The sequence below is a fragment of the Salvelinus fontinalis genome, chromosome 10 (genome assembly GCF_029448725.1).
Source record: "Salvelinus fontinalis isolate EN_2023a chromosome 10, ASM2944872v1, whole genome shotgun sequence".
Classification (NCBI taxonomy): Eukaryota; Metazoa; Chordata; class Actinopteri; order Salmoniformes; family Salmonidae; genus Salvelinus; species Salvelinus fontinalis.
The window spans coordinates 42693003-42763002 of NC_074674.1; the positions used below are offsets into that span (position 1 = coordinate 42693003).

The window sequence follows — 70000 nt, forward strand, 5'->3', positions numbered from 1 at the left end:
GAAAGAGAGGAGGGGAAGAGAGAGGAGGGGAGAGCGAGGAGGGGAAGAAAGAGAGGCGAGAGAGAGGAGGGGAGCGAGAGGAGGAGAGAGGAGGAGAGAGGGAGGAGGGGAGAGAGAGGAGGGGAAGAGAGAGGAGGGGAGAGAGAGGAGGAGAGAGGAGGGAAGAGAGAGAGTAGGAGAGAGAGAGGATGGGAAGAGAGAGGAGGGGAAGAGAGAGGAGGGGAAGAGAGAGGAGGGGAGAGCGTGAGGGGAGAGCGAGGATAGAGATTGATTGTCCAGCTTTCTCCCATCATTGTTGTACACACACACACACACACACACACACACACACACACACACACACACACACACACACACACACACACACACACACACACACACACACACACACACACACACACACACACACACACAGTAGAGATCCTGACCTGTTATTGCTTGAAGAAGTCCTCTCTGTCACATCCCTTCAATCTCTGTTTGATTGTTCAGCCAGACACTCCAGAGATCTCTCTCCCCTCGGTATGAGAGAAAGACAGCCGAGTGTGTATTCCTCTTCGTCACGAGCAGGTCTTCTCCAAATCACCTACTCTCTCTAAAATCGAATTGTGTGTGTTTGTGATATTCTCCTCAGGAAAGACAGGATAGTAATCCAACAGATGGAACCAGTGAAGGATTAGTAGAAAGAAGGGAAGAATAGAAGGAAGAAGAGAGAAGAGAAGAGAGGAGAGAGAGTTCTTCGCTCTGTTGTATTCATCCACTACTGGGAACTGAGTGTTGCCTCACTGACCACTGCTCTCCTCCCCCTCTCTCTCTCTCTCTCTCTCTCTCTCTCTCTCTCTCTCTCTCTCTCTCTCTCTCTCTCTCTCTCTCTCTCTCACCTTCTCTGCTTCTCTCTCTCACCCTCTCTCCTTCTCTCTGTGGTCTCCATGTTTCTCTCTCACAACCTCTCTGCTTCTCTCTCTCTCTCCTCTCTGCTTCTCTCCTTCTCTTTGTGGCCTCTGCTTCTCTCTCTCTAACCCTCTCTCCTTCTCTCTGTGGTCTCTATGTTTCTCTCTCACACCCTCTCTCCTTCTCACCTTCTCTGCTTCTCTCTCTCAAACCCTCTCTCCTTCTCTCTGTGGTCTCTCTGTTTCTCTCTCACACCCTCTCTCCTTCTCTCCTCTCTGTGTCTCTCTCTCACACCCTCTCTCCTCTCTGTTTCTCTCTCTTACAACCTCTCTCCTTCTCTCTGTTTCTCTCTCTCACACCCTCTCTCCTTCTCTCTGTTTCTCTCTCTCACACCCTCTCTCCTTCTCTCTGTTTCTCTCTCTTACAACCTCTCTCCTCTCTGTGTCTCTCTCTCACACCCTCTCTCCTTCTCTCTGTGTCTCTCTCTCACACCCTCTCTCCTTCTCTCTGTTTCTCTCTCTCACACCCTCTCTCCTTCTCTCTGTTTCTCTCTCTCACACCCTCTCTCCTTCTCTCTGTTTCTCTCTCTCTCACCATCTCTCCTTCTCTCTGTGTCTCTCTCTCACACCCTCTCTCCTTCTCTCTGTTTCTCTCTCTCACACCCTCTCTCCTTCTCTCTGTTTCTCTCTCTCACACCCTCTCTCCTTCTCTCTGTTTCTCTCTCTCACACCCTCTCTCCTTCTCTCTGTTTCTCTCTCTTACAACCTCTCTCCTTCTCTGTTTCTCTCTCTCTCACCATCTCTCCTTCTCTCTGTGGTCTCTCTGTTTCTCTCTCACACCCTCTCTCCTTCTCTATATATCTCTATATTACTCTCCTTCCCCCTGTGTGTGCTAAGATGTGTGTGTGTGCAGGTGATGGCCAGTATGCAGTAGGTAATGTCAGTAGAGATTAGACAGCCCAGAGCTGTATGTAATCGTCTACTGCTGGAAGATAAAGGAGACAGCTTCGTTTCTCCTGGAGAGAGCTAGCAATTCAACTCAATTCAATTAAAGGGGCTTTACTGGGAAACATATGTTAACATTGCCAAAGCAAGTGAAATAGATAATAAACAAAAGTGAAATAAACAATAAAAATTAACAGTAAACATTACAAATACAGAAGTTTCAAAAGAATAAAGACATTACAAATGTCATATTTTAATTCCAGGTTGTAAGGCAACAAAATAGGAAAAATACCAAGGGGGGTGAATACTTTCGCAAGCCACTGTACAGTGTTGTAACTACGTACAAATGGTTAAAGTACAAAATGGAAAATAAATAAACATAAATATGGGTTGTATTTACACTGGTGTTTGTTCTTCACTGGTTGCCCTTTTCTTGTGGCAACAGGTAACACATCTTGCTGCTGTGACATCACACTGTGGTCTTTCACCCAGAGTCTTTCAGTCAACATTAGACCGGTGGTCCTGTCCAAACAGAACACACAACTAACCAACTGGCCGAGACGGTTGGTGGATCATTTTAAAAACGTACTAAAGTTTTAGTTGGTCTTTGCCTCAAATTCTCCCCCTGAATATCCCTATTTGTCACGCTCAGGCCTCTTGTGTTCCCTCTGATTGGCTAAGGGGACCTTCACTCAGTAAATGGGAAAGAACATCTGTACCTCTTCAGAAAATACTTTATTACAGCCTTCTTGTTCAGTGTGTTTTCTATGGCGGCGCCGGTATATATGGAAAATGGAATATTGTCAAACCAACACAGAACCAACCAGTGGCCAAAAATATATTACCTCTGGAATGAATGGAAAAATACCAGCTGTATCCTGGATATATGATATCCCAGCAACTCCCAACCCGGAAACAAAGTCATTTTTTATACATATATATTATTGTCTGTAACTACTACATGTACCCATCTCACTGATATCAAATGATTAAAGATATACACATTGCGTTTGCACCCACAATGCATCATGTGCGTAACGGTCATGTGAGGTATATTTTGACGACAGACAACGTTGTTCATAAATAGGTGAATTGGGAGCTTTTACAAACGGGCTTCTTCTCTCTTTCTAACCCATACTGGAAACATGTTTACATGAACAAAACACAAACAACAACAACAAAAACCAATGTGTAAACAAATGGGGGGGGGGGGGGGGGGGGGGTTACTTTGAGGGAAATACGTGTCTCTTATATGGTCATACATTTGACAGGAGGTTAGGAAGTGCGGATAAGTTTCCACCTCATTTTGTGGGCAGAGGCCACATAGCCTGTCTTAGAGAGCCGGGTCTGTTTCTACATATAGAGGCCACATAGCCTGTCTTAGAGAGCCGGGTCTGTTTCTACATATAGAGGCCACATAGCCTGTCTTAGAGAGCCGGGTCTGTTTCTACATATAGAGGCCACATAGCCTGTCTTAGAGAGCCGGGTCTGTTTCTACATATAGAGGCCACATAGCCTGTCTTAGAGAGCCGGGTCTGTTTCTACATATAGAGGCCACATAGAGGCCACATAGAGGTCACATAGAGGCCACATAGAGGCCACATAGCCTGTCTTAGAGAGCCGGGTCTGTTTCTACATATAGAGGCCACATAGCCTGTCTTAGAGAGCCGGGTCTGTTTCTACATATAGAGGCCACATAGCCTGTCTTAGAGAGCCGGGTCTGTTTCTACATATAGAGGCCACATTGCCTGTCTTAGAGAGCCGGGTCTGTTTCTACACATAGAGGCCACATAGCCTGTCTTAGAGAGCCGGGTCTGTTTCTACATATAGAGGCCACATAGCCTGTCTTAGAGAGCCGGGTCTGTTTCTACATATAGAGGCCACATAGCCTGTCTTAGAGAGCCGGGTCTGTTTCTACACATAGAGGCCACATAGCCTGTCTTAGAGAGCCGGGTCTGTTTCTACACATAGAGGCCACATAGAGGCCACATAGAGGTCACATAGAGGCCACATAGAGGCCACATAGAGGCCACATAGAGGCCACATAGAGGCCACATAGAGGCCACATAGAGGTCACATAGAGGCCACATAGAGGTCATATAGAGGCCACATAGAGGCCACATAGCCTGTCTTTGAGAGCCAGGTCTGTTTCTACATATAGAGGCCACATAGCCTGTCTTAGAGAGCCGGGTCTGTTTCTACATATAGAGGCCACATAGCCTGTCTTAGAGAGCCGGGTCTGTTTCTACATATAGAGGCCACATAGCCTGTCTTAGAGAGCCGGGTCTGTTTCTACACATAGAGGCCACATAGCCTGTCTTAGAGAGCCGGGTCTGTTTCTACATATAGAGGCCACATAGCCTGTCTTAGAGAGCCGGGTCTGTTTCTACATATAGAGGCCACATAGCCTGTCTTAGAGAGCCGGGTCTGTTTCTACACATAGAGGCCACATAGCCTGTCTTAGAGAGCCGGGTCTGTTTCTACACATAGAGGCCACATAGAGGCCACATAGAGGCCACATAGAGGCCACATAGAGGCCACATAGAGGCCACATAGAGGCCACATAGAGGCCACATAGAGGCCACATAGAGGTCACATAGAGGCCACATAGAGGTCATATAGAGGCCACATAGAGGCCACATAGCCTGTCTTTGAGAGCCAGGTCTGTTTCTACATATAGAGGCCACATAGAGGCCACATAGAGGTCACATAGAGGCCACATAGAGGTCATATAGAGGTCACATAGAGGACACATAGAGGCCACATAGCCTGTCTTTGAGAGCCAGGTCTGTTTCTACATATAGAGGCCACATAGAGGCCACAGAGAGGTCACATAGAGGCCACATAGAGGTCATATAGAGGCCACATAGAGGCCACATAGCCTGTCTTTGAGAGCCAGGTCTGTTTCTACATATAGAGGCCACATAGAGGCCACATAGAGGTCACATAGAGGCCACATAGAGGTCATATAGAGGCCACATAGAGGCCACATAGAGGTCACATAGAGGCCACATAGAGGCCACATAGAGGCCACATAGAGGTCACATAGAGGCCACATAGAGGCCACATAGAGGTCACATAGAGGCCACATAGAGGTCATATAGAGGCCACATAGAGGCCACATAGCCTGTCTTTGAGAGCCAGGTCTGTTTCTACATATAGAGGCCACATAGAGGCCACATAGAGGTCACATAGAGGCCACATAGAGGTCATATAGAGGCCACATAGAGGCCACATAGCCTGTCTTTGAGAGCCAGGTCTGTTTCTACATATAGAGGCCACATAGAGGCCACATAGAGGTCACATAGAGGCCACATAGAGGTCATATAGAGGCCACATAGAGGCCACATAGCCTGTCTTTGAGAGCCAGGTCTGTTTCTACATATAGAGGCCACATAGAGGCCACATAGAGGCCACATAGAGGTCACATAGAGGTCACATAGAGGCCACATAGAGGCCACATAGAGGTCACATAGAGGCCACATAGAGGCCACATAGAGGCCACATAGAGGCCACATAGAGGACACATAGAGGCCACATAGAGGTCACATAGAGGTCACATAGCCTGTCTTTGAGAGCCAGGTCTGTTTCTACATAGTCAAGCCTTTTCTTTGTTTTGGGTCAGTCACAGTGGTCAGGTATTCTGCCACGGTGTACTCTCTGTTTAGGGCCAAATAGCATTCTAGTTTGCTCTGTTTTTTTGTTAATTCTTTCCAATGTGTCAAGTAATTATCTTTTTGTTTTCTCATGATTTGGTTGGGTCTAATTGTGCTGTTGCCCTGGGGCTCTGTGGGGTGTGTTTGTGTTTGTGAACAGAGCCCTAGGACCAGCTTGCTTAGGGGACTCTTCTCCAGGTTCATCTCTCTGTAGGTGATGGCTTTGTTATGGAAGGTTTGGGAATCGCTTCCTTTTAGGTGGTTGTAGAATTTAACGTCTCTTTTCTGGATTTTGATAATTAGTGGGTATCGGCCTAATTCTGCTCTGCATGCATTATTTGGTGTTCTACGTTGTACACGGAGGATATTTTTGCAGAATTCTGCATGCAGAGTCTCAATTTGGTGTTTGTCCCATTTTGTGAAATCTTGGTTGGTGAGCGGACCCCAGACCTCACAACCATAAAGGGCAATGGACAACCATGAAGGGTTCTATGACTGATTCAAGTATTTTTAGCCAGATCCTAATTGGTATGTTGAAATTTATGTTCCTTTTGATGGCATAGAATGCCCTTCTTGCCTTGTCTCTCAGATCGTTCACAGCTTTGTGGAAGTTACCTGTGGTGCTGATGTTTAGGCCGAGGTATGTATAGTTTTTTGTGTGCTCTAGGGCAACGGTGTCTAGATGGAATTTGTGGTCCTGGTGACTGGACCTTTTTTGGAACACCATTATTTTGGTCTTACTGAGATTTACTGTCAGGGCCCAGGTCTGACAGAATCTGTGCAGAAGATCTAGGTGCTGCTGTAGGCCCTCCTTGGTTGGTGACAGAAGCACCAGATCATCAGCAAACAGTAGACATTTGACTTCGGATTCTAGTAGGGTGAGACCGGGTGCTGCAGACTGTTCTAGTGCCCGCGCCAATTCGTTGATATATATGTTGAAGAGGGTTGGGCTTAAGCTGCATCCCTGTCTCACCCCACGACCCTGTGTGAAGAAATGTGTGTGTTTTTTGCCAATTTTAACCGCACACTTGTTGTTTGTGTACATGGATTTTATGATGTCGTATGTTTTACCCCCAACACTACTTTCCATCAATTTGTATAGCAGACCCTCATGCCAAATTGAGTCGAAGGCTTTTTTGAAATCAACAAAGCATGAGAAGACTTTGCCTTTGTTTTGGTTTGTTTGGTTGTCAATTAGGGTGTGTAGGGTGAATACATGGTCTGTTGTACGGTAATTTGGTAAAAAGCCAATTTGACATTTGCTCAGTACATTGTTTTCATTGAGGAAATGTACGAGTCTGCTGTTAATGATAATGCAGAGTATTTTCCCAAGGTTACTGTTGACGCATTTTCCACGGTAGTTATTGGGGTCAAATTTGTCTCCACTTTTGTGGATTGGGGTGATCAGTCCTTGGTTCCAAATATTGGGGAAGATGCCAGAGCTAAGGACGATGTTAAAGAGTTTTAATATAGCCAATTGGAATTTGTTGTCTGTATATTTGATCATTTCATTAAGGATACCATCAACACCACAGGCCTTTTTGGGTTGGAGGGTTTTTATTTTGTCCTGTAACTCATTCAAGGTAATTGGAGAATCCAGTGGGTTCTGGTAGTCTTTAATAGTTGATTCTAGGATTTGTATTTGATCATGTATGTGTTTTTGCTCTTTATTCTTTGTTATAGAGCCAAAAAGATTGGAGAAGTGGTTTACCCATACATCTCCATTTTGGATAGATAATTCTTCGTGTTGTTGTTTGTTTAGTGTTTTCCAATTTTCCCAGAATTGGTTAGAGTCTCTAACTCCCTCCCTCCCGCTAACTCTCTCTCTCTCTCTCTCTCTCTGCCTCTCTCTGCCTCTCTCTCTCTCTCTCCCTCCCTCCCTCTCTCTCTCTCTCTCTCTCTCTCTCTCTCTCTCTCTCTCTCTCTCTCTCTCTCTCTCTGTCTGTCTGTCTGTCTGTCTGTCTGTCTGTCTGTCTGTCTGTCTGTCTGTCTGTCTGTCTGTCTGTCTGTCTGTCTCTATCGCTCTCTGTCCGACTCATCCCCTTCCTCGCCCCTTATTCTTTCACACCCCCGTAATGCTCATCATCACTCTAAAAACACACTGTCATTTCTGTCTCTCCCTTTCTCCTCCTCTGTGTTTCACTATTGCTCTCTCTGTGTGTGTGTGTGTGTGTGTGTGTGTGTGTGTGTGTGCGTGCGTGCGTGCGTGCGTGCGTGTGTGCGTGTGGGTGTGGGTGTGCGTGCGTGCGTGCGTGCGGGTGTGCGTGCGTGCGTGCGTGCGTGCGTGTGGGTGTGTGTAAGTGTGCGTGTGGGTGTGCGTGCGTGCGTGCGTGTGGGTGTGCGTGCGTGCGTGTGTGCGTGCGTGCGTGCGTGCGTGTGTGTGCAGGAGATGACCAGTAGGTAATATCAGCAGAGATTACAGTCCAAAGCAGTAGGGGAAGGTAATGGTCAGAGTCTGGATGCCCAATTGTGAGACTCCTCTTTTCTCCTCTCCTCTCCTCTCCTCTCCTCTCCTCTCCTCTCCTCTCCTCTCCTCTCCTCTCCTCTCCTCTCCTCTCAGCGGTACTGTATCTCAGGCCTGAGGCTCTACGGTGCTGCTGAGAGGTACTGTATCTCAGGCCTGAGGCTCTACGGTGACGCTGAGAGGTACTGTATCTCAGGCCTGAGGCTCTACGGTGACGCTGAGAGGAACTGTATCTCAGGCCTGAGGCTCTACGGTGACGCTGAGAGGTACTGTACCTCGGGCCTGAGGCTCTACGGTGACGCTGAGAGGTACTGTACCTCAGGCCTGAGGCTCTACGGTGACGCTGAGAGGTACTGTATCTCAGGCCTGAGGCTCTACGGTGACGCTGAGAGGTACTGTACCTCGGGCCTGAGGCTCTACGGTGACGCTGAGAGGTACTGTATCTCAGGCCTGAGGTTCTACGGTGACGCTGAGTGGTACTGTACCTCAGGCCTGAGTCTCCTTATAGCTCTCTTCGTCTCTGACTGGCTGGTCCCCTGGCTGGTCAGCTGGCTGGTCCCTGGCTGGTCAGCTGGCTGGTCCCCTGGCTGGTCAGCTGGCTGGTCCCTGGCTGGTCAGCTGGCTGGTCTCCTGGCTGGATCCCTGGCTGGTCCCCTGGCTGGTCAACTGGCTGGTCAACTGGCTGGTCTCCTGGCTGGTCCCCTGGCTGGTCAACTGGCTGGTCTCCTGGCTGGTCCCCTGGCTGGTCTCCTGGCTGGTACCCTGGCTGGTCCCCTGGCTGGTCTCCTGGCTGGTCTCCTGGCTGGTCCCCTGGCTGGTCCCCTGGCTGGACTCCTGGATGGTCTCCTGGCTGGTCCCCTGGCTGGTCCCCTGGCTGGTCTCCTGGCTGGTCCCCTGGCTGGTCTCCTGGCTGGTCCCCTGGCTGGTCCCCTGGCTGGTCCCCTGGCTGGTCTCCTGGCTGGTCTCCTGGCTGGTCTCCTTGCTGGTCCCCTGGCTGGTACACTGGCTGGTCCCCTGGCTGGTCTCCTGGCTGGTCTCCTGGCTGGTCAACTGGCTGGTCCCCTGGCTGGTACCCTGGCTGGTCTCCTGGCTGGTCCCCTCACTGGTCCCCTGGCTGGTCCCCTGGCTGGTCTCCTGGCTGGTCTCCTGGCTGGTCTCCTAGCTGGTCCCCTGGCTGGTCTCCTGGCTGGTCTCCTGGCTGGTCCCCTGGCTGGTCTCCTGGCTGGTCTCCTGGCTGGTCTCCTGGCTGGTCTCCTGGCTGGTCCCCTGGCTGGTCTACTGGCTGGTCTACTGGCTGGTCTACTGGCTGGTCTCCTGGCTGGTTCCTGGCTGGTCCCCTCACTGGTCCCCTGGCTGGTCCCCTGGCTGGTTTCCTTATATCTGTCCTCCTCCCTGACATAAAATAATCTAATAGCCCATTGCTGCCCTGCCGCTTTCTTGGCCCTGCTCTCCCCTGGCTGGTCCCCTGGCTGGTCCACTCACTGGTCCCCTGGCTGGTCCCCTGGCTGGTCCCCTGGCTGGTCCACTCACTGGTCCCCTGGCTGGTCCCCTGGCTGGTCCACTCACTGGTCCCCTGGCTGGTCTCCTGGCTGGTCTCCTGGCTGGTCCACTCACTTGTCCCCTGGCTAGTCCCCTGGTTGGTCCACTCACTGGTCCCCTGGCTAGTCCCCTCACTGGTCCCCTGGCTGGTCCACTCACTGGTCCCCTGGCTGGTCCCCTGGCTGGTCTCCTGGCTGGTTCCTGGCTGGTCCCCTCACTGGTCCCCTCACTGGTCCCCTCACTGGTCCCCTGGCTGGTCCCCTGGCTGGTCTCCTGGCTGGTCCCCTGGCTGGTCCCGTCACTGGTCCCTTCACTGGTCCCCTGGCTGTTCCCCTGGCTGGTCTCCGGGCTGGTTCCTGGCTGGTCCCCTCACTGGTCCCCTCACTGGTCCCCTCACTGGTCTCCTGGCTGGTCTCCGGGCTGGTCCCCTCACTGGTCCCCTCACTGGTCCCCTCACTGGTCTCCTGGCTGGTTTCCTGGCTGGACCCTCACTGGTCCCCTGGCTGGTCCCCTGGCTGGTTCCTGGCTGGTCCCCTCACTGGTCCCCTCACTGGTCTCCTGGCTGGTCCCCTGGCTGGTCCCCTGGCTGGTCCCCTGGCTGGTCCCCTCACTGGTCCACTCACTGGTCTCCTGGCTGTTCCCCTGGCTGGTCCCCTGGCTGGTCCCCTGGTTGGTCCCCTCACTGGTCCCCTGGCTGGTCCCCTGGCTGGTCCCCTGGCTGGTCCACTCACTGGTCCCCTGGCTGGTCCCCTCACTGGTCCCCTGGCTGGTCCACTCACTGGTCCCCTCACTGGTCCCCTGGCTGGTCCCCTGGCTGGTCTCCTGGCTGGTTCCTGGCTGGTCCCCTCACTGGTCCCCTGGCTGGTCTCCTGGCTGGTCCCCTGGCTGGTCCCGTCACTGGTCCCCTCACTGGTCCCCTGGCTGTTCCCCTGGCTGGTCTCCGGGCTGGTTCCTGGCTGGTCCCCTCACTGGTCCCCTCACTGGTCCCCTCACTGGTCTCCTGGCTGGTTCCTGGCTGGTCCCCTCACTGGTCCCCTGGCTGGTCCCCTGGCTGGTTCCTGGCTGGTCCCCTCACTGGTCCCCTCACTGGTCTCCTGGCTGGTCCCCTGGCTGGTCCCCTGGCTGGTCCCCTGGCTGGTCCCCTCACTGGTCCACTCACTGGTCTCCTGGCTGTTCCCCTGGCTGGTCCCCTGGCTGGTCCCCTGGTTGGTCCCCTCACTGGTCCCCTGGCTGGTCCCCTGGCTGGTCCACTCACTGGTCCCCTGGCTGGTCCCCTCACTGGTCCCCTGGCTGGTCCACTCACTGGTCCCCTCACTGGTCCCCTGGCTGGTCCCCTGGCTGGTCTCCTGGCTGGTTCCTGGCTGGTCCCCTCACTGGTCCCCTCACTGGTCCCCTGGCTGGTCCCCTGGCTGGTCTCCTGGCTGGTCCCCTGGCTGGTCCCGTCACTGGTCCCCTCACTGGTCCCCTGGCTGTTCCCCTGGCTGGTCTCCGGGCTGGTTCCTGGCTGGTCCCCTCACTGGTCCCCTCACTGGTCCCCTCACTGGTCTCCTGGCTGGTTCCTGGCTGGTCCCCTCACTGGTCCCCTGGCTGGTCCCCTGGCTGGTCCCCTGGCTGGTCCCCTCACTGGTCCCCTCACTGGTCCCCTCACTGGTCTCCTGGCTGGTCCCCTGGCTGGTCCCCTGGCTGGTCCCCTCACTGGTCCACTCACTGGTCTCCTGGCTGTTCCCCTGGCTGGTCCCCTGGCTGGTCCCCTGGTTGGTCCCCTCACTGGTCCCCTGGCTGGTCCCCTGGCTGGTCCCCTGGCTGGTCTCCTGGCTGCTCCCCTCACTGGTCCCCTCACTGGTCCCCTGGCTGGTCCCCTCACTGGTCCCCTGGCTGGTCTCCTGGCTGGTTCCTGGCTGGTCCCCTCACTGGTCCCCTGGCTGGTCTCCTGGCTGGTCCCCTGGCTGGTCCCCTGGCTGGTCTCCTGGCTGGTTCCTGGCTGGTCCCCTGGCTGGTACCCTGGCGGGTCTCCTGGCTGGTCCCCTGGCTGGTCCCCTGGCTGGTCCCCTGGCTGGTCTCCTGGCTGGTCCCCTGGCTGGTCCCCTGGCTGGTCCACTGGCTGGTCAACTGGCTGGTCCCCTCACTGGTCCCCTGGCTGGTCCCCTGGCTGGTCAACTGGCTGGTCACCTGGCTGGTCAACTGGCTGGTCCCCTGGCTGGTCCCCTGGCTGGTCCACTGGCTGGTCCCCTGGCTGGTCCCCTGGCTGGTCCCCTGGCTGGTCAACTGGCTGGTCAACTGGCTGGTCCCCTGGCTCGTCAACTGGCTGGTCCACTCACTGGTCCCCTCACTGGTCCCCTGGCTGGTCCCCTGGCTGGTCCCCTGGCTGGTCCACTCATTGGTCCCCTGGCTGGTCCCCTGGCTGGTCCACTCACTGGTCCCCTGGCTGGTCTCCTGGCTGGTCTTCTGGCTGGTCCACTCACTTGTCCCCTGGCTGGTCCCCTGGCTGGTCCACTCACTGGTCCCCTGGCTGGTCCCCTCACTGGTCCCCTGGCTGGTCCACTCACTGGTCCCCTCACTGGTCCCCTGGCTGGTCCCCTGGCTGGTCTCCTGGCTGGTTCCTGGCTGGTCCCCTCACTGGTCCCCTCACTGGTCCCCTGGCTGGTCCCCTGGCTGGTCTCCTGGCTGGTCCCCTGGCTGGTCCCGTCACTGGTCCCCTCACTGGTCCCCTGGCTGTTCCCCTGGCTGGTCTTTGCTAGATGACTACTACGACTAACGTTACCCAGCTAATGTTATGTAGCTAGCTAGCAAACGTTAAGCCACTTAGCTAGATAGCTATGTTAACGTTAGTAACGTTCAACAGCAAGCTGGAGCTAACGTGAACCTAGCTAGTTAGCTATACCGAACAAAAATATAAACGCAACACGCAACAATTTCAAAGATTTTACTGAGTTACAGTTCATATGAGGAAATCAGTCAATTGAAATAAAGTAATGAGGTCCTAATCTATGGATTTCACATGACTGGGAATACAGATATGCATCTGTTGGTCACAAATACATTTAAAAAAAAAATTGGGGGCATGGATCAGAAAACCAGTCAGTTTCTGGTGTGACCACCATTTGCCTCATGCAGCACGACACAACTCCTTCGCATAGAGTTGATCAGGCTGTTGATTGTGGCCTGTGGACTGTTGTCCCACTCCTCTTCAATGACTGTGTGAAGTTGCAGGATATTGGCGTGAACTGGAACACGCTGTCGTACACATCGATCCAGAGCATCCCAAACATACAAGAACTGGGGCATTTCCAGCTTCCGGGAATTGCATACAGATCCTTGTGACATGGCGCCATGCATTATCATGAGATGATAATTTGTTGCTCCCTACATCCCTACCTCTTACATCTTGTAGACAATGTTCGCTCAAAAGAAAAACTGTCACTGAGCAAATTCCAGGTCTGCTGAGAGCAAACTTGAACATTGTGAGAATTCTGAGCAACTTCCGTTGTGCTTTTACAATGAGGCTTTACCCACTTTAAGTCACAGTTGTAACAGTGTACAAGTAGGCTACTGTGGCTATTTCATTATAATGTAGGCCTACCAGAGTGGCCTACCATCAAAAAAAATGCATAAATTGCATCCCAAAACATTTTAACATGGTAATAGTTGTTCTATCATTCAGCCTACAGTAGCAGCCAATGTGTGGTGTTCAATGGAGACCTTACATTCCATGAGACTTTTGAAAAAAACATACAGGGCTTGACATTAAGGTGTTAATCCACTTGTCCTTCAGACGAGGAGGTCACTGATAATGCTGATGTGTTGTTTGATGCAAGAAACCACTTTACAAAATAAAATCCATCATTATTCCCATACCATTATTACAGAGAATCAGACACATTATGCTACCCTCTGCCTATTGGCTACTTAGCTTATTCAAGCCTCTCTCAAAATACAACACTGCCCCTTTAAGACAAATAAAGCTCTTTACCTGACTGGCGTTTCAAAGATGTCTAGAAATGTACACGTTTTGTGCTCTTGTAGGAAGCAATCAATCCCCCCATTGCTGACCAGAAATGATCTATAACTGGGCTGATAACTCACTAACTAGCAAAGGATATGAACAAAATGTGCGCACATGGCTACATGCTGCTCTCGCTCTGATTTCAAAACAAGCGCATCTCCACATGACGCTGTAAACGGGTCCATTTCAAAGTAAACGGCACAGATCCATATATGGCAATGTTCGATTTGCATATAGGCCTACTGCAGCTCTGATTGGTTATGGCGCACTCGTCTGTGAGGTGTAGAAGTATGGGCCGGAGTAGTGCGTGTCAATGCAATAGAATCCTACTCTGATGTGTTCTGCTTACAACAAAATATCTTGCATAGTTTACTTAGTTTTGCATACTAATTCTTGCATAGTTAGTTTTGTTTCGGTATGTTGCATTGAAAGTGAGTAATATTTGCGTTGATTCGATCACAATTCCCATAGTAAAGCGAAACGTCGATAGTGTTAACTAACGAGGAAAAGTCTAGAAAGTTAAGTGAAGTTCAATCGCGCTGATATTTCTTCAGTCCCGGGGGAGCTGCTCGTCCCCGCACAGTTTAGCGCGAACATTGCCTCTCAATAATCAACACCGGTTCTTTGTTGTTAATTAATGTGTTACGATGTCAAAGACACACAATCTACTGGTACTATAAACCAGTATATTCAGAGACACATCATTTCACCAATACCTTTACGGATCATAAGGGTGGGTAATAGCAAACATCATAAACATACAGTATGCAGTAGGATTTGATTGATTGGTTTGTTCAGTGTCTTGCACTCAAGTCATGTTCAGCCCACATCATACTAAGCAGTGGCGATTTTAGCATGACAATCTTGGTGGTTTAAAAAAAATGTATAAGTGGGAAGCATACCAGCAAAGTCACTACACAACAATAAACAATACATTAATTGGACTATAAGGGTGACAAACGGTGCCCACAAACTGTTAGAGCCTACATAAAGCTGTCCCAACAGCAGTCCCAACACCTTACCACTGCTACACCTGGCTATCAGCGGAGTCTTGTCTGGCAGTGAAACAGTTCATTTAGCCTCATTTACTGCCTTAAAAAAAACATAGCTGATATGACTGACTTGTTTAAACAAATGTGGTTTATACTGACAATTGAGATGTACAAACTATGGAATAAGGGAACGACAAGCGGATAAGAGGCAATCAGTCATTTCGATTAAGACATGAATGAGCGAGCTAGGATGGACGTAGTCAATAGAACTATTTGTTTAGCACTTGTGTAATGTACTGCAACAGAATTCAGAACATGGGCCGTTCTTACAGTGTTCTCCCTGTACACCAAGTCAGAACTGTAGGATAAATAAAGAGGGCATATAAGCAAACAATGAAAGCTCTTACAATATTCAATGATTACGTTTCTGTATAATTTTTATTTACAGCATGTGAGAGAACATTCATAAACCAATTGTATCGAACACTAAAAACTAGGATCTATTGTAAGAAAATAAAATAAAATTTAATGCAGGCCTCCAATTCACAAACATACATTTACAAAAAAATAGATACATTATCAATATTAATAACAATAATACAATGTTTCCTTATAAATGTGGTTCATTTTGGTTGGCTGGAATTGAACAATGTACCAAATGTCAGCCAGACGTTCTTATTTACAGAATCGCGTGTTGGGTCAATGTTGATACTCAAATGTTTTAAGTTTTTCTAGTGCTAGCATGCACTGGCTCGCACGGATATACCACAAGAGCTGGTAAACAGCTAATGACCAACTGTTCATTTTGACAACTTCCATGTTGATTGTTTACAATTTGTACATTTTGTTAAACACTTCCAACAATACACAGTTCAAACTTTTTTTAAATGTATGCTTTGGCCATTTAGCAGGCGTTCTTAAACATGTTAACATTGTTAACAGAGTTTTGTCTCAGTACAGTGTTGAATGTGAGGTGATATTCTGCGAGTCAGGGTGATGACATCTCTGTGAACAGATGTCGGATCTTAAAACTTACTTTGGATAGGTGGGTCCCCTGCGGGACAGTTGAGCTAATGTAGGCTAATGCAATTAGCATGAGGTTGTAAGTAACAAGAACATTTCCCAGGACACAGACATATCTGATATTGGCAGAACGCTTAAATTCTTATTAATCTAACTGCACTGTCCAATTTATAGTAGCTATTACAGTGAAAGAATACCATGCTATTGTTTGAGGAGAGTACACAGTTTTGAACATGAAAAGTTATTAATAAACAAATTAGGCACATTTGGGCAGTCTTGATACAAAATTAGGAACAGAAATGCAATGGTTCATTGGATCAGTCTAAAACTTTGCATGCACACACTGCTGCCATCTAGTGGCCAAAATCTAAATTGCACCTGGGCTGGAATAATACATTATGGCCTTTCTCTTGCATTTCAAAGATGATGGTACAATTTTTTTTGTTTTTTCCTTATCTTTTACCAGATCTAATGTGTTATATTCTTCTGCATTCCTTTCACATTTCCACAAACCTTAGTGTTTCCTTTCAAATGGTTCCAAGATAATGCATATCTTTGCTTCAGGTCCTGAGCTACCCTCAGTTAGATTTGGGTATGTAATTTAAAGCGAAAATTTTCAAAAAGGGACCGATCCTTAACCTCTTTTAATTTGAGCCAGTCTCCAACAGCAGGAAAATAATCCTGCAGCAACAAGAAATGTGAAATATCATGTGTACATATTATATTAATGGACATTTAATGTACATTTTGTAGTGGTTAATACATAAGGTAAAATCAAGTCTGAAATTTGGAAATTACAAACTTTAGAAGCCTTTTTAAACATAAAATACACTTCAAGTTTTAAAGGAATGTTCTGCAGCAGAGTTGATCAAATTAAGATCTTACATCTGTAGCTGTTTGCCTAGAGACTCATGCCGGGGGATGGGTATACTCAACAAGTTGTCTCATTCTCCAACAATGTTCTAGCTCAAACCTAGTTCTGAGCATAAGAATGGGTCTAATTCACACAGAAGTGTTTTCATTGTTAAACATGCAAAAGTTCCTTTATTCAGCACCATGTCGATGATTGCACGTGCCTTGTCTCCCCTCTCAGCTATCACCTTTACTGAGTCTTTTTCACAATCATTGATCGCTTTCTTCTGCAGGAGTCCGTCCAGGAGACTTTTAATATTAGGCTCTGATACTTTTTCCACAAACTTCCACCGCACAAAACGCAGCTGCTCCACGGCACGGACCTCCAGCCCACCAATCAACACAGTATCTGGGGGGGGGGGGGGGGGGAAGTAAGAGATACATTTGCCAAACATGTACTTGTGATGGAAGATACCTTCTACATTTACGTGTAGATGATCCACACTATAGATACGTGTATGACAGTAAAGGGACTGGATGGGTTTAAATAATAACTTACCGGTTAGTGGCACTTGGCGTGTCCATACCTCCTCATCCCCTCTCTTCAGTAGCCTAAGCTCCACATCCTCTGTATCTGCCTCCAGGAACACCTGGAAGGTGGGGTGGTAGTTGGGGCCGTAGTCACGGCGAAACCTTTCCGCCTGAAGCACATGGAAAGTCAACGTTATTTCTCCACCAACTGACATTCAGTACATGGATCAGCACAGCTCACATTTCAAAATCACACAGCATTTGGTACGACAATGTCACATTCACATGATCCAGGACATGTCTGCTAAAAACATGTGAAAAAATATGATTTATTGTACCAATGGTTGTATCTTGTTTTTCTCAGCAGAATCACAGCAGAGTTTGTATATTTCCCCACAGGTGAGCAGGCAGTTGGAGGGGATCTGAATGTATTTGCAGTCCCGCTGTAGCTTCTCCACCTGCAAGAGAGCTGATTATCAATAATAGTGCTTCGATTATCAGAGGAGAGACAAATTACATATTTTACTGCCTAAAGTGACTTTCAGATTCATTTTAGCAAAAAAAAGTGTCCTTATACTGAATGTAAGGGTTTTTGCACCTCAGTGACAGGCACGTTCACTGGAAGTAAATGTACGTTCAGAGTTGGCTTGCGGAGTTGTGGTTTGTGGAACAGCAGCACTTGGCCTTCCACTGAGGAAGAAAAGTAGGAGGATACCAGGCCCCATAAGGAGAGTTCTGTGATGTCCATCACAGCATGTGAGTCAGTCACCCTGACTGGCTGCAAAACTTCCACACTGTCACCAGTAACATGGGCCACAGATAAGGAATCAAAGCCTTTCCCTGCAATAGAGAAAACAGGTCATTTGTTGTGTTGATTTTGTAACAGGGTGAAGATTGTCCTGTCACTAGGTAGTCATTTTGAGTATTGCTATTGTGCTCTGGGATTGATCTTTCCAATTACTTCAAGGATAACGAGGTGATTAAGCACACCTGTGCCCCTCCCTTTAAAACTTATTTGGGATAGGTGGGACATTAGCTTCCCACCTGGCCAACATCCGGTGAAATTGCAGAGCACGAAATTCAAATTAAATTACAATAAATATTAAACTTTCATGAAATCACAAGTGCAATACATCAAAATATAGCTTAACTTGTTAATCCAGCCGCCGTGTCAGATTTCAAAAATACTTTACGGCGAAAGCAAACCATGCGATTGTCTGAGGACAGCGTCCAGCACACAAATGCATAACAAATCATTTTCAACCAGGGAGTTGCGACACGAAAGTCAGAAATAGCGATATAATATATGCCTTACCTTTGAAGATCTTCTTCTGTTGGCACTCCAAAAGGTCCCAGTTACATCACAAATGGTCCTTTTGTTCGATAATGTCCTTTTTTATATCTCAAAATTGTCCATGTGTACGCGCAATAAAATACTTCAGACCTTCACAGTGACACGAACAATTTACAGCCGTACTTCTTCATTCCTCAAAAGAAAAACATCAACCAATTTCTAAAGACTGTTGACATCTAGTGGAAGCCATAGGAACTGCAACCAGGGCCCATATAAATCAAGATTCCCAATGAAACCTGTAGAAAACACAATGAGCTCTAAAAACAATTAAAAGCTCTAAAAACAAACTGCCAAATCAGTTCTGTTATACTCACAGACATTATTCTAACCGTTTTAGAAACTTCAGAGTGCTTTCTATCCAAATCTACTAATTATATGCATGTCCTAGCTTCTGGGCCTGAGAAACAGGCAGTTTACTTTGGGCACTCTTTTCATCCGGACATGAAAATACCGCCCCCTACCCCAAAGAATTTAAACTGATAGAAATACTAATTATTTTGTTTCATGATTTTCAATTTGAGTGTCATTATTTTAATATAGCTTACACTTTCTCGTTCTGAACTTCTAAACTGAGTGGGACAGGCAAAAACCTGAGAAAAAGTCCAACCAGGAAGTGGGAAATCTGAGGTTTGTAGTTTTTCAACTCTTTGCTTATCCAAGATAGAGTGGAAATGGGGTCATATTGCACTTCCTAAGGCTTCCACCAGATGTCAACAGTCTTTAGAACCTTGCTTGCTTCTACTGTGAAGTGGGGGCGAATGAGAGGGGGTTGAGTCAGAGGTCTGCCAGAGAGACACGAGCTGACCATGCGCGTTCACGTGATAGTTAGCTTGCGTTCCATTGCATTTCTGAAGAGAAAGGAATTCTCCGGTTGGAACATTATTGAAGATTTATGTTAAAAACATCCTAAAGATTGATTCTATACATCGTTTGACATGTTTCTACGGACTGTAACGGAACTTTTTGACTTTTCGTCTGCTCCTAGTGATCGCGCCTCATAAATTTGGAATACTGGGCTAAACGCGCTAACAAAAAGGAGCTATTTGGACATAAATTATGAACTTTATCGAACAAATCCAACATTTTTTTGAAATCTGACACAGCGGTTGCATTAAGGAGAAGTGGATCTAAAATTCCATGCAGTACAGTTGTATCTTTTATCAATGTTTATTATTGTCACAGTTGCGTGTATAAGTGGCAGGGAAGTCAGGCGCAGGAGAGTCAAATAGAGTGTAGAATGGAGTTTTTTAATTATAGTCCCAATAACCTGCTCCATAACACTCATAGGAAAACATAAAACAAATATGGGTACGATGACCCGTCGCACACCTATACACATAAACACAACACTTGACAAAGAACAATCTCGGACAAACACATGAAGGGAAACAGAGGGTTAAATACACAACAGGTAATGAATGGGATTGACAACAGGTGTGTGGGAAGACAAGACAAAACCAATGGAAAATGAAAAATGGATCGATGATGGCTAGAAGGCCGGTGAAGTCGACCGCCGAACACCGCCCGGACAAGGAGAGGCAACGACTTCGGTAGAAGTCGTGACATTACCCCCCCCCCTGACGCGCGGCTCCAGCAGCGCGTCGACACCGACCTCGGGGACGACCCGGAGGGCGAGGTGCAGGGCGATCCGGATGGAGGCGGTGGAATTCTTTTAACATAGAAGGATCTAAAACGTCCTCCACCGGAACCCAGCATCTCTCCTCCGGCCCGTACCCCTCCCAGTCCACGAGGTACTGAAGGCCCCTCGCCCGACGTCTCGAATCCAAAATGGATCGAACAGAGTACGCCGGGACCCCCTCGATGTCTAGAGGAGGCGGAGGAACTTCACGCACTTCAGCCTCCTGGAGCGGGCCAGCCACCACCGGCCTGAGGAGAGACACATGGAACGAGGGGTTAATACGGTAATTAGTGGGCAGTTGTAACCTATAACATACCTCGTTCACTCTCCTCAGGACTTTAAACGGCCCCACAAACCGCGGACCCAGCGGAGGGGCAGGTTTCGGGTCGAGAGCCAGACCCTGTCCCCTGGTGCGAACACCGGGGCCTCACTGCGGCGACGGTCTGCGCCAATTTTCTGGCGCCTTATGGCACGCTGAAGGTGGACGTGGGCTGCCTCCCAGGTTTCCTCAGCGTGCCGAAACCAATTGTCCACCGCAGGAGCCTCGGTCTGACTCTGATGCCAAGGAGCCAGAACCGGCTGATACCCTAATACACATTGAAAAGGAGTAAGGTTAGTGGAGGAGTGACGTAGCGAGTTCTGGGCCATCTCTGCCCAGGGCACGAACTTCGCCCACTCCCCCGGCCGGTCCTGGCAATAGGACCGCAGAAACCTGCCCACATCCTGGTTAACTCTCTCCACCTGCCCATTACTCTCGGGGTGAAAACCTGAGGTAAGACTAACCGAGATCCCCAGACGTTCCATGAACGCCTTCCAGACCCTTGATGTGAAATGGGGACCCCGATCAGACACTATATCCTCAGGCACCCCATAGTGCCGGAAAACGTGTGTAAACAGGGCCTCTGCAGTTTGTAAGGCCGTAGGGAGACCGGGCAAAGGGAGGAGACGACAGGACTTCGAAAACCGATCCACAACGACCAAGATCGTGGTGTAACCCTGTGAAGGTGGAAGATCAGTCAAAAAATCCACCGACAGGTGCGACCACGGCCGTTGAGGAACAGGTAAAGGTTGAAGCTTACCTCTAGGCAGGTGTCTAGGAGCCTTGCACTGGGCGCACACCGAGCAGGAGGAAACATAAATCCTCACGTCCTTAGCTAAAGTGGGCCACCAGTACCTCCCATCAAGACAGCGCATCGTCCGACCTATCCCAGGATGACCAGAGGAGGGTGACGTGTGAGCCCAATAGATCAATCGGTCGCGGACAGCAGACGGAACGTACAGACGACCAGCTGGACACTCAGGAGGAGAGGGCTCTGCACGTGACGCCCGCTCAATGTCCGCGTCCAGCTCCCACACTACTGGCGCCACCAAACACGAAGCTGGGAGTATGGGAGTGGGATCCATGGACCGCTCCTCTGTGTCATACAGCCGAGACAATGCGTCTGCCTTGACGTTCTGGGAGCCTGGTCTGTAAGTAAGAGTAAACACAAAACGAGTGAAAAACATGGCCTACCTTGCCTGGCGAGGATTCATTCTCTTCGCCTGCCGGATGTACTCCAGATTGCGGTGGTCAGTCCAGATGAGAAAAGGGTGTTTAGCCCCCTCAAGCCAGTGCCTCCACACCTTCAAGGCTTCTACGACAGCTAACAGCTCTCGGTCCCCCACATCATAGTTTCGCTCCGCCGGGCTGAGCTTCTTCGAAAAGAAAGCACAGGGGCGAAGCTTCAGTGGCACACCCGAACGCTGAGAGAGCACTGCTCCTATCCCAGCTTCGGATGCGTCCACCTCTACCATGAATGGCAAAGAGGGATCCGGATGAGCCAACACAGGCGCCGAGGTAAACAGAGTCTTCAGGTGTCCAAAAGCCCTGTTCGCCTCAGCCGACCACTGCAAGCGCACCGGGCCCCCCTTTAGCAGTGAGGTAATGGGAGCCGCAACCTGACCAAAACCCCGGATAAATCTCCGGTAGTAATTGGCAAACCCCAAAAAGCGCTGCACCTCCTTTACCGTGGTTGGAGTCGGCCAATTACGCACGGCTGTAATGCGGTCGCTCTCCATTTCCACTCCTGAAGTGGAAATCCGATGCCCTAGGAAGGAGATGGATTGTTGGAAGAACAAGCATTTCTCAGCCTTGACATATAGATCATGCTCCAACAGGCGACCAAGCACCCTGCGCACCAGGGACACATGCTCGGCGCGTGTAGCGGAGTATATCAGAATATCAGAATATCATCTATATACACCACTACACCCTGCCCGTGCAGGTCCCTGAAGATCTCATCTACAAATGATTGGAAGACTGATGGAGCATTCATCAACCCATATGGCATGACCAGGTACTCATAATGACCTGAGGTGGTGCTAAATGCCGTCTTCCACTCATCACCCCTCCGAATACGCACCAGATTATACGCACTCCTGAGATCCAATTTTGTGAAGAAGCGTGCCCCGCGCATTGACTCCATAACTGTATTTATCAGAGGTAGCGGGTAACTATATTTCACCGTGATTTTATTGAGACCTCGATAATCAATGCACGGGTGTAAACCACCATCCTTCTTCTTCACAAAAAAGAAACTCGAAGAGGCGGGTGAAATGGATGGCTGAATGAACCCCTGACGCAGGGATTCAGAGATATATGTATCCATAGCCACCGTCTCCGCTTGCGACAGGGGATACACGTGACTCCTGGGATATGCAGCTTCTACCAGGAGATCTATCGCACAATCCCCCTGTCGATGGGGTGGTAATTGAGTCGCCTTCTTTTTACAGAAGGCGAGAGTCAAATCGGCATATTCTGGAGGAATGTGCACGGTGGAGACCTGGTCTGGACTTTCCACCGTAGTAGCACCAACGGAAACCCCTAAACACCTACCTGAGCACTCTCGCGACCACCCCGTGAGAGCCCTCTGTGGCCAAGAAACAGTGGGGTTATGACACGCTAACCAGGGTAGACCTAGCACCACAGAATACGCAGGGGAATCAATAAGAAAAAGACTAATCTTCTCCTTGTGACCCTCCTGCGTTATCATATTCAACGGTGCGGTGACCTCCCTGATAAAACCTGACCCTAATGGTCGACTATCTAAGGCATGAATAGGGACAGGCATATCCACAGACACAATAGGGAGCCCTAAACTATGAGCTAAATTTTTATTAATGAAATTTCCAGCCGCGCCTGAATCTACTAGCGCCTTATACTGGGACTGCAGGGAAAAATCCGGAAAAGTGACAGAGACAAACATAAGTGCAACAGAGGGCTCTGGATGAGAATGGTGCCTACTCACCTGGGGTGATGCCAGAGTGCCCTGCCTGCCTTCTCTATTCCCAGAGGAACCAACCCGGCACCGACCAGCAGTGTGATCTCTGCGACCATAGATGGTGCTCGAGCGGGAACCCCCTCCGGTCTCCCGGCGCACCGTCCCTCCCAATTCCATTGGTTCGGGAGAGAGGGTGCGGGAGGATGGAACAACCAGACCCCGATCTAGATGTCCACGAGTAGCCAGCATGTTGTCCAGCCTGATGGACATGTCCACCAGCTGGTCGAAGTTAAGGGTGGTGTCTCTACAGGCCAGCTCCCGACGGACGTCCTCGCGTAGGCTACAACGGTAATGGTCGATCAGGGCCCTGTCGCTCCATCCAGCGCCGGCAGCCAAGGTCCTAAACTCCAAAGCAAACTCCTGGGCACTCCTCGTCTCCTGCCTCAGATGATAGAGGAGCTCACCCGCCGTTTTTCCTTCGGGAGGATGGTCGAATACTCTCCTGAAATAAAGGGTGAACTCCTCAAAATGGTCCAACGCCGCATTCTCCTCTCTACACACAGCGCTGGCCCACTCCCGGGCTTTCCCGGTAAGGCATGAGACGAGGGCGGAACTCTTCTCCCGGTCGGATGGTACTGGGGAGACCGTGGCCAGATATAAGTTCAGTTTAAGGAGGAAACCCTGGCAGCCGGCAGTATCTCCGTTGTAACCCGTGGGTAGGGGTAAACGGATTTTGTTAGGTTCATGTGGGGAAAACGCGTTAAAGGTAAATCCCAGTTGTGGCAGTGGAGGCGCTGGAGAAACTCCCTGTCTCTCCCAGCGATCCATATTCTGGACAATGCGATCCATACCGGCGCTCAAACAGTCAATCTCCTTCGCTTGTTCCATAACGCGCTTTTCCACCTCCATGGGCGTCGTGTCCTCTCCTGCTGACTTCATATATTATCTGGTCAGAGATTCTGTCACAGTTGCGTGTATAAGTGGCAGGGAAGTCAGGCGCAGGAGAGTCAAATAGAGTGTAGAATGGAGTTTTTTAATTATAGTCCCAATAACCTGCTCCATAACACTCATAGGAAAACATAAAACAAATATGGGTACGATGACCCGTCGCACACCTATACACATAAACACAACACTTGACAAAGAACAATCTCGGACAAACACATGAAGGGAAACAGAGGGTTAAATACACAACAGGTAATGAATGGGATTGACAACAGGTGTGTGGGAAGACAAGACAAAACCAATGGAAAATGAAAAATGGATCGATGATGGCTAGAAGGCCGGTGAAGTCGACCGCCGAACACCGCCTGGACAAGGAGAGGCAACGACTTCGGTAGAAGTCGTGACAATTATGAGTATTTCTGTAAATTGATGTGGCTCTCTGCAAAATCACCGGATGTTTTGGAACTACTGAAAATAACGCGCCAATGTAAACTCAGATTTTTGGATATAAATATGAACTTTACCGAACAAAACACACATCTATTGTGTAACATGAAGTCCTATGAGTGTCATCTGATGAAGATCATCAAAAGTTAGTAATTAATTAGTGATCTATATTTATCTATATTTCTGCTTTTTGTGACTCCTCTCTTTGGCTGGAAAAATGGCTGTGTTTCTGTGAATAGGCTCTCACCTAACATAATCATTTGGTTTGCTTTCGTCATAAAGCCTTTTTGAAATCGGACACTGTGGCTGGATTTACAACAAGTGTATCTTTAAAATGGTGTAAAATACATGTATGTTTGAGACATTTTAATTATGGGATTTCTGTTGTTTTGAATTTGGCGCCCTGCAGTTTCATTGGCTGTTGATGAGGTGGGACGCTACCGTCCCACATACCCTAGAGAGGTTAATCGAGGTGTAGATTACATCTCACATTCCAGTGTTTGAACTTGTAAACAAGGCTGCATTGGATTTCCTTTAATTCGACTCCGTGCAGGCGATGGCAATGTCCGCTTTAGGTACTGTATAATGCCGGGAGCCATTTGTGTATTTGACAGCTGTAAAGCAACTCCACCTCTGACACCGTTAAAACATCCGCTAAAGCGGATCTGTTTGAATTGGGCCCTAAATAGTTTGCTGTGACATTTCTACGCTGTTTGATGGACTTCTGTAGTAGACAAGCAGTTTGTTTCAATTAGAGCTTTTTCATATTTACCTCTGTAACTGTAACACCTTAATTAATTAGTAATTAACAACATTTGTGTAATTCTGTCTAGCGTGACCTGTTTCCTTACCATGTACCCAGTTGAAGTCTTTAATGACTCTGTTCTATCCCAAGAATATGTGGGTGTTACAATTGTCTATTTGGCCAGATGTTGACATTAGAACTTTGATGAAGACGTCGTGTAAAACTCACCAGAGGGAATCTCACAGTGTGGGAGGTGTAACTGACGAACAGATCCCTGAGGACACTCAATGCTGAACAGAGGTCCGGCAGGTGTCCGGCCTGTGGAGTGCAGGAGACTGTCGTCCCATTGGACAGTCCTGTAAAGCACCTCCCCCTCCCCCTCCATCAGAAACACCAGCCCTGTCAACCTGCACTGGAACAGGCCTGCATGGGGGCACTGGAGCCTGGGGGTCACAGGACAGAAGTGGCACTCATTTGAATAAATATTTTAGTTGGTTTCTCACCCAGGAAGCAGTGTATGGGCCAGGAGAAACTATAATCCATTGTTCGGTTTTCTTTATATTTTAAATAAATGATGTCGCTTTGACTACGGCGATATAATATATATGAACGCTGCTGCCACCGCGTTATTACGTGTGACCGATTTGACATCACTGTGATCTGTATCAGAAAGTGGGCTGGCTGTCACTGGCAAAGCAGAGAATGCAACATTGTATTCTATTCATTTACAGCTCTCTTGCAGAATTTCCCATATTACCTCACATCGCTTCTAACAAACAGAGGAAGGAAATAGACGACATGGCCAAAGGCACAGTATGTGGGCATCCCTTCAAATTAGTGGATTCGTTGCTGACAGGTGTATAAAATCGAACACACAGCCATGCAATCTCCATAGACAAACATTGGCAGTAGAATGGCCCGTAATGAAGAGCTCAGTGACTTTCAACGGGGCACCGTCATAGGATGCTACCTTTCCAACAAGTCAGTTCGTCAAATTTCTGCCCTGTTAGAGCTGCCCCGGTCAACTGTAAGTGCTGTTATTGTGAAGTGGAAACGTCTAGGAGCAACAACGGCTCAGTCGCTAATTGGCAGGCCACACAAGCTCACAGAATGGAACCGCGAGTGCTGAAGTGTATAAAAAGTCAGCTGTCCTTGGTTGTTTTCACTACCGTGTTCCAAACTGAGTTCCCTAAAATTACCTACTGCCTTTTGGGCATTTTAGGGAATTGGTAAATGACAGACAAAATGTACAGTGAGCTCTAAAAGTTGTGTCTCTGTACTCCAGCATTTTGAATTTGAAATGATACAATGACTATGAAGTTGAAGTGCTGACAGTCAGCTTTAATTTCAGGGTATTTTCATCCATATCAGGTGAATCGTTTAGAAATTACAGCACGTTTTTTTTTACATACTGTAGTCCCCCCTTTTAGGGGACCAAAAGTACTGTATTGGGACAAATTCACTTATGTGTAATAAAGCAGTACAAATACTGCTTTAATATCATATCCTAACTTCCCCTGTTGTTCTAATTGTGAGAGGTTAGGATGTCTTGGGGTATGATATTTATGTAACTTTCTCGCTCATCATTATTCACGATAAATTATCCATCATTAGCAACATTAATGTAGAAGTGTTTAGAAACATATTCTATTCTTATTTACAATACAAGTGACTCCAAAATGACACAAAACATTATTTACCATTCCTTTCCTTTCTGTTGGGAACAAAATAATCTAACCAAATGCATCCAACCAGTTTGTGGAGTCTGTAGCTTGATGTTAGTCATTCTGAATACGGGACCACATACTTACCTGTTTACTACACAATATAATATACAATATACTGAACAAAAATATAAAGGCAACATGTAAAGTGTTGATTCCATGTTTCATGAGCTGAAATAAAAGATCTCAGAAATGTTCCATACGCACAAAAAGCTTATTTCTCAAATATTTGGTGCACACATTTTTTTTCCCATACCTGTTAGTGAGCATTTCTCCATTGCCAAGATAATCCATCCACCTGACAGGTGTGGCATATCAAAAAGCTGATTAAACAGCAGGATCATTACACAGGTGCACCTTGTGCTGGGGACAATAAAAGGCCACTCTAAAACGAGCAGTTTTGTCACACAACAAAAATGCCACGGATATCTCAAGTTTTGAGGGAGCGTGCAATTGGCATGCTGACTGCAGTAATCTCCACTAGAGCTGTTTGCAGAGAATGTAATGTTAATTTCTCTACCATAAGCCGCCTCCAACGTCGTTTTAGAGAATTTGGCAGTATGTTCAACCTGTCTCACAACCGCAGACAACATGTATGGTGTCATTTCGGCAAGCAGTTTGCTGATGTCAACGTTGTGAACAGAGTGCCCAATGGGGGTGGTGGGGTTATGGTATGGGTAGGCATAAGCTACGGACACAATTGCATTTTATCAATGTTAATTTGAATGCACAGAGATACCGTGACGAGATCATGAGGCCTGTTTGTCGTGCCATCCGCCGCCATCACCTCATGTTTCAGCATGATAATGCACAGCCCCATGTCGCAAGGATCTGTACACCATTCCTGGAAGCTGAAAATGTCCCAGTTCTTCCATGGCCAGCACACTCACCAGACATGTCATCCATTGAGCATGTTTGGGATGCTCTGGTGTAACCAACAGATGCATATCTGTATTCCTAGTCATGTAGAATCCATAGACTAGGATCAAATACATACATTTCCTAATATGAACTTTAACTTCGTAAAATATTTGAAATTGTTGCATTTTGCATTTAGATTTGTTGTTCAGTGTACTTTAATACACATATAAGTTAATTTGTCTCAATGCTAATACAAAAAGTGCTGTAATTTCTGACAGTCTTGCACTTTAACCTCATAGTCACTGTGTCATTTCAAATCCAACGTGCTGAAGTACAGAGACAAAACTACAACAACAGGCTTGCACTTTAACCTCATAGTCACTGTGTCATTTCAAATCCAACGTGCTGAAGTACAGAGACAAAACTACAACAACAGATTTTACTGTCCCAATACTTTTGGACCTCACTGTTTTTTTTCTAGCATTGTTTAGTATTGTTGTATTTCTGATGATACTGCCTTTATTGTTGTATTTATATAATTTATTCTATATATTATATCATCATGCATTGTTTTGTATGAAGCAGGGCTCCCCTTGCAAAAAGACAAATGTTTAAAGAAAGAAATAAAACAGTCCTATAAACTTCCTCTAACCTGGCAACCACTAGCAAACAATCAATGGAAGTAATAGGGGCGTGTTTTCTTTCTTCTTAATTAACATCAAACAAAATATGGAGTTGATTTGAGTTGATATGGCCGTGACATTTTGAACATTTGCACACGTCATCACTCCAACTGAGCGGCTGTTTAGACACAACTGAACCATGAATTACACTTTCTCCTGGTTTTTAGACTTCTGTCAGCGTGAGGAACCATCTAACATACAGGTTGTAAAATCCTGACCTACCCCTTCAAGTGAAAAATGTATTCATGGATAATAAAGGCTAACCTGTAATGGGTTTTTGTCAATTGTGGATGGATGTTTTTCAATTCAGGTTCTGTCAAAAGAGTTGGGGTCTGGAATAGAAAAAGGAACACAAACATATCAGCCAACACTTTAAGGTCTACATTCTCTCTACTAAGCAGTGATGATGTTAATAACAACAGGATGCATTACCGACAATTTTTGCCTCTGTTTGGAATGAGAGACTTTCCACGCCTGTGTTTGAGACTGTCATTATGCCATGCTTTGATACAATACAACTTGTATTAATCAAACTCTTATACAACTGTTATCCATAAACACACAACGACACAGAGCACAGAGTTAGAGAGCACTTTGTTTGTCTTTAAGACCAACTATCTGGCCATGGTGTTCATGCTGCATTATTGGTCCCTACACTCTACAAATTAAGGGGTTCAACAAGGCGTCTTCTAAGATCATCAAAGATCTCTGAAGAACTTTTAAAAGTTTGGGGGCAATTTTTAAAAGTTTGTAAAAGTTTGTTTCTTTTGAAATAGACTAAAATGAACAGCTTTGTTTACATAAGCAACATGTCCCGCTAGATCCATTGTCACGCCCTGGTCATAGAGAGCCATTGGTTCTCTATGGTATAGTAGAACAGGGCGTGACTAGGGGGTGTTCTAGATCCATTGTCACGCCCTGACCATAGAGAGCCATTGGTTCTCTATGGTATAGTAGAACAGGGCGTGACTAAGGGGTGTTCTAGGTTTATTATTTCTATGTAGGTGCTCTTGGTATGGTTCCCAATTAGAGGCAGCTGAGGTTCGTTGTCTCTAATTGGGGATCATACTTAAGGGTTCCCTGTTCCCACCGGCTTCGTGGGATATTGTTTTGAGTTAGTGCATGCAGCACCTCTGATGTCACGGTTCGTTGGTTCTTTTTGTTTGGAAGTTTCACTTGAAGAAGTATGTGGAACTTTAATCACGCTGCGCCTTGGTTCCGTCTCTCCACACAACCGTGACATCCTGGTGGTGCAGTGGACTGTCACGTTCCTGACCTTATTTTTCCTTTGTTTAACTTTGTTTAGTTGGTCAGGACGTGAGCTGGGTGGGTAGTCTATGTTTTGTGTTTCTATGTTGGGGTTAATGTGTTGCCTGATATGGTTCTCAATTAGAGGCAGGTGTTTGACGTTTCCTCTGATTGAGAACCATATTAAGGTAGGGTGTTCTCACTGTTTGTTTGTGGGTGGTTGTCTTCCGTGTCTGTATGTTTACCACACGGGACTGTTTCGTTTTCGTTCGTGTATGTAGTCTGTTCCTGTTCGTGCGTTCTTCGTTTATTTGTAAGTTCTCAAGTCCAGGTCTCTCTACATCGTTTATTTGTTTTGTAGTTTGTTAGTGTTTTCGTGTTACGTCTTTACTTTAATAAATATTGTTATGTCAACATTTCACGCTGCGCTTTGGTCCAATCCCTACTCCTCCTCTTCGGACGAAGAGGAGGAGAACGATCGTTACATGGACTAATTGATAAAGAACAATAGATCGTAGGTTTGAATCTCACCGATGGCGTGTCATAATATAAAATACATGTGTTTGCATGATTAGTGAATTTCCATGTGATTGGAGTTCAAAAAAGTTTACCCAAAATAAGCTAGCAGTGTTATTAAAAGTCTTATTGAAACATTCAGTGAATGAAAGGACGTTACGGTAAAACTGAAATTAATAGAGTCATACTACAACAAACGAAACGTGACACAGTATGTAAATGATATCACATTAGTGCAGAAAATGAAGATATTGATTAAACTGCTGTAAGTGAATGCTTGAATCTAACAATGAACTATGCAAAGGAGGAAAAGCTGTGTGCATTAAGGAAATATACGCCTGGCTTAAATAGAAGCCTGTCTCTAATAAGTGCCTGTTGTGTTCAGTGATTTAAGAAAATAAAAGCCCAGGCTATTAATTGAAGTTTTACAATATTAAAAAAGACTTGTTATTAAACCTCGTTAATAAATTACATCAATAAAACCTCCCAGGATAACTTTTAAGGAACCAGAGTAAAACGTTCTCAGAACCTCCTTGCTGTCATAGCTGTCGCTCTCCTCATCCTCGGATGAGGTGAGGAGAGAAGGATCTTCGGACCAAAATGCGGAGTTAGGGAAATATGCCATCTTTATTTACAAATACGACGTAGACTAAACAAAACAAAACACTTTCAAAACTTACAAAATAACAAAACGACGTACAACGGAACCTGAACATAAACTCACATCAACTAACGTAAACTCACGAACAGGAACGTACATCAAAACGAACGAACAGCCAAACAGCTCCAAAAGTGAATACAACGAACATAACGAAGACATCACAGGAGACAATCACCCACAAACACACAGTGATAATGCCCTACCTAAATATGACTCTTGATTAGAGGAAAATGCAAACCACCTGCCTCTAATCAAGAGCCATACCAGGCAAACCGAAACCAACATAGAAACAGGTAACATAGACTGCCCACCCAAAACACATGCCCTGACCAAAAACACATAAAAACTAACATAAATAGGTCAGGACTGTTACAGTACCCCCCCCCCAAGGTGCGAACGCCGGGCGCACCAGCACAAAGTCCAGGGGAGGGTCCGGGTGGGCAGTTGACCACGGTGGTGGTTCCGGTTCCGGACGCTGTCCCCATACCACCATAGTCACTCCCCTCTTCTGTCTACCCCTACCACTGACCACCCAAACATTACCTTCCCCTAAATAATCAGCTAGCACCGGAACAAGGGGCAGCACCGGGACAAGGGGTAGCACCGGGACAAGGGGCAGCACCGGGACAAGGGGCAGCACCGGGACAAGGGGCAGCACCGGGACAAGGGGCAGCACCGGGACAAGGGGCAACACCGGGACAAGGGGCAGATCCCGGCTGAAGGACTCTGGCAGGTCCTGTTTGGACGGCTCTGGCAGGTCCATGCTGGCTGACGGCTCTCGACGCTCATGGCAGACTGACGGCTCTCTACGCTCATGGCAGGCTGACGGCTCTCGACGCTCATGGCAGGCTGACGGCTCTCGACGCTCATGGCAGGCTGACGGCTCTCGACGCTCATGGCAGGCTGACGGCTCTCGACGCTCATGGCAGGCTGACGGCTCTCGACGCTCATGGCAGGCTGACGGCTCACGACGCTCATGGCGCTCTGACGGCTCTGGCTGCTCATGGCTCTCTGACGGCTCTGGCTGCTCATGGCTCACTGACGGCTCTGGCTGCTCATGGCTCACTGACGGCTCTGGCTGCTCATGGCTCACTGACGGCTCTGGCTGCTCATGGCTCACTAACGGCTCTGGCTGCTCATGGCTCGCTGGCGGCTCTGGCAGATCCTGTCTGGTTAGCGGCTCTGGCAGATCCTGTCTGGTTGGCGGCTCTGGCAGATCCTGTCTGGTTGGCGGCTCTGGCAGATCCTGTCTGTTTGGCGGCTCTGGCAGATCCTGTCTGGTTGGCGGCTCTGGCAGATCCTGTCTGGCTGACGGCTCTAGCGGCTCCTGTCTGGCTGATGGCTCTAGCGGCTCCTGTCTGGCTGACGGCTCTGTAGGCTCATGGCAGACGGGCGGCTTTGCAGGCTCATGGCAGACGGGCGGCTTTGCAGGCTCCTGGCAGACGGATGGCTCAGATGGCGCTGGGGAGACGGATGGCTCAGATGGCGCTGAGGAGACAGATGGCTCAGATGGCGCTGGGGAGACGGATGGCTCAGATGGCGCTGGGGAGACGGATGGCTCAGATGGCGCTGGGGAGACGGATGGCTCTGGCCGGATATGGCGCACTGTAGACCTGGTGCGTGGTGCCGGAACTGGAGGCACCGTGCTAATGATAAGCACCTTCCTACTAGTGCGGGGAGCAGAGACAGGGCACACTGAACTCTCAAAGCGTACTCTATACCTGGTGCGTGGTACCGGCACTGGTGGCACCTGGCTGAGGGCACGCACCTCAGGACTAGTACAGGGAGAAGTGACAGTGTGTACAGGACTTGGGAGACGCACAGGTGGCTTAGTGCGTGGGGCCGGAACTGGAGGCACCGAACTGGATACACGCACTATAGGGAGAGTGCGTGGAGGAGGAACAGGGCTCTGGAAATGCACTGGTAGCCTAGTGCGTAATATAGGCACTGTAGGTACTAGGCTGGGGCGGGGAGGTGGCGCCGGAAATACCGGACCGTGCAGGCGTACTGGCTCTCTTGAGCATTGAGCCTGCCCAACCTTACCTGGTTGAATGCTCCCGGTCGCCCTGCCAGTGCGGCGAGGTGGAATAGCCCGCACTGGGCTATGCAGGCGAACCGGGGAAACCATGCGTAAGGCAGGTGCCATGTATACCGGCCCGAGGAGACGCACTGGAGACCAGACGCGTTGAGCCGGCCTCATGACACCTGGCTCAATGCCCAATCTAGCCCTACCAGTGCGGGGAGGTGGAATAACCCGCACTGGGCTATGCACACGTACAGGAGACACCGTGCGCTCTACTGCGTAACACGGTGTCTGCCCGTACTCCCGCTCTCCACGGTTAGCCTGGGAAGTGGGCGCAGGTCTCCTACCTACCCTTGGCCCACAACCCCTTAGCCCCCCCCCAAGAAATTTTTGGGAGTTACTCACGGGCTTTTCGGGCTTCCGTGCAAGACGTGTCCCCTCATAATTCCGGTTACGAGCTTGAATCTCCGGCTTCCATCCACGTCTCCTAGCTGCCTCCTCATACCAGCGCTCCTGGGCTGTGGCTGCCTCACTCTTCTCACGAGAGCAGCGATTTCCTCCAGTTTGCGCCCAGGGTCCTCTACCAGACAATATCTCCTCCCAAGTCCAAAAGTCCTTGTTGCTCCGTCGAGCATTTTTCCCATACCGCTTGGTCTCTGTATTTTGGTGGGTGATTCTGTCATAGCTGTCGCTCTCCTCATCCTCGGATGAGGTGAGGAGAGAAGGATCTTCGGACCAAAATGCGGAGTTAGGGAAATATGCCATCTTTATTTACAAATACGACGTAGACTAAACAAAACAAAACACTTTCAAAACTTACAAAATAACAAAACGACGTACAACGGAACCTGAACATAAACTCACATCAACTAACGTAAACTCACGAACAGGAACGTACATCAAAACGAACGAACAGCCAAACAGCTCCAAAAGTGAATACAACGAACATAACGAAGACATCACAGGAGACAATCACCCACAAACACACAGTGATAATGCCCTACCTAAATATGACTCTTGATTAGAGGAAAATGCAAACCACCTGCCTCTAATCAAGAGCCATACCAGGCAAACCGAAACCAACATAGAAACAGGTAACATAGACTGCCCACCCAAAACACATGCCCTGACCAAAAACACATAAAAACTAACATAAATAGGTCAGGACTGTTACACTTGCGACCTCAATATAAACGCGTTGATGCTAGCTTGCTAACCAGCTATGTTAAGTGTATGGAAGAGGCTAGCTATCTAGCATCAAATTTGTAGTGGTTATGCGATGTGGAAACACTCGTTTTAAAATGTTCCTCCATTGGTCTCATTGTTGTCGCTTTTCTAATTCTGTGAATGTTACTAAGTAATTTGAACAAATTTGATGTTTAACGACATCACCTTCCTGATGGCAAGGCAAGGCAAGGCCTGACGACGTATCCGAAACTATATTTGGCCGACAAGAAGAGGGCGTGGAGCATTCAAGCCTGGTACGTGCATTGAGAGTGTTGGAGTTGGAATTTCAGTTTACTTCCTGAATTAACGGAATTAAAAGGGAATTGAACTCAACCCTTCAGTATGCCAACATTTAGGTTATTACTTACATGAATGTGGCTAGAAGTCTTAAAGCCCATCGGAATCCCTGAAATAAGAATCAATGGTCAACATTATTTCACTTGTTTTGGACTTGGAGACATCTGGTAGTCTATCTCAGAAACAAACCCACGGATATAGTATACACACCATTGTATATTTGTATTAAACCACATAAATAACTGTCAAACATAAATATAAATCAAGATATTCACCCCACATAATATTCTGTATAAGACTAACTTTCATCTGTGTATTCATTTTTTAGTAAGTCACCTATTTTGCCCCCAATGTCTTGGTAATTCAACATTGCCAGGTAAACATTTACTTCAGAAAGTTTTACACTCATTACTAACATTTAAAACAGGCACCATCATGTGGAATAGACCTAATACAAGTCAAGGTATGACTTACCTCGATTGAATGTTTTTGATTCTTGCATTCTGGTTCCCTCTGATCCAATGGCATCATCCTTTTGTTTCTTAACGTTTGCTCCAGATCCCACTGTACGCATTGTGTACTTTATGTCAAAAGCCACAGGGCCACTGATATTGAAGCCAAGGTAAAATGAGATGTTACCATCCTTCCACACACTGGCCTGTTTCTGGGGACAAATCTCAATCTCTTTATCTGCCATACGGGCAAATGCTTTATGCACTCTGACCACTCCATTGACACGAAGAAGGTGATCCTGAATGCAAGTGTCCCTGATCTCTGCACTGCCTCTTGTTTTATTGAGAGTCCTTGATTTCCTTTTTTTCAGATGCGCACAGATGTCGTCTATGCTTGATTTGTGAACAAGTCTTTTCAACCCAGCACCTTTTCCCAGGTAAAACAAGGGCACAAGTTCCCTAGATTGTAGGTACTTCTTGTATTTGTTGTCAAAGGCCTGTTTCATGCACTCAACATACTTGTTAAGATCAATGTCATTGGTGACATCGCCCTCTCTTGCCTCCTCGGGCCAAAACAGTAGGAGGACAAGGAGGTAAAACTCTGGAGTCCAAAGTTTGGTATTTTCTTCCACCATGAACTTCTGAAGAATGGCTCTAAGTTGTGGTAGAGTTGCGGGTTCTGGAGATGCGACTGGGACATTGGTCTGGAGGATGTTGGCCAGGATGTAATTACAGGCAGTGTTAACATCGTCAGGGTTTTCTTTATTGATTATTTTCCACAGCTCTGTGATTTTACTCAAGTTCGCATTTCGATTGAGAGAGGAGAGGCCAGGAAAGGTAGAGGCCATTTTTTCTTTGAGTGTCTTTAATGGTAGGTCCTCTTTTGGACTGGGGGCACTTGTATACTTGCAAAAACAATCAACAATGTCTCGCTGAAAGTATGGTGTCTGATCCTTCCAGTTCCTGGGCTCAGAGTAAGTGAGGTAACTCTCAAAAAAACTATAAAATTTCCTTTCAACCGAAACTCTGAGGCTGGTGATGAAATGCTGGTACTTCATGAGCTTTCTGTCCTCAAACAGCATCGAGAGATGTTCAGCTGATATTTCCTGGGTAAGGATTTTCCTCCATTTTGGGTTGAGATTTGTGAGGGAATTATAAACAATGTTAGCAACCTGTAGATAACCAAAGATTCCCCTGTTGTTGAAGGTGTGATACATTTTTGTTGGACTGTCACCCTCCATGTGATTCACTGATTCCTTTTCAGCTAACTCCTCCTCTTGTTTGAAAGCCTTGATGGCTTTCTCTGCCCAAAACAAAATGTCTCTGGTCCCTGATCCACCTGATTTTCCATTGACTTGTTTATACAAATGGTTCTTATGAACTTGTCCCAGTGTATCAGCAATGAATGAGTTGGTGGGAACTCTCTCTTTTGCTTTTTCAGCCCAAATCTCAGCTCTTGTAAAATCAGACATTTTGATGTAGTAAAAACGTGCAAGAGATTGAGGGTAGAACGGGTCATGCTTAAATGTTTCTGACGCGGTTTTCAACACATTTGCACATTCAGGAATGCCTTCATGTTTCTCAATATCTAGAATTAACCTGGAAAAGATCTCTTGGCCATTTGAGGTTGTTTCTCTCTTTGTTAACATGTCTTTGAAGAACAGTAACAAGGATGGCTGGATTTGTTGTCTGGTTAAGTACTGCAGGAAGTCCAGTGTTGCAGAGCTCCTAGCTATACCAGCATCTGCCAGCAACTGAACACATTGATGTGCAAGTACTGGGTGTGCTATGCGGACTCTCTTGTCTTCTCCTCCATGTCTTGAGAATGTGACTATGAGATCACTGAAAGGTTGCATGCGTTTCTTAAATGGCAGGTTCACACCGAAGGGGTCTTGATGGCTGAGGAATGCCTCACATTGTGACTGTAAGAGGTAGGAGCCAGGAACATAGGAGTTCACCAGAGCTAAAAAGGCAAAGAGTTTGGTGTTGCGGGAGACTTTGTTTTGCTGAAGATATTTGGTGATTTCTTTTCCCTTTTCTGAACAAAATGTTTTTGCCACGTATTCTTCATTGAAATTATTTTGCATTACGTTAAAGCCGTGAAACTTCCCCATCTCGTCTCTGTGATGCCTCTGTATTAGTTTTTCTTTGCTAACAAAGCTTGTTTTCTCTTTGTCAGAAAGACGTGATTTCAGGAGTAAATCTGCCTCAGTTCTACTCTCATCCTCCTCATCGTCTATGATACAGGTCGAGCGTATGCATTGTAGAATGATGACCACAGGGAATTTAGCACTGATTTTTTGCTCTGTTATTTCTCTGATGAGAAAGTCCTGTAAGTGGTCCCTCAGGTGTTCGTTGTCCTGCAACAGAAGCACTGTATTCTGGTTTTCTGGATCACCGGTTGCAAAAAGTTCGACCACCTGTTTAGCAATAGTCCTGGTGTCCGACAGGGGGTCTTTCTGGACTTGTTTGCCCATATCTTTCTTGTCAGAAGACGGGTCGACCAGAACAGCACACCTGAGCTCTTTCCTCAGGTCCCAGAGTATTTGCATGGCCAGGGTGGTTCCTCCACTGCCTGGCTGGTGCAACAGCTTAATACTGTTTACACTCCAACTGCCCTGTCTCTGTAACTTGATGAGTTCCCTCAGCTTTTCGTAACCATCTCTTCTGATAAATTCAATGTCCTTTTCTTCTCCTCTAGATGTGGCACTGCCATCAGAGTTTTCCCTCTCATCAGCCAGGTAAAAGGTCATCCATTTTGGTGGGGTTCCCTTGTAAAAATCTGACTCCGTCTCCAAAGCTACTGCTGGGTCGATTTGCTCTCCTTCAAACTCACTTGCACTCAAGACGTCTAGAAATGAGAGTGAGTCCTTGAGTTCACTGTCCATGAGAATTACCCCCCCTCCAGCATTGGGTAGGGTTGGCATCACTTTGCCTGCCATGACAGGTAGCTATGTTGGGACTCTCTCACAGTGGAGGGAAAAGAGATTTGCATCTGTGGCATCTGATGACGCCTGCAAAGGCTGATAATTCCTGTGGCAAGGAGGGAGTAACCTTTTCCCCTAGGCTATTACTAAGTACAGCACAGATTAGCCTGGAATATCAACCACTCCAACTAATGTATTGCATATATCTTATCTTAGCGAATCACATGAGTGCTAGGCATGGCCAAGAATCTGAGACGTATAGTGTGCTCAGAGGCTGTGTTCAGAGAGATTTGATTTGAGATAAAGCCAATGGTTGTTGATCAGGACTTTGTTCCTTGCTTTCTATTGGGTTTAACAAAGGCCACATTTGAATGAAGCTTTGTTAAACAAAGACGATGTTATTTTTACGTGGAGCTGTCATTTGTTCCAGTTGATCTTGGTTATTTTCAACATGTTTTGTCATGTTCAATCTACAGGGAGAATGTTCAGAAAACAAACAGCATTTCAGTCAAAATAAGATTGAGTTTGATGAATGAAAACCAGGATGGACAAAAATGTCTAAATACAATGAAAAAATACTGATACAAAATACCATAAAGATCAAGGGACAATTTCAGCTTGATCTGATATAATTAAAACACTGCAGAATTACTCATTTTACAAACAAAATACCATACTTGTATTTTGTAATGTACAGTATTTCATAAAAATATACAAATTTAGCATTTTCAGATACGAACATACATTTGCAAGTAGGCGGGGCGAACAGCAACAACATTCTCAGTAACGGTTCTCATTCTCAAAACCGTTTTAGTTGCTATGACTGTGATATGTTGTCGTTTATCTACCGTAATTGAGCAAGCCAATCTGAATAAGAGTGTCTGCTAAATTACCAAAATCAAAATATATAAGTGAAAATGAACACAACAAAATAAACTGCATTTTTTACCTAATTTCAGGGCGGAGCTCATTAGAATAATACTCAGCATGCTTTGCACGTGTTCACTTTTACATATACATTTATATTTTTGATGGAGCAGAAGCTCTTATTACACCCTAGTGCAATTAGACTTCTGATACCAATGCAGGGTGAAAAGGGGGGAGGCACAAAATGTAAACATATTTTGCATTTTGAAAATACAAATGACAGTATTTTGAGAATACCAATATCGAATACATTGGATTGTAGTTCAGCCCTGTGTAATTCAAAAGACAAAATACTCAGAAGTAATTAAAATACGTATGTCTAATACATGCAAAAGACAATTTCAGCTCGATATTATACAGCTAAAATACTGTTGAACTACGCACCTTACAAACGAAATACCATACATATACTGTAAAAGCATACACTTTTAAAGTTATGTCCTAGTGGATGGAAGGCATTTTGAAACCCTTTGCCCTGATTCCTCACCTACTGTATAAAGCTACTGTAAGCTGTCTGTATTTGTTGGTCTGTTGCCATAGAAGCCAGGAAAGCCAGCAAAATATGACCCCATTGGCCCCATGTGGGTATTCGGGGGGTAAGGTGGGCACTAGCTATCACACATCAAGCCCAACCTGCCCAGCACGTGCTTGCCTACACCAAGACCACACCAGCCCAACACAGGCTAGCCAACACCAAGCCCACACCAGCCCAACACACCAAGCCCACACCAGCCCAACACACCAAGCCCACACCAGCCCAACACACCAAGCCCACACCAAGCCCAACACACCAAGCCAACACCAGCCCAACACACCAAGCTCACACCAGCCCAACACACCAAGCTCACACAAGCCCAACACACCAAGCTCACACCAGCCCAACACACCAAGCTCACACCAGCCCAACACACCAAGCCAACACCAAGCCCACATTAGCCTTACACAGGCCAGCCGAGACCAGTCCAACTCAGGCCTAGCCTACACCAAACTCAAATCAGTCCAACACAGGCCTAGCCTATACCAAACTCAAATCAGCCCAACACAGGCCTAGCCTATACCAAACTCAAATCAGCCCAACACAGGCCTAGCCTATACCAAACTCAAATCAGCCCAACACAGGCCTAGCCTATACCAAACTCAAATCAGCCCAACTCAGGCCTAGCCTACACCAAACTCAAATCAGCCCAACACAGGCCTAGCCTATACCAAACTCAAATCAGCCCAACACAGGCCTAGCCTATACCAAACTCAAATCAGCCCAACACAGGCCTAGCCTATACCAAACTCAAAGCACGGGCTAACCCACACCAAGTCCAGCACGGGCTAACCCACACCCAGTCCAGCACGGGTTAACCCACAATCAAAAACCCAGCAAAAAAATTGGCAAAACACTACAATGAATACTGTAGTATTTACTGTGGTATACTGTAGTAGTTACAGTTAACTATAGTATAAATACTGTAGTAAAATAGAACTGTAGTATACTGTAGAATTTACAGCTAACTATAGTATAAATACTGTAGTAAAATAGAACTGTAGTATACTGTAGTATTTACAGTTAACTATAGTATAAATACTGTAGTAAAATAGAACTGTAGTATACTGTAGTATTTACAGTTAACTATAGTATAAATACTGTAGTAAAATAGAACTGGAGTTTACTGTAGTGTTTTTGCGGACATTACTGTAATATTTACTATAGTGTTTTTGTGTTATTATCTTTGACAGAGAATTGGAGGCTTTCTCATTTGCTCTTTTACTATTACTGGAGAAATACTAAAAGAGCACATTGTCTATAACCTGTAGACACTGTAGGTAGGACTGGGGTCTCAACAGATTGTTCAGCGCTTCTGCTATTTTTTATAACCTGCATATTGGGATATGGGGAGGGGAATGGGTATAAGCAAAGTAAATACTGTAGTATTTACTATAGTTAAAAAAAATGTAGGGTTTTGCAGACATTACAGTAGAATTACTGTAGTATTCTACAGTATACTACAAAATTCTATGGTAACTCCTACACATGCGGGATACTATAGAGTGTAGTATATTTACTACAGTATAGTCGCATCGGTCGAATGTGGGCGGCCTACATGGGGCCAATATTTTAACCCGGGTTGGGCCCAAATCGTGCCAATGTGAACATGTTTGCTGGGACTCCTACTTCCATGGAACAACAGTATGCAGGAGATCCTACACGTGACACACTGTGTTAATTCCCATCAACTCCGTTCAAAGTTATACACCTCCCTGCCGTTCTCAGTAATTAAACTCATAGCGAATGTAATTGCCATAGTATGTGTATATGTGGTTGTCAAAACGTATTCAGTTTTCCATTCACCACCAAAATACTTTTATTAACACGTCTAAACTCCACCACCATCTTAACAGTCACGTCCTCTGCCACCATCTTAACAGTCACGTCCTCTGCCACCATCTTAACAGTCACGTCCTCTGCCACCATCTTAACAGTCACGTCCTCTGCCACCATCTTAACAGTCACGTCCTCTGCCACCATCTTAACAGTCACGTCCTCTGCCACCATCTTAACAGTCACGTCCTCTGCCACCATCTTAACAGTCACGTCCTCTGCCACCATCTTAACAGTCACGTCCTCTGCCACCATCTTAACAGTCACGTCCTCTGCCACCATCTTAACAGTCACGTCCTCTGCCACCATCTTAACAGTCACGTCCTCTGCCACCATCTTAACAGTCACGTCCTCTGCCACCATCTTAACAGTCACGTCCTCTGCCACCATCTTAACAGTCACGTCCTCTGCCACCATCTTAACATTCACGTCCTCTGCCACCATCTTAACAGTCACGTCCTCTGCCACCATCTTAACAGTCACGTCCTCTGCCACCATCTTGACAGTCACGTCCTCTGCCACCATCTTAACAGTCACGTCCTCTGCCACCATCTTAACAGTCACGTCCTCTGCCACCATCTTAACAGTCACGTCCTCTGCCACCATCTTAACAGTCACGTCCTCTGCCACCATCTTAACAGTCACGTCCTCTGCCACCATCTTAACAGTCACGTCCTCTGCCACCATCTTAACAGTCACGTCCTCTGCCACCATCTTAACATTCACGTCCTCTGCCACCATCTTAACATTCACGTCCTCTGTAAACGTTGCCAGTGACAGGGGATTAGTTCAACCATTATTTCAATGAACTTCTGTCTAATACTATTTAATTTAGATAATCCCTTTATCTGCTTTGTCTTTTCCCTAATTTTATTATTGATACTTACTCTGCTCTCTCCTCTCTCCGGAATAGAGTTTATCTTGTGCTCTGTCGTCTCCAAATGGATCCTGCTGCACAGAGACAGATTTAGTTTCGTTTTTACTTAAATCACTCCTACATGTAGAAAAACATGATGCAGGAGGCAGATCCTACACTAGAGATTTGTCACAAATGGCCTTCTATTCCCTGTATAGTGTACTACTTCATAGGGCTCTGGTTGAATGTAGTGCACTATATAGGGAATATAAAGCCATTTAGGACACAGACTGGGTGTGTTACTTCCTAAGGGCAGTTCACTCATAAAAGGGAACTGAATTTCATACATATGAAATATCTAACAACACCATGTAATGGAACTATATAACCCCAGTCTAACAACACCATGTAATGGAACTATATAACCCCAGTCTAACAACACCATGTAATGGAACTATATAACCCCAGTCTAACAACACCATGTAATGGAACTATATAACCCCAGTCTAACAACACCATATAATGGAACTATATAACCCCAGTCTAACAACACCATGTAATGGAACTATAATACCCCAGTCTAACAACACCATGTAATGGAACTATATAACCCCAGTCTAACAGCACCATGTAATGGAACTATATAACCCCAGTCTAACAGCACCATGTAATGGAACTATAATACCCCAGTCTAACAACATCATGTGAAAGTGCGTGCGTGCGTGCTTATGTGCGTGTGTGTGTGTGTGTGTGTGATGTTGGACTGAAGCTACTGACCCGGAAGCTTGGCTATCTCACTCCTCCCAGGCTTTTGGAAAGGAGGGTGGACAATGAGTCTTTCGGATGTAAGCAATGTCCCCACGCTCTCTGGCAGCTTTCATAGCTGATAAGTTTTTTTCTGGCGCACAGCTTCAGAGAAGTCCTCGTTGAGGAATTTGTTGGTTACTCTCAAGGTCTTGGCTCTCTCTAGAACATCCATCTTGTCCTTGAAACGTAGGAACTTGACCACTACCGGCCTGGGTCTGTCACCTGGGCTCGTTATAGGTATTCCAGACCCGTGGGCGTGGCTTCACCTCAATCTACCTATGATCCATCTGCAGCTTTTCTGTGATCATTTTTCTCACACTTTCTCCTCAGACTCCATCCAGGTGTCATATGGACTCTGGTATGCCATCCACAACAATATTATTCCTCCTGGAGTGTCCCTCTAGATAGTCTGGTTTTCCAGTCATCTGTAATAATGATTCACACACAGTGCTGATGCCATCTCGCATCTCGGACTTAAAGTTTGTTGTCATCTTGCTGCAAGTTGTCACGGCCGTCAAAAGAACAGGACCAAAGCGCAGCGTGGTGAGCGTATATATTCCTCTTTATTAGAAATGACGCCGACAAAAACAATAAACAATACAAAACAACCGTGAAGCTCAAGGGCTATGTGGCCACAAACAAAATTAACTTCACACAAAGAAAGGAGGGAAAAGGGCTACCTAAGTATGGTTCCCAATCAGAGACAACGATAGACAGCTGTCCCTGATTGAGAACCATACCCGGCCAAAACATAGAAATACAAAATCATAGAAAAACAAAACATAGAATGCCCACCCCAAATCACACCTGACCAAACCAAATAGAGACATAAAAAGGCTCCCTAAAGTCAGAGCGTGACACAAGTCTCTTTCAGGACATCCACCTCTTCTGTTGTTCTTTACAACTTCACATACTTTAAATACTTTACATACTTTAAATCCTGTTATGGATTAAAGAAAATTATACCTACACCATGAAGAAGGCTGTAAAGACGAAAGTGTCTGTGTACGCCATCCCTTGATGCAGTAAAACATTTAAAACATTCAAAAATGAAATTAGCTTTTATGAGACATCCTTTTTTTAGTGTGAACCCATTACACCTCTTAGTCAGTCTGAATTCACAGGGTTTTATGCACCAGCCAAGCTTCTGGGAGAACGCTTTTAATTTAGGACATCCACCTCTCCCTGGGAAAAACTGCAAGCTGTTATTAAGGTCTTGGACGTCTCAGATCGTCCTTTCATTTGTTAGTTGAGTATTTGGACAAAGCTCTTGAAGCGATTTTCTTGTTGCTGTAACAATTGCTTGAAGACATATTTCTGTTGATTTAAAAGATCCTTCACCTGTAATAGCGAAACACTGTCCTCTCCATTACTCCAACCTTCAATAACTTTGGGCAAAATGTCGGTATCAACGTTGGCTAACGCTGGTACGCCATGCAATTCCAGCCAGCACAGCTCGTAGGGCCGATAGAAACAGCAGCAAACAGCAGGGATTTAAACAGCTGGGGATGGAACCAGGGGAGGATATGGGCCTCCTTCCAGACCCTGGGGATGGAACCAGGGGAGGATATGGGCCTCCTTCTAGACCCTGGGGATGGAACCAGGGGAGGATATGGGCCTCCTTCTAGACCCTGGGGATGGAACCAGGGGAGGATATGGGCCTCCTTCCAGACCCTGGGGATGGAACCAGAGGGAGGATATGGGCCTCCTTCTAGACCCTGGGGATGGAACCAGAGGGAGGATATGGGCCTCCTTCTAGACCCTGGGGATTGAACCAGGGGAGGATATGGGCCTCCTTCCAGACCCTAGGGATGGAACCAGAAACCACCGTTAGGTAAAAAATGGTTTCTGCTATCAGGGGAGTAGCAAGCTGTAGCAAGAAAGGATTGAGTAAATTTGCACAGTGGATTCTTTTTTTTTACATCAATCTTAGGACTCTATTCAATCCGTATCACAGAAGTTCAGCTTTACAACATGATTGAAATTTAAAGGAAATGTTCCCGCTTTAGCAGAGATTGCAATCACGGTAAAACGCTGCATACAGTACGTCGGCTCAATGGGAAATCACCTTTACATTTCTATTGTGGATTCTGTAACGCTTGAGCTTTACAGACTGAGTAGAGGCCTTAAGCAAGGCATCTAGCACATCACAACTACAACATTGTTGAAATGAAAACAAAAGATTCACTGATCTTCCATCGAGCCAACTAGAGTCTGAGAGAGGGAAGCGTGGAGAGGGAAGCGTGGAGAGGGAAGAGCGGAGAGGTAACAGCGGAGAGGGAAGAGCGGAGAGGGAAGAGCAGAGAGGGAAGAGCGGAGAGGTAACAGCGGAGAGGTAAGAGCGGAGAGGTAAGAGCGGAGAGGGAAGAGCGGAGAGGCAAGAGCGGAGAGGCAAGAGCGGAGAGGGAAGAGCGGAGAGGTAAGAGCGGAGAAGGAAGAGCGGAGAGGGAAGAGCGGAGAGGGAAGAGCGGAGAGGAAAGCGCGGAGAGGGAAGAGCGGAGAGGGAAGTGCGGAGAGGGAGGAGGGGAGAGGTAAGAGGGGAGAGGTAAGAGGGGAGAGGGAAGAGGGAAGAGGGGAGAGGGAAGAGCGGAGAGGGAAGCGCGGAGAGGGAAGCGCGGAGAGGGAAGAGCGGAGAGGGAAGAGCGGAGAGGGAAGAGCGGAGAGGGAAGAGCGGAGAGGGAAGAGCGGAGAGGGAAAAGCGGAGAGGGAAGAGCGGAGAGGGAAAAGCGGAGAGGGAAGAGCAGTCGACTGGCTGACCAGGGTCAATTAAACTAGAATTGAATTTAAATAAAAGCTTGCCTATACAAAATGCTGATTAAAAGCATCACTTATCACATTTTTCTCAGTAATGATGCCAGAGTCTGACTCAATTTGTTTAGGCAGGGAAGGTTGAGTTGAATAGTTGAGGTCTGTCTTTGGTTGTCTCTTTTAAGAGGAACCCAAAGGCAAGAGTCGAGAGAGAGTACATGTCATAACACTGCTTGACCAATCATAGCCGAGCATGCCATCCTTAGGGGCTGCTCGGTAATTCCCATGATTCCTTTCGAGGCCAAGCTGGTCCTGTGGGCCACTGGATGAATGTGTTTCGTCTATGCAAGGGTTGAACGACTGAAGCATGGAGATAAGAGCGTTGGCCTCAGCCGGCTGTTGTCACTAATCCGTACGCACGTACACACACACACACATAGGCCGGCTGTTGTCACTAATCCCAGAAGACGAGGGAAGTGGTTGAAGATGCTGATTCCATGTTGCTCCCTGATATCCCAGCCTGCTCTAATTCCAGGCTGTGTGTGTGTCAGTGCCTTTGTGAAGACTTGAGTCAATGCTGTCCATGTTAAAAAGGGGAAAGGACAAATGCTTATGCATCTGGTGACAAATTTACAACGACTGAAAAGGGGTTACTTGCAGAACAGTGTAAGCTCCCCGGAGCCCTAGGACTGCCTTTTTCAAATCTCTCGGATGTTTCACAATTTAGCTGTAGCCCTGAACTAAACTCTGAAAAATCTGAATAACTTCACAGATCTTCATTGTAAAGGGTTTAAACACTGTTTCCCATGCTTGTTCAATGAAGCATAAACAATTAATGAACATGCACCTGTGTGACACTAACAGCTTACAGACAGTAGGCAATTAAGGTCACAGTTATGAAAACTTAGGACACTGAAGAGGCCTTTCTACTGACTCTGAAAAACAGAAAGATGCTTAGAGTCCCTGCTCATCTGCGTGAACTTGCCTTAGGCATGCTGCAAGGAGGTATGAGGACTGCAGATGTGGCCAGGGCAATAAATTGCATTGTCCGTACTGTGAGACGCCTATGACAGCGCTACAGGGAGACAGGAAGGACAGCTGATCGCCCTCGCAGTGGCAGACCACGTGTAACAACACCTGCACAGGATCAGTACATCGGACATCACACCTGCGGGACAGGTACAGGATGGCAACAACAACTGCCCGAGTTACACCAGGAACGCACAATCCCTCCATCAGTGCTCAGACTGTCCGCAATAGGCTGAGAGAGGCTGAACTGAGGGCTTGTAGGCCTGTTGTAAGGCAAGTTCTCACCAGACATCACTGGCAACAACATCACCTATGGGCACAAACCCACTGTTGCTGGACCAGACAGGACTGGCAAAAAGTGCTCTTCACTGACGAGTTGCGGTTTTGTCTCACCAGGGGTGATGGTCAGATTCGAGTTTATCGTCGAAGGAATGAGCGTTACACCGAGGCCTGTACTCTGGAGCGGGATCGATTTGGAGGTGGAGGGTCCGTCATGGTCTGGGGCGGTGTGTCACAGCATCATCGGACTGAGCTTGTTGTCATTGCAGGCAATCTCAACGCTGTGCGTTACAGGGAAGACATCCTCCTTCCTCATGTGGTACCCTTCCTGCAGGCTCATCCTGACATGACCCTTCAGCATGACAATGCCACCAGGCATAATGCTCGTTCTGTGCGGGATTTCCTGCAAGACAGGAATGTCAGTGTTCTGCCATGGCCAGCGAAGAGCCCGGATCTCAATCCCATTGGCCACATCTGGGACCTGTTGGATCGGAGGGAGAGGGCTAGAGCCATTCCCCCCAGAAATGTCCAGGAACTTGCAAGTGCCTTGGAACTGGCAAATCTGGTGCAGTCCATGAGGAGGAGATGCACTGCAGTACTTAATGCAGCTGGTGGCCACACCAGATACTGACTGTTACTTTTGATTTTGACCTCCTCTTTGTTCAGGGACAGACTATTCCATTTCTGTCAGTCACATGTCTGTGGAACTTTTTCAGTTTATGTCTCAGTTGTTGAATCTTTTGTTCATACAAATATTTACACATGTTAAGTTTGCTGAAAATAAACACAGTTGACAGTAAGAGGATATTTCTTTTTGTGCCTGGCTACCCAGAATCCTTGCTCCGGCCAAATGCTTCTCCACGCCCATGGACGTTAGTTTCTTCTCCACAGTGAGTCTGGATCTGAGTAGATCAGCGAACACATTCAGGGCCGTCTGGCCCAGAAACCAATGTGTTGGCTCAGAGCCAGATCACAAGTGGGAAAAACGACGGTTTGAAAATTCATCAGTGGCTTTGATACTCTGATTGGTTAAAGACGATCCGGTCTCTGATGACTTTGTTTGGTACAACACTCCTCGTCTCCCTCGTCACCACAAACGACTTCAAATATGGCAGTCTCGGACAAAAGTAAGTAGCGAACGACAGAGCAGCGGAAGAATTTACTGTGAGTCGTCAGACTAGTGAACTAGCACACTTGATTCTACATGTCAAGCTCCTGACGATGAGTTGACAAAGTTGAATCAGGTGTGCTAGTTCTGGAATAGTTCAAATTACACGGATCGGCTGTCGGTCTCCAAGGAGAGGTTTGAAAAAGGCTGCCACAGGACATCCAGTAATGTATGGCATACGAGACAGTAATGTATGGTATACGAGACAGTAATGTATGGTATACGAGACAGTAATGTATGGTATACGAGACAGTAATGTATGGTATACGAGACAGTAATGTATGGTATACGAGACAGTAATGTATGGTATACGAGACAGTAATGTATGGTATACGAGACAGTAATGTATGGTATACGAGACAGTAATGTATGGTATACGAGACAGTAATGTATGGTATACGAGACAGGAGGCCATGCATATTTCATACATTTATTTCATACATGTTAGAACAAAGGCTGAGCCAACTATGGGAGCAATGCCGTGCTAATTGAAAGAACATAAAAAACACAACCGCACACAGGGGAGTAACACCTCATCTCCTCTAATACTGTGGTATTCTCATCTCCTCTAATACTGTGGTATTCTCACCTCCTCTAATACTGTGGTATTCTCATCTACTCTAATACTGTGGTATTCTCATCTCCTCTAATACTGTGGTATTCTCATCTCCTCTAATACTGTGGTATTCTCATCTCCTCTAATACTGTGGTATTCTCATCTACTCTAATACTGTGGTATTCTCATCTCCTCTAATACTGTGGTATTCTCATCTCCTCTAATACTATGATATTCTCATCTCTCTCTCCTCTGTCAGCTTTCTTGGCTTCTACCTCTCTCTCTCTCTCTCCTCTGTCTGCTCTCTTGGCTTATACCTGTCTCTCTCTCTCCTCTCTCTCACTACTCTGTCTGCTCTCTTGGCTTCTACCTGTCTCTCTCTCTCCTCTCTCTCACTACTCTGTCTGCTCTCTTGGCTTCTACGTCTTGGCTTCTATCTGTCTCTCTCTCTCCTCTCTCTTACTACTCTGTCTGCTCTCTTGGCTTCTACCTGTCTCTCTCTATCCTCCCTCTCACTACTATGTCTGCTCTCTTGGCTTCTACGTCTTGGCTTCTACCTGTCTCTCTCTCTCCTCTCTCTCACTACTCTGTCTGCTCTCTTGGCTTCTACCTCTTGGCTTCTGCCTGTCTCTCTCTCTCCTCTCTCTCTCACTACTCTGTCTGCTCTCTTGGCTTCTACCTCTTGGCTTCTACCTGTCTCTCTCTCTCCTCTGTCTGCTCTCATGGCTTCTATTTGTCTCTCTTCTCTTTTTCTCTGTCTTTCTATCTTGTCCCTTCACTGGCTTAATCCTGGCCTCTCTCTCTCTCTCTTTCTCAGCCACTGAAGCGGCTTAGCAGGATATATCTTTCCAGAATTCCAATGAGATATGACCACAGATACTAAGCTTACACACACTACCACCACATTGAACCAGTGAGGATGAGGCAGGCGAAGCGAAAGGTTTTACTCCACCCAAAATCTGTCCATGAAAATAAGCCCACGAAGTGAGGAATTTTTGTATGGTGGTCAACGAGTGTTGAATTTGGTCAACAAAAAATAGATTTGCTAATTTGCTATGTGAGGCTTATTTGATCTAATAGAAGTTTTGTAATGATTATGTTGTTACGAATATACTGATAAAAATGAACGCACGTAGCATTTCGGCAACAAGATTTTTTTTTACCTTATATCAGAGTTGTGCCTGGTGTCATAGAGATAGATAGAGGACATCATAGATAAACCTGGTTTTAGCATGGACATTGCCATTGAGGGCTTCCGTCAACTGGATGGGATCCTATGAGTTTGGAGCAATCAGCCAATGAAGAAGAAGAAATTGACCACTTTAAAATGGAGCTAGCCCCAATGACGCTTGCCCATGCTGTCACAGAAGCTATAATGGTACAGATACAAATATGAGTGCTCTATCTATCTCTATGACCTGTTGTTCACACATGTATCTGCCCTTCCATTGGCCAGAATGGTCCCACCTGATCTCGCTTCCTTCCGCCTGCCTTCCATCTTTGAGGACATGTATTTCCATTGTTAGAGTTGTCCCAAAGAATTAGGAATTAGAATACCAGAATGGACATTAATCTTCTTATGATGGGATAAATGTCAGCCATTTTGGTCAGGGAGTTGGTCAACCGTTGGTTTGCCAGTGCTGTGATAAAATATTGTGTAAAATAATGATTTTTGAAGAATTTATCTGCGCTGTGTGTTTGTTAGCTAGCTAGCCAGACCGTTTTAGAGGAATGATTCCATACGTGTTTCAAATTAACTGACAAACTGACAACATTCCAAAATGGCAACATTCCAAAATGGCAACATTCCAAAATGCCAACATTCTATTCAGACAAGGCAGTGAATCCAGACAATCACTGGCTGAAATCAGTACATGATGGGACTTAGACAAGTTGTCAATGCAACAAGTACTGCTATTGTATCATACTGTATCATAGCAGTCTCAGCTTTCAAAGATGTCTTTGTTGTTGAGACATTTATGGTCTGTTTACATATATTTTAGAGGTTATATACACAGACAAATTGCATAAAACTCGTTTAAACTGTATTTATAGACTGTTACATTTTAGGTTGACAATAATTCTATTACACAATTTGTGAGATATCATATACCTTTGTTTTAGTTTTCTTTTAAATCAGGATTCTGCCTCTACTGCCATTCATTCCAATTAGACTGGTTTGGATTTATCCCTGACCAATATGGCTGCCATTTTCAACCCGTTCTGGAACTTTAAGGGTTTATGACACAGCCCCTCTAGTAATTTAATAGGATCTCTATGGAGCGGTAACTCTAATATCTTGTCAATATAATAGACAATCTTTGGTTGAACCCAATCAGTTAAATGAAATATTATAACATCAGCAACACTACAATTCACCACATAGAGATCCTATTAAATTACCATCTGAACCCAGAAACCTCTGGTAGGCCCCTTGACCATCTGAACCCACATCCTCTGGTAGGCCCCTTGACCATCTGAACCCAGATCCTCTGGTAGGCCCAGTGACCATCTGAACCCAGATCCTCTGGTAGGCCCAGTGACCATCTGAACCCAGAAACCTCTGGTAGGCCCCTTGACCATCTGAACCCACATCCTCTGGTAGGCCCCTTGACCATCTGAACCCAGATCCTCTGGTAGGCCCCTTGACCATCTGAACCCAGATCCTCTGGTAGGCCCCTTGACCATCTGAACCCAGATCCTCTGGTAGGCCCAGTGACCATCTGAACCCACATCCTCTGGTAGGCCCAGTGACCATCTGAACCCAGATCCTCTGGTAGGCCCAGTGACCATCTGAACCCACATCCTCTGGTAGGCCCAGTGACCATCTGAACCCAGATCCTCTGGTAGGCCCAGTGACCATCTGAACCCACATCCTCTGGTAGGCCCCTTGACCATCTGAACCCAGATCCTCTGGTAGGCCCAGTGACCATCTGAACCCACATCCTCTGGTAGGCCCCTTGACCATCTGAACCCAGATCCTCTGGTAGGCCCAGTGACCATCTGAACCCACATCCTCTGGTAGGCCCCTTGACCATCTGAACCCAGATCCTCTGGTAGGCCCCTTGACCATCTGAACCCAGATCCTCTGGTAGGCCCAGTGACCATCTGAACCCAGATCCTCTGGTAGGCCCCTTGACCATCTGAACCCACATCCTCTGGTAGGCCCCTTGACCATCTGAACCCAGAAACCTCTGGTAGGCCCAGTGACCATCTGAACCCAGATCCTCTGGTAGGCCCAGTGACCATCTGAACCCAGATCCTCTGGTAGGCCCAGTGACCATCTGAACCCACATCCTCTGGTAGGCCCAGTGACCATCTGAACCCAGATCCTCTGGTAGGCCCCTTGACCATCTGAACCCAGATCCTCTGGTAGGCCCCTTGACCATCTGAACCCAGATCCTCTGGTAGGCCCAGTGACCATCTGAACCCAGATCCTCTGGTAGGCCCAGTGACCATCTGAACCCAGATCCTCTGGTAGGCCCCTTGACCATCTGAACCCAGATCCTCTGGTAGGCCCCTTGACCATCTGAACCCAGATCCTCTGGTAGGCCCCTTGACCATCTGAACCCAGATCCTCTGGTAGGCCCCTTGACCATCTGAACCCAGATCCTCTGGTAGGCCCCTTGACCATCTGAACCCAGATCCTCTGGTAGGCCCCGCAACCATCTGAACCCAGATCCTCTGGTAGGCCCCTTGACCATCTGAACCCAGATCCTCTGGTAGGCCCCTTGACCATCTGAACCCAGATCCTCTGGTAGGCCCCTTGACCATCTGAACCCAGATCCTCTGGTAGGCCCCTTGACCATCTGAACCCAGATCCTCTGGTAGGCCCCTTGACCATCTGAACCCAGATCCTCTGGTAGACCCCTTGACCATCTGAACCCAGATCCTCTGGTAGGCCCTTGACCATCTGAACCCAGATCCTCTGGTAGACCCCGTGACGATCTGAAAGGGAAGAAGGAAATATATTAGGTGAAGAAGTAAGAAGAAGAGAAAGTGTCCTCCAAAGTCTGGATTTCTTTGAATTAATAATTTAAAAGGAAGAGGATTCAGGGATTCTTAAATTGCCAAACCCCTACTCTTCATACATACATTATTCATAGAGCTAGGGGCTAGATACGTTCAGAGGGGGGACACACATAAAACACACACACAAACTCATGCACAAACTCAAACACAAATGCATGCACGTACACTCACAATGACATGCATAGAATTGCACATGCGCACACACAAACACACGCACACACACGCACACAGACACACACACACACACACATACACACACACACACGCACACAAACACACGCACACACACACACACACACACACACACACACACACACATGTAGGACAGATACAGTATCATTTGAATATTTATTGAGGAATAAAAAAATACCTTAAGTAAACAGTTAAAGTTTCATCAAAGTTTGTCTCATCATTATGGTTAGAGCCATAATAACGTGTACGATATCTTAAAGCAGGATATCGTCAGGCACTGTCATTAAATTGAGCCTCTCTCTCTCTCTCTCTGTCACTGACCAGGGTCGTTGTGGAACCGGCAGGGGAAGGAGCTTTCCAGAAGGGAGGTGTTTTTGACTGGGCACAGATGGAGCAGGAAGAGACGTATAAGAAAGTGTGAATTGGAACCTGGCTCTGGTTTATCCTCCCCACCGGGAAAGGGTGTTTGGACAACTCCAGCCAGTGCCTCCCCACCAGGAAGGGTGTTTGGACAACTCCAGCCAGTGCCTCCCCACCGGGAAGGGTGTTTGGACAACTCCAGCCAGTGCCTCCCCACCAGGAAGGGTGTTTGGACAACTCCAGCCAGTGCCTCCCCACCGGGAAGGGTGTTTGGACAACTCCAGCCAGTGCCTCCCCACCGGGAAGGGTGTTTGGACAACTCCAGTCAGTGCCTCCCCACCAGGAAGGGTGTTTGGACAACTCCAGCCAGTGCCTCCCCACCAGGAAGGGTGTTTGGACAACTCCAGCCAGTGCCTCCCCACCGGGAAGGGTGTTTGGACAACTCCAGTCAGTGCCTCCCCACCAGGAAGGGTGTTTGGACAACTCCAGCCAGTGCCTCCCCACCGGGAAGGGTGTTTGGACAACTCCAGCCAGTGCCTCCCCACCGGGAAGGGTGTTTGGACAACTCCAGTCAGTGCCTCCCCACCGGGAAGGGTGTTTGGACAACTCCAGCCAGTGCCTCCCCACCAGGAAGGGTGTTTGGACAACTCCAGCCAGTGCCTCCCCACCGGGAAGGGTGTTTGGACAACTCCAGTCAGTGCCTCCCCACCGGGAAGGGTGTTTGGACAACTCTAGCCAGTGCCTCCACACCGGGAAGGGTGTTTGGACAACTCTAGCCAGTGCCTCCCCACCGGGAAGGGTGTTTGGACAACTCTAGCCAGTGCCTCCACACCGGGAAGGGTGTTTGGACAACTCTAGCCAGTGCCTCCACACCTTCTGAGCCTTCTTGACCAAAAAGAGTTCACGGTCCCCTATGTAGTAGTTCCTTTGGGCGGGGCTCAGCTGCTTGGAGTAGAAGGCGCAGGGCCGCAGTTTTGGAGGGGTTCCGGTGCGCTGGGACAGCACTGCCCCGACTCCTACTTCGGAGGCATCCACCTCGACGATGAAGGGAAGTGAGGGGTCCAGAAATCGCTGGACTGGTTTCACGGAGTTGGGGATGGGCCATGACCTGACTGCGCTGATGCGAGGCTCCTCCATCTCCATAGATCATGTTACAACAATCTTCTCAGCACAGACCTGACTAACGGGGACATGCTGGGCACGTATAAACCACTACGCCCCGTCCCAGCATGTCCCGAAACACCATGTTAATGAAGGCCTGGAAGACTGAAGGAGCAGTAGACAGGCCAAAAGGCATTAAGAGATACTCGTAATGGCCCGTGGTCATAGAAAAAGACGTTTTCCATTCGTCGCCTGAAACAAATGCGCACCAGATTGTAGGCGCACCTCATGTCCAGTTTCGTGAAGTACTGCGCCCCGTGTATTTGTTCGATGATTTGTGGGATGATGGGTAAAGGATAGCTGAATTTAACGGTGGCTTTATTTAGAGTTCAATAAAAAATACAGGGGCATTAGTTTATTACTAGAACAGGGGGCAGGCGGAGGTCAGTAATTCAGATCAGAGTCCATAAGGTACAGAGCGGCAGGCAGTCTCGGCGTCAGGGCAGGTAGAGGTCAATAATCCAGGGTGGTGTGACAAGGTACAGAGCGGCAGGCAGTCTCGGCGTCAGGGCAGGTAGAGGTCAATAATCCAGGGTGGTGTGACAAGGTACAGAGCGGCAGGCAGTCTCGGGGTCAGGGCAGGTAGAGGTCAATAATCCAGGGTGGTGTGACAAGGTACACAACGGCAGGCAGTCTCGGGGTCAGGGCAGGTAGAGGTCAATAATCCAGGGTGGTGTGACAAGGTACACAACGGCAGGAAGTCTCGGGGTCAGGGCAGGTAGAAATGGTCAAAACTGGGAAAACTAGAAAAAGACAGGAGCAAGGGGAAAAACACCGGTAGGCTTGATGAACAAAACAAACTGGCAACAGACAAACAGCGAACACAGGTATAAATACACTAGGGATAATGGGGAAGATGGGGCGACACCTGGAGGGGTGTAGAGACGAGCACAAAGACAGGTGAAACAGATCAGGGTGTGACAATGCCACCATCTACCACTAACGGGTGCGGCATAAGCTCAATACTTTTAAAAGAAGAACCACTGTATCAAATAAAAATACTTTTCCTATTAATTACTTTAATTTATAAACTTCCTTTGTTGTGTTTTTGGAGGTTTAAGATATCCATATTTTCATTGGTGGAATATTTAACAGACTGAACAGTCATGTACCATTGAGATGAATTAGTTCCCATTGCAGTTGTGTGTGGTGCAGTTACCATTCGGCCTTGGTGTGGAATAACTGATAACTGACGAAATACCTCAGCCTTAGGAAATCAATGGAGAAAGAAGTCACACTTCCTGTTATTGCACTCATCTTTATTTGACTTGCTGTAATACAGAGATAAAGACTGTATAAAAGACATACATTCAATATAACAATGTCTTCATTGTCTTAATTGAAAATAAAAGAATAGTATTTCTTTATTCATACATTCAATAAGGATAGAACAATACCAGTATTAATAACCAGCAGGCTCTGACAATGTCCATAATGACTACAGAGAGAGTCCTAACACTTCAAGACCCTATGGTCAGATTACTTTTCATAAAGACATCATGGTAAGTAATGGAATCCACATTTCTGGGTGTTTGGGGAGTGTTTGGAGCTGTCAGTGACTTGAGGGGGCCAGGTGTAATTGGTAGAGTGGCATTGGGTGGGATTGGGACAGGGTTGTCCTCAGTCGCGGTCCAAGAGCCTCAGGCCCTCCGGAAGGGGCGACAGAGAGAGAGAGAAGATGAGGGTTAGCGAGATCATGGATAAGACCATAGTACACCACATACACTGGGGGGCTAAGACCATAGTACACCACATACACTGGGGGCTAAGACCATAGTACACCACATACACTGGGGGGCTAAGACCATAGTACACCACATACACTGGGGGGCTAAGACCACAGTACACCACATACACTGGGGGGTTAAGACCATAGTACACCACATACACTGGGGGGGGGGGCTAAGACCATAGTACACCACATACACTGGGGGGCTAAGACCATAGTACACCACATACACTGGGGGGCTAAGACCACAGTACACCACATGCACTGGGGGGGCTAAGACCGTAGTACACCACATACACTGGGGGGATAAGACCATAGTACACCACATACACTGGGGGGCTAAGACCGTAGTACACCACATACACTGGGGGGCTAAGACCATAGTACACCACATACACTGGGGGGCTAAGACCATAGTACACCACATACACTGTGGGGCTAAGAACACAGTACACCACATACACTGGGGGGGCTAAGACCACAGTACACCACATACACTGGGGGGCTAAGACCATAGTACACCACATACACTGGGGGGCTAAGACCGTAGTACACCACATACACTGGGGGGCTAAGACCATAGTACACCACATACACTGGGGGGCTAAGACCATAGTACACCACATACACTGGGGGGCTAAGACCATAGTACACCACATACACTGGAGGGCTAAGACCACAGTACACCACATACACTGGGGGGCTAAGACCACAGTACACCACATACACTGGGGGGGTTAAGACCATAGTACACCACATACAGTGGGGGGTTAAGACCATAGTACACCACATACACTGGGGGGGGTAAGACCATAGTACACCACATACACTGGGGGGGTTAAGACCGTAGTACACCACATACACTGGGGGTAGAGAATAATCAATAGTGTTGCTGTGGACACTGGATAATCTGACTAACACCTGTTTGACCTCTGTGATACTGTAGGATACTGCACTTTACTGAGTCAATTCAGGTAGCATTCAATGTCCTGTGTTTGTGTTAACCATGGCAACCAGCATTGTAAATAAAGAGATAATCAGACTCCATGTCTGTGGATAATTTCCCCTTAATGTATTTTTCATGTCAGTCAGGCACATCTTTTCAAAGAAACACCATTTATTTACATCTCTAGTTGAGTAAAATAAATTGTCTATTGTTTCAGTCCTTTTCACTTGTTGTTACCAGGTAAAGAACCAACAACTATTGGATAACCACGAGGAGAATAAGATGTCCCAGTCAGGGACATCTTTTTTAAGTGACACCATTTAATTTCAGTCTCTAGTTGAGTAAAATTAATTGTTTTGTTCTCATCACAAGATAATCCAGAAATAACAAGATAATCCCCAAAATGTGCAGCAAACAGCACCACACTGAGGCAGAACACTGAATGTTCTATTCTCAGCCAGGCCCATCTTTTCAAAGAAAACACAATTTAATTATCTCTCTATTTGAGCAAAATAAGTAGTTTTGTTCTCGTCACAAGATAATCCTAACAATTCAGATAAAAGGCACCACAGTCAGGCAGAACAATAGTTTCCCTGATTGCCAAATGGCTGCTACTTAGAGATACAATAACAAAATGGCTGCTACTTAGAAATACAACAACAGTAGTTAGATGCCAATCACTGCTATAAACGTGTCTCCAATATAAACGTATAGTTTACACAGAGCCGCCGCGGACCTTTGACAAATAAATCTCAGTGTGAAAAGGCGTCCCATTGTTTGTTGTGTCAACGACCTCACTGTATTCACAACACTGGTGGTAACCAGATGAGTCCAGTATTTTAGGTAGTAAACGTTGTCCCTCTGGGGTTATGTTCTAACTATCTATTTTTAAGGGGTGGATCAGCTTATTAATATTGCGTAAAGATTGTTGCTTCCATCAATGTAATTGTCTGCATCATTTCCAATGGGTAAATATATATATCCATATACATACACGTATGCAGACATATACACATATATACATACACATACCTATATAGACATACATATACACATATATACATACACATACCTATATAGACATACATATACATATATATATATATATATACATACCTATATAGACATACATATACATATATATATATACATACCTATATAGACATACATATACACATATATATATATACACATACCTATATAGACATACATATACATATATACACATACCTATATAGACATACATATACATACATATACATATATATATATACATACCTATATAGACATACATATACACATATATACATACACATACCTATATAGACATACATATACATATATATATATATATATACATACCTATATAGACATACATATACATATATATATACACCTACCTATATAGACATACATATACATATATACACATACCTATATAGACATACATATACATACATATACATATATATATATACATACCTATATAGACATACATATACACATATATACATACACATACCTATATAGACATACATATACATATATATATATATATATACATACCTATATAGACATACATATATATATATACCTACCTATATAGACATACATATACACATATATACATACACATACCTATATAGACATACATATATATATATATATATACATACCTATATAGACATACATATATATATATACATACACATACCTATATAGACATACATATATATATATATATATACATACCTATATAGACATACATATACAGATATATACATACACATACCTATATAGACATACATATATATATATATATATACATACCTATATAGACATACATACATATATATATACATACCTATATAGACATACATATACATATATATATACATACCTATATAGACATACATACATATATATACACATACCTATATAGACATACATATACATATATATACACATACCTATATAGACATACATATATATATATATATATATATACACTTACCTATATAGACATACATATACATATATATACACATACCTATATATACATACATATACATATATATATATATATATATACATACCTATATAGACATACATATATATATATATATACACATACCTATATAGACATACATATACATATATATACACATACCTATATAGACATACATATACATATATATATATACATACCTATATAGACATACATATACATATATACACATACCTATATAGACATACATATACATACATATACATATATATATATACATACCTATATAGACATACATATATATATATATATATACACATACCTATATAGACATACATATATATACATATATACATACCTATATAGACATACATATACATATATACACATACCTATATAGACATACATATACATATATATATATATACATACCTATATAGACATACATATACATATATATATATATATATATATATATACATATACATATATACACATACCTATATAGACATACATATACATATATATATATATATATATATATACATACCTATATAGACATACATATACATATATATATATATATATACATACCTATATAGACATACATATACATATATATACACATACCTATATAGACATACATATACATATATATATATATATATATACATACCTATATAGACATACATATATATATATACACATACCTATATAGACATACATATACATATATACATACCTATATAGACATACATATACATATATTCACATACCTATATAGACATACATATACATATATATATATATATATATATATATATATACATACCTATATAGACATACATACATATATATATATACCTATATAGACATACATATATATATATACCTATATAGACATACATATATATATATATATATACATACCTATATAGACATACATACATATATATACACATACCTATATAGACATACATATACATATATATATATATATATATATATATATACATACCTATATAGACATACATATACACATACCTATATATACATACCTATATAGACATACATATACATATATATACACATACCTATATAGACATACATATATACATATATATATACACATACCTATATAGACATACATATATATATATATATACATACCTATATAGACATACATATACATATATATATATACACATACCTATATAGACATACATATATATATATACATACCTATATAGACATACATATACATATATATATATGTATACATACCTGTCACGTTCCTGACCTTGTTTTCCTTTTGTATAGTTGTGTTTAGTGGGTCAGGACGTGAGCTGGGTGGGCAGTCTGTGTTGTTTGTTCTATGTTAAGTGTCAGTGTTAATTGACCTTGTATGGCTCTCAATCAGAGGCAGGTGTTTGACGTTTTCCTCTGATTGAGAACCATATATAGGTAGGTTGTTTCACATTGTTTGTTGTGGGTGGTTGTCTTCCGTGTCTGTATGTCTACCACACGGGACTGTTTCGTTTGTCGTTCGTGTATGTAGTCTGTTCCTGTTCGTGCGTTCTTCGTAGTTTGTAAGTTCTCAAGTCCAGGTCTGTCTACATCGTTTATTTGTTTTGTAGTTTGTTGAAGTGTTTTCGTGTTTCGTCTTGACTTTAATAAACTTCATTATGTCATATAACAACGCTGCGCTTTGGTCCAATCCCTACTCCTCCTCTTCGGACGAAGAACTCCAGTGGTACTTTATCAAAAGCCTTTTCAAAATCAGCTATGAAAACCAGGCCTGGTGTCCCCGATATTATTATGTTCTTCCTATTTAAAAAATAATAGGTGGGCCTACCTGTTTATTAATAGGGACAGAATAGCATTGTTTATCTCCTCCAATAATGAAGGCTGCAGCTCAGCTTCAGAATGCCATAAAGGTCTGATTGGTGGAGTGCTGCAGAGGCGGTTCTACTTCTGGAAAGTTCTCCCATCTCCACAGTGGAACTCTGGAGCTCTGTCAGAGTGACCATCGGGTTCTTGGTCACCTCCCTGACCAATGCCCTTCTCCCATGATTGCTCAGTTTGGCCGGGTGCCCAGCTCTAGGAAGAGTCTTGGTGGTTCCAAACTTCTTCCATTCAGGAATGATGGAGGCCACTGTGTTCATGGGAACCTTCATTCCTGCAGAAATGTTTTGGTACTCTTCCCCAGATCTGTGCCTCATCAGTCCTGTCTCGGAGCTCAACATACAACTCCTTTGACTTCATGACTTGGTTTTTGCACTGATATGCGCTTTCAACTGTGGGACCTTGTATAGACAGATGTGTGCCTTTCCAAATCATGTCCAATCAATTGAATTGACCACAGGTGGACTCCAATCAAGTTGTAGAAACATCTCAAGGATGATCAATGGAAACAGGATACACCTGAGTTCAATTTTGAATCTCTTAGCAAAGGGCCTGAATACCTATATAAATACGTTTTATATATATATATACACTTTATAAATGTGCAGAAAATTAAAAAAAACGTGTTTTTTCTTTGTCATTATGGGGTATTTGTTTGTAGTTTGCTGAGGATTTATTTGTATTTAATAATAAGGCTTTAACGTAACAAAATGTGGAAAAAGTCAAGGGGTCTGAATACTTGAATCCGAAGGCACTGTATCCACTGAACACAAAAATCACAACAAGTTGGTTCCTGTTTCAGTCATGTCTTTGGTCACGTTTGTGTGGGTCAAACAAAAACGTCCTAATACTTGGTTGACAATAGAGTCTCCCAAAATGGATGAAGTCATTAAAGAGCAACTGCAGAAACTTGCAGTTGATTGCAGTCAGAACTTCATGACCTTTGATCACATGATTTTTGTGAAGTTCATGCCGCCGACACGTAGGCCGTACTCTGACCATTTTTAAAACCTAGTGCAACACTATGAAACTTGAACGAGCCCATGTAGGCGCAAGTCAGACATTTGTTTCCAGGTTTTCTCTCCTTCCTTCCCTTTGACGGTTTCGAAAGGAGGAGAGGATGCAAGGAGTCAAGGTAATCAGATTGAGAAAAGGCCCTAAAATGTGCCATCTAATCAAACTCTCTGGGGTGGAAACTTTTGGTCGCGTTCCCTTACTCAGACGTTGCATGCACCAACCAACGGTTGCGTGCTTCGTCATTCACTTTGCCGTCGAGTAACAGATTGTTATAACATATAATGTGCTTAGCTGATACTTAAAATACCATCCAGGAGTTGATGGCATGCATCAACAACACCTTGGCAGAGGAACCCATAATGGAACCAAGAGGAACCTATAATGGAACCAAGAGGAACCCATAATGGAACCAAGAGGAACCCATAATGGAACCCATAATGGAACCCAGAGGAACCCATAATGGAACCCAGAGGAACTCATAAGAGGAACCCATAATGGAACACATAAGAGGAACCCAGAGGAGGAACCCATAATGGAACTCATTAGAGGAACCCATAATGGAACCAAGAGGAACCCATAATGGAACACATAAGAGGAACCCAGAGGAACCCATAATGGAACCCGGAGGAACCCATAATGGAACACATAAGAGGAACCCAGAGGAACCCATAGGAGGAACCCATAATGTGGATGCTGCAGCAGACACAGTAATAACACGCAGGCTGGTACATACACAATTCATTTCTGATTTCATTTAGAGTATATTCATGAAATAAAATCCCACACGCAGGTCAACAGTATTGATTTTAATAGTTGAACAGAGGTATCGCATACAACTGATTCTAATACACTGGGGAGAGGAGTTGAACTGAACGCACCACGTTTCCCAGATAGCTACGGTGGTGACTGGTTAAACACTACAGCAAAGTTGGTTAAGTGTGAAGATATATGTAGAAACAACTTCTCCAATAGAAACCCCCCCCCGATCACGGCGATGTCATGACGACGTTGGCTAGCATAAACGCATGCACAGAAACACGTCATCGCGGTCTAACGGTCGTCACACGCTGAACTGCGCACTCCTTCGATATCAAGTTGTTTGTTTGTCTTTTTTGTTTATTGAGGAAAATGAGAAGGTGTCCGTGTGACACGTTGACGAGGTCGTAGTAATAACATGGTCAGCTACTCAGAACATCGGTTTAAATCTAGATTGTTGCCTTTTAAAAAATAAAGAAAATTAACAACTAAAAGGAATAATTCTCAACTTCCCTCATTGACTTCTCTTAACCTCGGTTAGGTCCAGCCGAGTCTGATTCGCAAGCGTTCCCATAAGTCTCGCGAGTTTAGAAACTATGTGACTACAGTACCCTGAAGACACCGTGAAGAGGAAAGTTGTCGTCATTCCCCGAGTCGTGTGACAGGAAGTTGATCCAGGCCGACTGTCTGTTTATTAGATATGAATGTACACTGACTCGTATTGTTATGGGTTTTTTAGATGTAGATAAAGAAATATATTGTGAACTATTAAAATAAATTAAATTATATTATTTACATAGAGTACAAACAAGACCCTGTCACCAAACCATGTTCTGTTAAAGAGTTAGTCCGGATGTAAATCCCAGATGGCACCCTATTCAATATAGTACACTACGTCTGACCAGAACCCTACGGGTACCATTTGAGACGTCTCCCACTGTGCTCCTCTGGCTACATGGAGAGAACAGTGAATAGTGTTGCAGATATAGAAATTACATCTATAGAAAATACATTGTTCTCTTTTCCTTGTGAAATGTGATCTATGTTACTTATTTCTACCTGCAACACCGTGTGTCGACGGACAGAGAGTACCTCGGGGTCGAGTCGTGTTCAGAAGAGCACAAAATAAGGAAAACGTTAATTAAAGCTTTCTAATTAGCCAAGTTAGTTTGGTTCCTATTACATTTAGAAATGTTTTGTGTCTACTGGACAGACCTCTGGTCTTGTCTTAGCCATAATAAACCCCTGTCTACTGAACAGACCTCTGGTCTTGTCTTAGCCATAATAAACCCCTGTCTACTGAACAGACCTCTGGTCTTGTCTTAGCCATAATAAACCCCTGTCTACTGAACAGACCTCTGGTCTTGTCTTAGCCATAATAAACCCCTGTCTACTGAACAGACCTCTGGTCTTGTCTTAGCCATAATAAACCCCTGTCTACTGAACAGACCTCTGGTCTTGTCTTAGCCATAATAAACCCCTGTCTACTGAACAGACCTCTGGTCTTGTCTTAGCCATAATACACCCCTGTCTACTGAACAGACCTCTGGTCTTGTCTTAGCCATAATAAACCCCTGTCTACTGGACTGGAAGTGGAGTCCAGGTGCAGCTAGCATGTAGTTGAGCTATGGTCTGTAAATTGTTCATGTGTACTGAAGTATAGCTAGTAGCCAAACACTACAGAAAGACATCAGTGTTCTGGAGAGGGTGAGGAAGAAGAGGAAGAGTATGGAGTTGCGTATCCACCACCTCTCGCTTTCTCCTTTCTGTTCATCTCTTTCTTTCAGCTGCGTGTGAGAGAGATCAGACCGTTCATCTAGGAAGTGCCTGATCCAGAAAAACCAACTGTAGCTAAATATACCTAGACATTTTTCTCTATTTCACTACTTTTCAATTGTTCTGTTTCCAAAACAAGTTCTTTAGAAACATTAACCACCATACGACATCATTTTTCTTCAAACTTCAGTGGAAAAAATGACTAAATTTAAAAGACAAATACAAACATGGAGTGTTGTATTAAAAGGTGTCCCATAGGTGGCTGCTGGTACAGGTTGACCCAGACTGTATCTAGAGGAGAGTCAGTCCTTGCTACTACGTAGAACTCTGATCCTCACAAAGGGTTAACTAGCATGTCAACCCTCTTCAGATCTACAGCTCTCCAACATGTGCTCTGTTCCACGAGAAGATGTTTGGAAAAGTCCTTTATGTCTTCTTCACCTCTTCTCCTTTTTCTTGACCATCGGCCACCGACCTGTCCCCTGTCCCCAGTCCCCAGTCACTCTGTCTCTCTCCTCCCCTATTCCCTGTCCCTCTGTCTCCCCCACCCTGTTCCCAGTCCCTCTATCTCTCCCCTGTCCCCCGTCCCTCTATCTCTCCCCTGTCCCCAGTCCCTCTATCTCTCCCCTGTCCCCCGTCCCTCTATCTCTCCCCTGTCCCCAGTCACTCTGTCTCTCTCCTCCCCTATTCCCTGTCCCTCTGTCTCCCCCGCCCTGTCCCCCAGTCCCTCTATCTCTCCCCTGTCCCCAGTCCCTCTATCTCTCCCCTGTCCCCAGTCCCTCTATCTCTCCCCTGTCCCCAGTCCCTCTATCTCTCCCCTGTCCCCAGTCCCTCTATCTCTCCCCTCCCCTGTCCCCAGTCCATCTATCTCTCCCCTGTCCCCAGTCCCTCTATCTCTCCCCTCCCCTATTCCCTGTCCATCTGTCTCCTCTCCCCTGTCCCCAGTCCCCAGTCCCTCTATCTCTCCCCTGTCCCCCATCCCTCTATCTCTCCCCTGTCCCCAGTCCCCCAGTCCCTCTATCTCTCCCCTGTCCCCAGTCCCTCTATCTCTCCCCTGTCCCCAGTCCCTCTATCTCTCCCCTGTCCCCGGTCCCTCTATCTCTCCCCTGTCCCCAGTCCCTCTATCTCTCCCCTCCCCTGTCCCCAGTCCATCTATCTCTCCCCTGTCCCCAGCCCCTCTATCTCTCCCCTGTCCCCAGTCCCTCTATCTCTCCCCTCCCCTATTCCCTGTCCCTCTGTCTCCTCTCCCCTGTCCCCAGTCCATCTATCTCTCCCCTGTCCCCCAGTCTCTCTATCTCTCCCCTCCCCTGTTCCCAGTCCCTCTATCTCTCCCCTGTTCCCAGTCCCTCTATCTCTCCCCTGTCCCCAGTCCCTCTATCTCTCCCCTATCCCCAGTCTCTCTATCTCTCCCCTCCCCTGTTCCCAGTCCCTCTATCTCTCCCCTGTCCCCTGTCCCCAGTCCCTCTATCTCTCCCCTGTCCCCTGTCCCCAGTCCCTCTATCTCTCCCCTCCCCTGTCCCCAGTCTCTCTATCTCTCCCCTCCCCTGTCCCCAGTCTCTCTATCTCTCCCCTCCCCTGTCCCCAGTCCCTCTATCTCTCCCCTGTCCCCTGTCCCCAGTCCCTCTATCTCTCCCCTGTCCCCAGTCCCTCTATCTCTCCCCTCCCCTGTCCCCAGTCCCTCTATCTCTCCTCTGTCCCCAGTCCCTCTATCTCTCCCCTCCCCTGTCCCCAGTCTCTCTATCTCTCCCCTCCCCTGTCCCCAGTCTCTCTATCTCTCCCCTCCCCTGTCCCCAGTCCCTCTATCTCTCCCCTGTCCCCAGTCCCTCTATCTCTCCCCTCCCCTGTCCCCAGTCCCTCTATCTCTCCCCTCCCCTGTCCCCAGTCTCTCTATCTCTCCCCTCCCCTGTCCCCAGTCCCTCTATCTCTCCCCTGTCCCCTGTCCCCAGTCCCTCTATCTCTCCCCTCCCCTGTCCCCAGACCCTCTATCTCTCCCCTGTCCCCAGCCCCTCTATCTCTCCCCTGTCCCCAGCCCCTCTATCTCTCCCCTGTCCCCAGTCCCTCTATCTCTCCCCTGTCCCCTGTCCCCAGTCCCTCTATCTCTCCCCTCCCCTGTCCCCAGACCCTCTATCTCTCCCCTGTCCCCAGCCCCTCTATCTCTCCCCTGTCCCCAGCCCCTCTATCTCTCCCCTGTCCCCAGTCCCTCTATCTCTCCCCTCCCCTATTCCCGGTCCCTCTGTCTCCCCTCCCCTGTCCCCAGTCCCTCTATCTCTCCCCTGTCCCCAGTCCATCTATCTCTCCCCTCCCCTGTCCCCAGTCCCTCTATATCTCCCCTGTCCCCAGTCCCTCTATCTCTCCCCTGTCCCCAGTCCATCTATCTCTCCCCTCCCCTGTCCCCAGTCCCTCTATCTCTCCCCTGTCCCCAGTCCCTCTATCTCTCCCCTGTCCCCAGCCCCTCTATCTCTCCCCTCCCATATTCCCTGTCCCTCTGTCTCCCCTCCCCTGTCCCCAGTCCCTCTATCTCTCCCCTGTCCCCAGTCCCTCTTCATCCCTCCCCTCACATGTTCTGTTCTAGAAGGGGGAGATGGGGGGGAAAGGGGGAGGAGGAAAGACCACTCCCCTATCTCCTCTACTGTCCTCCCCTACCTCTAAAAGGGGGAGTTAGGAGAACATATGACCCCTCTCTCTACCTCTAAAAGGGGGAGATAGGAGAACATATTACCCCTCTCCCCACCTCTAAAAGGGGGCGTTAGGAAAACATTTGATCCCTCTCCCTACCTCTAAAAGGGGGAGTTAGGAGAACGAACAGTCCCACCTCTAAAAGGGGGAGTTAGGAGAACGAACAGTCCAAGCTGAGCTGAGAGAGATATCCTCATGGTTCAACGCTGGGGTGTGGCTGGTGGAGGGGTCAGGATTAGGGACGGAGCCGAGGATAAAGGTCAGAAAGAGGGGGGCGAGGGTCGGGCTGGGGAGGCAGCTAGTCGTTTTTTCCGTTGTTGTTGTTGTTTGTGTTGTCAACGGCAATAGGCGTGAGCTCACATCCTGGTTGCATCTTCGTCTGAGAACCTGCCCCTCCTTATCAAGAGCGGTGGCCTGAGGTAGAGGAGACACAGGAGAACCAATCAGAGATGCTGCTCATCAGAGATGCTAAAGACTGTGGGTTAGTAGAGGAGCATACATAGAGGAGGGGGGAATGGGAGGGGAGGGCAGTAGAGCAGGAGAGGAGAGGATGGGAGGGCAGGGCAGTAGAGCAGGAGAGGAGAGGAAAGAGAGAGGGAGGACAGTAGAGCAGGAGAGGAGAGGAAAGAGAGAGGGAGGACAGTAGAGCAGGAGAGGAGAGGATGGGAGGGGAGGGCAGTAGAGCAGGAGAGGAGAGGATGGGAGGACAGTAGAGCAGGAGAGGAGAGGATGGGATGGGAGGGGAGGACAGTAGAGCAGGAGAGGAGAGGATGGGAGGAGAGGACAGTAGAGCAGGAGAGGAGAGGATGGGAGGGGAGGGCAGTAGAGCAGGAGAGGAGAGGATGGGAGGGGAGGACAGTAGAGCAGGAGAGGAGAGGAAAGAGAGAGGGAGGACAGTAGAGCAGGAGAGGAGAGGAAAGAGAGAGGGAGGACAGTAGAGCAGGAGAGGAGAGGATGGGAGGGCAGGGCAGTAGAGCAGGAGAGGAGAGGAAAGAGAGAGGGAGGACAGGAATGCCAGATGAGAGAAGAGGAGAAGAGAAGCTCTAAATGACACAGGTCTGATGGTGACAGACATGTGCAAACTCAAGTTTCAAGGATAGCTGCTGGAGCATTCGCAGGGACAGGTAGGTGTACTAGTAGAACAAGGAGCGCTCTCTCACACTTTCAACACCTCAACAGATACAGTATCCTCGGGTTGATCAAATCATTTACGCTGTAGCCTACAGTTAGTTAATAACAGTTTGAGCGTGCTACACTTTTCTACAGACAAAATGTTAGCAACATGGACACAAGAGGGAAGAGCAGCTGTAAACAGGCTGAGCCACACACATACTCTAAACCCTACACACCCAGGAGTGTGGGTGTGTGTGTGTGTGTGTGTGTGTGTGTGTGTGTGTGTGTGTGTGTGTGTGTGTGTGTGTGTGTGTGTGTGTGTGTGTGTGTGTGTGTAAACACACAACACACACTTTCCTACAACAGGAGGAGAAACTACGACAGACTGCATAGTCAAACAGGTGTGGGGCAAAGGCTGTGATGTCACTGTGAGTGACAGGTGGAAGGGGGAGGAGCAACAGTGACACCGAGCGAGCCTATGAGAAAGAGCTGGGGGGAGGGGGCATGGGTGGAGCTGACAGAGCACACAGACGCCAGCAGCCAATCAGCACACAGTATGTGGAGACACAGGATACGGAGGCAGAGGGAGGGGGGGTTGTCGTGACAACAGGTTATACCTTATCCAGTACATGGCCGGGTGCTGGTGGAAGTCCAACGACCCAGAGCGCTGCATGGAGAAGCTGTGGTCCAACTGCACAACAGGACAAAGAAACCAGTAATGCCTTTAAAACCAGCAGGACTTATAGAGAAACCAGTAACACCTTTAAAACCAGCAGGACTTATAGAGAAACCAGTAACACCTTTAAAACCAGCAGGACTTATAGAGAAACCAGTAACACCTTTAAAACCAGCAGGACTTATAGAGAAACCAGTAACGCCTTTAAAACCAGCAGGACTTATAGAGAAACCAGTAACACCTTTAAAACCAGCAGGACTTATAGAGAAACCAGTAACGCCTTTAAAACCAGCAGGACTTATAGAGAAACCAGTAATGCCTTTAAAACCAGCAGGACTTATAGAGAAACCAGTAATGCCTTTAAAACCAGCAGGACTTATAGAGAAACCAGTAACGCCTTTCTAACCCAGCAGGACTTATAGAGAAACCAGTAATGCCTTTAAAACCAGCAGGACTTATAGAGAAACCAGTAACACCTTTAAAACCAGCAGGACTTATAGAGAAACCAGTAACACCTTTAAAACCAGCAGGACTTATAGAGAAACCAGTAACACCTTTAAAACCAGCAGGACTTATAGAGAAACCAGTAATGCCTTTAAAACCAGCAGGACTTATAGAGAAACCAGTAACACCTTTAAAACCAGCAGGACTTATAGAGAAACCAGTAACACCTTTAAAACCAGCAGGACTTATAGAGAAACCAGTAACACCTTTAAAACCAGCAGGACTTATAGAGAAACCAGTAATGCCTTTAAAACCAGCAGGACTTATAGAGAAACCAGTAACACCTTTAAAACCAGCAGGACTTATAGAGAAACCAGTAACGCCTTTAAAACCAGCAGGACTTATAGAGAAACCAGTAATGCCTTTAAAACCAGCAGGACTTATAGAGAAACCAGTAATGCCTTTAAAACCAGCAGGACTTATAGAGAAACCAGTAACGCCTTTCTAACCCAGCAGGACTTATAGAGAAACCAGTAATGCCTTTAAAACCAGCAGGACTTATAGAGA

General features: G+C 46.3%; 2 protein-coding genes across 2 annotated transcripts in view; both read right to left on the reverse strand.

The window, feature by feature from the left end:
• Positions 1–14897: 14897 nt before the first annotated feature.
• Positions 14898–42219, reverse strand: LOC129864168 (sterile alpha motif domain-containing protein 9-like). Its single transcript, XM_055936841.1, has 9 exons — positions 42087–42219; positions 34997–38371; positions 34594–34631; positions 28815–28882; positions 25511–25725; positions 17491–17732; positions 17231–17350; positions 16921–17062; positions 14898–16770 (listed from the first exon to the last, which is right to left on the reverse strand). Exons 2-9 carry the CDS (start codon positions 37914–37916, stop codon positions 16472–16474), a joined length of 4044 nt encoding a protein of 1347 aa, XP_055792816.1. The 5' UTR covers positions 37917–38371; positions 42087–42219; the 3' UTR covers positions 14898–16471.
• A 24786-nt stretch (positions 42220–67005) lies between these two features.
• The window catches only part of dclk1a (doublecortin-like kinase 1a), a gene marked incomplete in the record, with an annotated part of 194899 nt that continues 191904 nt past the window's right edge, over positions 67006–70000 (reverse strand). Inside the window, 2 exon segments of the mRNA XM_055936842.1 lie at positions 67006–67614; positions 68931–69004. Of these exon segments, the coding sequence (XP_055792817.1) occupies positions 67557–67614; positions 68931–69004 (132 nt within the window).

Bases quoted from the DNA above. Each gene is read 5' to 3' on its own strand.
- LOC129864168 (XM_055936841.1), bottom strand. From the start codon at position 37,916: ATGGCAGGCAAAGTGATGCCAACCCTACCCAATGCTGGAGGGGGGGTA. The intron at 17,733-25,510 runs GTGAGTTTTACA...TCTCTATTGCAG, and splicing joins ACACTGTGAGATTCCCTCTG to GGAAAGGCTTTGATTCCTTA. The intron at 16,771-16,920 runs GTAAGTTATTAT...CCCCCCCCCCAG, and splicing joins ACGCCAAGTGCCACTAACCG to ATACTGTGTTGATTGGTGGG.